Source organism: Lytechinus pictus, chromosome 14 (assembly GCF_037042905.1).
Source record: "Lytechinus pictus isolate F3 Inbred chromosome 14, Lp3.0, whole genome shotgun sequence".
In the NCBI taxonomy this organism is placed as follows: domain Eukaryota; kingdom Metazoa; phylum Echinodermata; class Echinoidea; order Temnopleuroida; family Toxopneustidae; genus Lytechinus; species Lytechinus pictus.
Genome location: NC_087258.1, coordinates 3,737,785 through 3,798,732, shown reverse-complemented (window position 1 = coordinate 3,798,732; position 60,948 = coordinate 3,737,785). Strand labels below are relative to the sequence as shown.

Below are 60,948 nucleotides of genomic sequence, written 5' to 3'. Positions count from 1 at the left end.
TTTTCTCTTTGATATGGATTCAGCTGGTTTCAAGGATTTCATTCTCCTTTAATATACATCCGATTTTGATGAAATTTTAAGCGTTTTGCTAGTTTGATTTTTCTCTCTTTAATCAAATCAACATTTTCCAGGGGTGGACTTTACTTTTCACTACACACAACTACTTCACGCAGATGATGATCTCATGGTGAATATCGGGTTGCACAAAAATGCCAATTTTGACATAGCCGGCCTATATAAAAAAATTATACATTTTATTGCACCCCCTCTGACTCATATTTTTAATCTCTCACTCAATACTGGGAAATGTCCAGAGTGCTTAAAAATTGCTAAAGTAAATCCTATTTTTAAGAAAGACAACCCTCATGAAATAAGTAATTATAGACCTAAATCGATTCTCCCTAGTATATCTAAAATCATTGAAAAGATTATTTACAAGAGGCTATACAAGTTTTTGGATACACATAATTTATTAAATTCAAATCAATATGGTTTCAGAAAAAGTCATTCAACTGACCTTGCACTGATTAGATTATATGATAAAATAACAGATTCTATAGCCAATAAAGAACATGTAATAGGGGTATTTATGGATCTATCAAAGGCCTTTGATACGATTGACCACCAAATTTTACTTCAAAAACTTTACTCTTATGGAATTCGTGGTGTTGCTCTTTCCTGGTTTCAAAGCTATTTAACCAATAGAAAACAATATGTTGTATTTAATGATGTTTCTTCAACTTTTCTACCAATCCGATGCGGTGTCCCACAAGGATCGATATTAGGCCCATTACTTTTTTTAATTATATATCAATGACTTAACTAATACAACTTCTCTTCTATCGTTTATATTATTTGCAGATGATACTAACATATTTTACTCATATTATAACCTTAACACCCTAGTTGACACACTAAATAATGAGTTACTGAAATTATCTTTATGGTTTAAATGTAACAAATTGTCTCTGAATATCAACAAAACTAATTTCATGTATTTTAAACACATACAATCTCATATAAATGACGTACATTACAACATATTTATAGATAATGTTCCTCTTGAAAGAAAGCATCAAACGAAGTTTTTGGGTGTCGTCATTGACGAAAATTTAAATTGGAACGAACATATACGCCATATAATAACTTCTATTTCTAGGAATGTTGGTATACTATATAAATTAAAGAAATGTATTCCTTGCAAAACACTTGCGTTGCTTTATAATTCATTGATTTTACCGTATATAACGTATAGCAATTTAGTATGGGCCACAACAAACAAAACAAAAATAAATTCTATTCACTTATTGCAAAAGAAAGCGCTTCGCATTTGTATCGGTTCACAATATTCATCTCACTCCAAACCATTATTTTACCAATTAAAAACTCTGACAGTATTTGACATTAATACACTACAAAGTTTATTGTTCATTTTCAAGTATTTCAATGGGATGCTACCAAATTCATTAAAATTTTTTTATACTTTGAATAAAACCATTCATGATTACCCCACCCGTAATTCCTCTAATTTACATTTAGTCAATCCAAAACTACGTATTGCCCAGAGATCCGTAAGACAAAGATTCATGGTCCTGACCTTTGGAATCCTCTCCCAGACTCAATTAAATCCTCTTGCTCCCTACACTCATTCAAAGCTAAAGTTAAGGTCATGTTACTATCGGAATATGTAAAATAAACTTTCTTGTGTCATAATCATGTTCTAATATTCCGTTTCCATCATCATTAACATTATTTCCACCACCACCACCACCGTCACCACTATCATCATCATCATCATCATCTTCATCTTCTTCATTTGTCATTATCATTATCATTTTTTTTTTTTTACTTGATTATATATATTATAGCAAGTTTTGGCTTGTTAGATTTTGTTCTTCTCTTTTTATATTATACTTAATTGATACTTTAATAATTTGTTATTGTCCATTCTGCTCATAATATAATTATATGGTTAAAATATGTTTCGGTTCATTGTCATATTTTTCAAGCATTTTTTTGCTTACTATGGCAATCCATCTTCTGCTATTAATTTTATGCTAAATGATTTATACCTGATTTATTGTCAATGTACACTCTAAATTACAGGGATTTAAAATTAGTCCACATGGACTGTAGTTAGGGACCAATCGAATTCCGGATTTAATTGAATCCTTCAGATTCCTTTTTTAAATCTCGAAAGATTTAAATTTAATTTGAATTTAAATCATTTGAGATTTAAATTTAAGTCTTTAGGATTAAAACAAAATCCAGAAATCGATTGGTCCCTAACTACAATCCATCTAGACTTATTTTAAATCCCTGTAATTTAGAGTGTATGTTTGTTACATTTATGTTATATTATATTGTTATGTAGAAGAAAAATAAATTCAAATCAAAATAAGTGCCTTTTTTTTGCTTTGCCCCCTAAACGAAAATACGTTCTGCCGCCCCTGGTGCGTAGATTACATAGAAACATATTTTTGTGCAATTCCGGCCGGATAACGATCCCGATCATTTTCAATTAATGAAAAAATTCCAGGTAATTCCGGGTAATCCGAAAATTACAATTAAACTACAATTAAACGTAGTAACTTTGTTTGCCTCATAAGCCACAGTGGGTATCAATAAAAACGGGACAGTTTTGAAAAGTCCATCACTTTGTTTGAAATCATAATGTCTCTATTTTGATGTTCATATGCTCTTAAGTCTTATCTTTCAAATGCCATCAGAAAAATAAGTTTCGTTCATGCTTGAGCAAACATGGAACGTTTTTTGTCAGGGGTTAAAAAATTAAGACTTGCGCCAAAATGGCAGAAAATGAGAAAATATCGATCATCAGACTTCGTGCTAATCAGCAGACTCCTCGATCTTAACCTTTAAATTGTCTTTGTCATAATTATTCTGTCAAAATTCATTTACAAAACTATTGAATTAGGCCTACTTGATTTATCATTATTTTTTTCAAAATATGATGTATTTTAATACTGAAAATTCCTTCATAAAATCGTTAACCTAGGTAAGGGGGTTTGCGTTGTTAATGGGAGAGCTTGCAATTCATTAAAATGATTTCATTTTGTGCTACATGAAAGGTTGTGGTGCCTTTGAAAAACATGAATCCTTTCCTTGTTTTTCTAATGGCACTTGAAAGATAAGATTTAAGAACATCATTTAACATAAAAAATAGACATCATAATTTCAAACAAAATTTTGATAGACTTTTCACTTTTCAGAACTGTCCCGTTTTTAGCTCAAAATTTTGCTCGCGCTCCGCGCGCTCGCATTTTGTAATTTTGTTGCTATTTAAAAAAAAAAAGTTTAATTCCTTGATTTGGACTTTTGGTCACTTACACTTGGACCAAACTTGTGTAGGTTCGCTTTTTTCATGTCCGATTAAAGAAAAAAAGGAAATTCCAGTGTCTATTGAGATTCAGTTTCGGGAAATTTGTTCTATCGGTGATGCGTGTCACAGGTCAAATTGCATTTCCTGTTATTGAAGAGATGATGAGCTGAGGCCGTGGCGAGAGAGAGCCGAGAGAAAAGAGGCGTCAATTATTATAATCTACGACTACGAATTTCTCTTTTCATGGTCATCTTATCTTTTAAAGTTGCAGACATGATATAGCATATTCAGAGTTGGATTGGGTACTTTCAAATCAGTCAAAATGTCACAAATGAATAGTTTGGTCGGCGGATTGAAGAGCAGACACGACGATGTTCGCACCAGGGCAGCGAAAAACCTGCAGCACTACGTGAGCACCGAGCTGCGGGAAGTTTCGGCGGACGAGCGCACTTCGTTTATGGACGATCTCAACCACCACATCTTTGAGTTGGTATCAAGTCAGGACGTGAACGAGAAGAAAGGTGGAATTCTAGCAATTGGTGAGTGCATAGAACGAATAGATTTAAATGTCCTGTAGGTGTGTGTACAGCAAGGCTCCACATTAACTATTTTTGGTGGTGGCCCGTTCGGGCCACCAAAACCATCAAATAATTTTTTTTGGTGGCCCGATATTAAAGTTTGGTGGCCCGAAAAATATAAAGAAAAACATTAAAAATGAATAAAACAAACTTCTGAAATATTAATTCTGCAGCCACTACCACTAAGTTACTTTCACTTTATACATCTTGTATGTAAACCTTGTTTGCTGTTATTTTACTTTGATAATTGTTTCTATCGTTGTAAAAATGAAATGATTGAAAGTGAATAAATGAATTGTATTGTTTGCAGGTTGTGTGGACTTTTTTAACTCTCTGTATAGAGATAATGGTAAAGTAAATAAATAGTGCATAGCAAACTCAGATAGATGTACAAAACAATGGTTTTTCCTTCCTTCCTCTTTGAATCCTAAAACCTAGATTATGCATGCCCCAAATCCAGTTTATTTCTGTTTTCTCTTTTGCAGCATATTATAGAAGGCGAAAATCACAGAAAAATATGCTGCAAAATTAGAATAATGCATAAAAGGGGGAAACAAGCAAAAATAATTTTCAAAAAGTATATAACAAAAAGAAAACAAAAATGATAAAAGAAATTAGTGAAATAAAACAAAAGAAAGAAAATGAAGAAAGAAAAAAACAAAGAACAGGGAAAAAAAGAAAAAAAGAAAAGAAAAAAATCAGATAGAAAAAAGAAAAGAAAATGAAAGAAAAATTAATAAAACAAAGTTAATATAAAAATGGGGAAAAGGGGAAAATTAAGAAGCCATTACATATATTTTTTAACAGCTGTGGCAACAGTCTATTCTGACTGGAATATAATTAAAAGCCAAGCAAATAATTTTCACTTGCCTTTTGGGAATGGCACATTTCTATTTTTATATCCTTTAGTTTGTATTATTTTATTTTCAGTAGAAAAATAATTTTTAATCAGGCATATTCAATAGGAAGGGGTATAAATGGTTTAACCACTGTAAAAAAAAAAGGAAAAAAAAAAAGAAAACGGCAAAAACTATATCTGGAAAAAAAGTGTGAGAAAAGTCCTTCCCTATATTTGCCAAAATGTAGGAAAAAAAATCACATTTCATATCAATGAAATGCCTTCCCAAAGTATTTACTTTCTCAAGAGTGGTTTAAGAAGTCATTTATAACAAGAAAGAAAGAAACTGTCTGTTTGTTTAAGGCTAGAAAATACACAGCTTCGAAAGAAACCAAGTATCAACATACATACAAATGCACACGTGGGACTGTGATGTACTTGCCTATGTGTTTTTATGTGTATTAATTCATGTGGAAATCGGTCTTTTTGAGTCAAAAGAGAGGTCATAATTCCTCTTCTTAATACTTGCAAATAATCAGGGTACGCCAGATTTTCGTAATATAGACTGTAGAATTGCATTTCATTGGTGTAAAAGGTGACTTTGACTGAGATTTTCAAAGTTCTGTGGAAGATTTCTCAGCAGCAACATTTTTTTATCGCAGCTCCCTGAGTCTGAATAGGCTGTGCTAGATCTAGAGCACAGCTGTATGCACAGTGGCGTAGCTACGGGGGGGCCTGGGGGGGCACGTGCCCCCCCTGAGATTTGGTGTGCCCCCCCAGGTGCCCCCCCCTGAAAAAATTGGCAGGGCAAAAAAAAAGGAGAAAGAAGAAAAGAAAAAAGGAAAAAAAGAAGAACGACATAAGAAAAAAAGAGGAGGAAGACGAGTGAATGAAATAATGTGAAGGGAAGACTTGCAAAAAAAAAAATCTTTCATGTTATTATATAAAACTTTTGCTTGCGCTTCGCGCCAGAATTGCCTGTTCGATGAGATTCATATCTTGCTCAATAGGCTGATATGGAGCAAGTTTTGAAGTCAATATACAAAATATATTTTAGCTCGGACATCGAGCTTTCATCAATTTTTTTTCATTAAAAAAATTAAGTGCTCTAGCTGTAAAATGTCCCTTTTATAGTCTACATATCAGTATTTTTAAGCTCACGCTGTGTGGTCAAATTGTTTGATTTGCCAAGTTCCTATTGTCTACGTGTATTCCATAAACAAATGTATTCAGACGGCCCAGATTCTAGGTCTAAATCAAAAACATGCGCGATAGCCTGCATGTTCTTTATATTAAAATTATCCAGTTTCACATCAGAATATCAATAATTGTCTGCTCACGCTTCACGATCGCATTATTAATGATACCCAATTAACTATATCCTATTTATGATTTACAAAATATGAATAGAGTGTCCCGCTTTTAGGTCTAAAATCTAAATTTTCTTCCTCTCGCGCTTCGCGCTCGCATCAATTGTTTAGTTACATACCTATCCCATTTATTAATACAATAAGTGCTTAGAATGACAATTTTTTTAGGTCGGAATGTCAAAAAAATTTGCTCGCGCTTCGCGCTCGCATTATTGAAATATATACCGTCTTCGTGGGTAACTGTAAGCAGTCCTTAACAGGTCCCTTTTCGATAATGCTAGAACAGTTAATAAAATTTTCTGCTCGCGCTTGGCGTTCGCATTTACCATCTAGTTACATACGAATCTTGTTCAGGATCACACATAACATTGCCCAGAATATTAAATTTTCAGGACAAAATACATGAAAGTAAAAAAAAAAAAAAATCGCTCGCACTTAGCGCTCGCTTTTTTTTTTTTATAAGGCTTATGAGATTATTTCATGTTTATGTTGTTTTATAAGAAGTGACTGATCGGGGGAAATATAGGTGAAGATAATTTCGGGCCCCGTCCCCGATTGGCGAGAGTCGGATCCGCCCTTGTGACACATAAACACACAACGGAAAAAATGGTGCCCCCCCCTAAAAAAGCAAGGACCCCCCCCCCTAAAAAAGCAAGGACCCCCCAGTGCCCCCCCAGGAAAGAAATCCTAGCTACGCCACTGTGTATGCAGTGGCTTCATGCAAAACTCACGCCAGCCGGCCGGCGCGGCTGGCTGGATAATAGCTACTGTATGCTATAGCTGTAGGCCTAATATGCAAACTTTGTGTGTGTGTATTTGTGTGTAGATCAACAAAAAGGGCGCATGACGAACTGGCTTGCAATTTGAGCTGTAGAAAGTTGATAAATGCGTGCAAAATTGGGAGAAAAATTGCGCTACTTTAAAAATTATTGGTTGCCCGATTCGGGCCACCAAAACTTAACATTTCATCAATAATGGTTGCCCGAGGTGAATTTTTGGTGGCCCCGGGCCACCGGGCCACCGCTAATGTCGAGCCTTGGTGTACAGGGAGCGAGTGCATAGATATGGGTCCAACAATGCAATGCATGCATGACTTGATTTGTTTTTGTTTTTGGACAAGACGTGGCTAAAAATAACCTTCACCTTGTTGTATTTTGAGTTGTAATTTCTCATGTAGTCTAGGCTTCATTAGATCTATTGCTAAAGGACAAGAAAGAAAGAAAACACTTCCTGTCAGTGTGAGTGGTAAGTGGCAGTGGTACAGAAACAGAAGAACAGTTGCAGTTTTGGGTACGTTATCATTGTTCATGTTGTTCATTGAATGAGTGGGTACATGTACGGTACGTGCACTCATTCAACGTTCAATGAACAAGGTATAACCTAACCCAGGGAGCTCCCGCCCGCTGCGTGGGCAGGAGCCCAGGGGCTTACCGTGTATTTGACCATACTCACGGGACTAGCGTGATTTATGGTCTAAATATTTCTCCAAATGAATTGTGAAAACAGAAATTATGCACTTACCACGATTATATGGATGAAGGTCTAACGAGTGGCAGTTTCCTGACATCGAGGCACAGACTGGAACCTCAAAAAACGAAAAATTCTCTCCTTCTACCCCAGTCTTGATTGGCCATTTTGTTATGATTCATAACAAAAAGAAGCCCCTGGGCTCCCGCCCGCGCAGCGGGCGGGAGCTCCCTGGGCTAGATATAACCTTGTTCTCAGTTATATCTCCATGTGTGGCAAAATAAGGGTGGCAATGTTTGGCTTATTTTCTCTTTCTCTTTGGGACAAATGCTTGATTTTTTTACACTGACAGTTTCCATTACACCTATTCGTCATACAACTTGGCTCTTAAGTAAATTTGAGTATTTAAATTATTTTTTTCTTAATTAAAAATAGAGATCAAATAATGAATTTTTTTTTGCCATATTACTTTCCACCAATAGAGGGTGTACACAAAAATATGCCCAAAATTCAAGTTTATGAGCGCTCTGGTAAATACAAAAATTATTCCCAAGTTACTAATGAAAAATTAATTGCAACTGTATGGAAATTAGTAATTTTGGTCACAAAAGTGATATTTTAACGATTTTAAGTGTGTGCTCTGTACAACATTGGCATTCCATAGTCCTACCTGTAGATTCTCCACAGGCAGGTTGGTTGCAGTGAGCTAGTGGGTATGTGGGGGTCTGAGCTGAAAGTGTGTGGGGGCCATGGGGAGGGTGACCATGAAAAAGAAAAATCACTAACAGATGGTATTTTCACATTTAAATGATTTATTTGTAAACATTTACTGAAAAGAGTGGGGGGGGGGGGGTTATAATTAAAAGTGGATAAAGTGCCACAGTTAATCTTGGGGATGAGCCATGATCAATTTTGAGGTATACAGAAATTGACAAAGGCCCCAGGAGATGAGACTCAACAAGATATACAGTCACTGTCTTGAGAAATTTTTCAAAGCCGAGATATGACATTTTATACCCATTGCTTGTTTTAATATGGGAATTGTTGCCTGCAATAGTTGAAATTAGAATGACGATGAAAGCCATTTTGATAATTGAATTGCTCTTGATATTCAATTTCAGTAAGCCTCATTGGGATAGATGGAGACAATGCTACAAGAATCACACGTTTTGCCAATTATCTGCGTAACCTGCTCCCTTCCAATGATGTCATTGTCATGGAGATGGCAGCAAAGGCCATAGGTCATTTAGCTTTGGCTGGAGGTACATTCACACCAGAATATGTAGACTTTGAGGTAAAGAGAGCCCTCGAGTGGCTCGGAGGAGACAGACAAGAGGGTCGTAGGCATGCTGCTGTAAGTATCAAATTTGAACTTCTTTCTGCTCAAAATTGTTATATTTTACTGCGGACTATTTGGATATATTGGTATAGGAAGAAAACAAAAACAAAAATGTTATCTATCTACATTTGAAATCATGTACACAAATTAGAAATCATTTTCACTTGTCAAGGACATGAACATACAGTTTGCTATTGATGTTATAAAACTAAATTTTTCTTGAGATCTCTAACCTATTATGACTTATTGTGCCTTACAATATGCACAATTTTTAATGAGAGGTAGATCTGTAAACATGTAGATCTTTCTAAATGATAACAATTCATTTCTTTGTTTTGGCAGGTTCTTGTTCTTCGTGAACTAGCAGAAAACACTCCAACATTTTTCTTCCAACAAGTGCAATCATTCTTCGACAACATTTTCAATGCTATCAGAGACCCCAAGGTAAGATCTTGCATATAGTATAGGATTATGCAATGGACTGATAATCTGTAGATTAGTTCGAAAAGTTTTGAAAAAAAAGAATGATTAGGATAATTCTGTCCAATTTGTTTACATTTCTACACAGAATGTGTTGCATTTCTGAGTACTAAAATTGCACAAATGATAGTCACAATCTCTTCATTATATCCTGATATAAAATAGTCTATGGTGGATGGAAGAATTCGTACTCTGGATACACTTAAGTACTTTTTTAAAAAATTCATTCACTAATTCATTCATTCATTCTTTCATCTGTCCATCTATCCATCCGTCCATCCATTCATTCATTCATTCATTCATTCATTCATTCATTCATTCATTCATTCATCCATCCATCCTTCCATCCATCCATTCATATTTTATTCAGATCTTCTTTATTTATGTACATTTATTTATTTATTTATGTATGCATGTACATATGTATGTATGTATGCATGCATGTATATATGTATGCATGTATGTTTTTATTGATTCATTTACATAAGTATTTATAACTGTTAACGTCGTTAACAGTTCTTTTCAGAGCTAACATACAATCAAGAAAGAATAACAAACAGTCCTTTTCAGGACTACATACATGGTGTTTACCGTAAAAACCTTCATTATTGATTCATTTGTCTGTGTATTCATTAATTTACATTCCACCTGGACTTGTTTCACCTTTGTAATTTTGTGTCTATCATTGTAGCAAGCAATCCGAGAAGCAGCTGTGTCTGCATTGAGAGCTTGTCTTGAGTTAACCGCTCAACGTGAAACCAAAGAAATGCAGAAGCCCCAGTGGTATAAGGTCAGTGTAGTCCCATAGCTTACTACTAGTGTAAGCCATTGAGAGATTTATGCAGTTCGATATTTGGCTTAAAAATGAGCTGTGTTTTAATGTACTAAATTGTTTTGCCTTTTCTGTTTCTGTTTCTGTTTGTGGTAACTCCCGTAGGAACTCGGCAGGACAGCATTTTTTTGCTGGTAAACGCCAAGCTGGTATAAAACCAATTACCTTGGAAACATTTTACGTGTAGGTTAATCAGTCATATTGGCTGACGTAATAGACGACAGATATCACTCTTGGGCCTTTTTATCAAAGTGGAGACAATGGCAGAGTTGGGATTCGAACTCACAACCTTGCGATTATGAGTCCAATGCTCTAACCACTGGACCACACTGGACCTTGACTTGAAAAGTGGCAAAGGTAGACTGATGTCTTTGACAAAGGACATGAATGCAGGGCATAGATTTGATTCCTGTAAATTGTGACCTTTATCCTGGGTCCAATTTGTTCAAAGTAACTGTAACAGTATCCATAAGACATGAACATGTACATGGTAAACATTAAGGGGCCAATGATTGACCCCTGTGGCACTCCATATTTCAACATTCATCTACATGTATACATGATGTAACACTTGTCTTTTCTCCCTTGTAAAATACTAGCAAACATATGAGGAAGCTGAGAAGGGCTTTGAAGAAATAGGAAAGGGAGAGAAAGGACTAAACAGAGATGACAGGGCCCATGGATCGTTACTCATCATCAATGAACTTATCAGAAATAGCAGTAGAGAAGGAGAGGTAAGCCTGGGCTCACACATTCGTACAGAAATTTAGGGATTACATCAAGTAAACTCTTCCTTGATTTCAAGTAAATTGGTATGGTACAAGAAGATTGGACTTATTTAGGAGACGGCTGATGTTTTCAGTTTGCTAATCAAAGCCGCAGTCATTGGTTTTTACCAGCTTTGCTGGACTCAGAATGTCACAGATTATTATGTCTTTTCACTGATAGAATTTTGTGAGATTCTGTGGTAGGCAGTGCCCAACTCTATGAATTACTGCCGTAATCCGATTGACCTCAGTAAAACATGCCAACTTTTATTTCTAAAAATATATTCAATTTTGAAGACCCCCCGTGGGAATCGATTCAGTGTTGATAAGAATTGGCTAATGATGCAGGAAAACAATATCCGTGCTTCAACAAACCTCAATCTCCATATAACTTTATATACACATTAAGGAGCTCTCTCATATTATACCTAAAAAAAACAACTGACCAACCGACCCTAGTTTTTTTTCTGTTTTCGCAAGCAATTATTTGGTTTTACTTAGTTTAATGAGGATCAATTGACATTCAGCAACTTTAGAGAGAATTCTGCTGTCAAGATTCACATTCAGTTTATTTTCTGTTACAAAGCAAATAAAATACTACTTTCATAGCATTGGAAGGCCGATGGACACTTGACTATTATTTTTTTCTGGAAGAAATAAATTTTAGAATGATTTCCTTTCCAGATGGGGATCATTTTTTCGTATTTTCTGTTATTTAAACAAAAAATATTTCTTTTCTTTTTGACAGCGTCTTCGTCAAGAAATGGAGGAGGTTTCACAACAGCAGACACAACATGAACACAGCTTTCGAGTGAGTTAATACATTTTTTTCTGTATTCTTGATAGAAACAGATAGCTTCAGTTGTAATTTTATTTGATTGACATGCATTGTAATGAAAATTTTTACTTTCATTAAATTATGGTTTGGATTAGATTACTTGATGCCATATTTGTAAAGTTCTTGGCACCTTGTAACATAAAAGAAAAATATAAATGTTCACAATTGATGTAACTCTATGTACATTCTTTGTTGTTTATACTTCCACTGAGTTAAGTTTCTTTATAAACTATGCTGAACTTTGTTGGCGAAGACAATTTTGGGTATGTTGGTATAGGATGTACGATGATCATGTTTTTAGAAGAGTTTTTGAGTTTGAGGAGGGTGGTTTGAGGAGGAGGAGACAGCCAAGTGGAGGAGGAGAGTAGGAAGGATGGGTTGATGATGGAGGATTTACTGAATAGTGTAAAGTGGAGGGAGGTGTTAAGGGTGATTGCAGCGAGTGTGAATTGAATCAGGCTCGCCCTGGTAACTTGTAAAACTTTGGAATGACTAGCTGACCTTATTACCAGGCATTGATCCAGAGTTCTCAAACCAAACTCTTTCATACTCCACCTTTCTTTGATCTATGTCTGGGTATTTAGGATCTTGGTTCATCAAGCAACAAAGCCAAGTCACCAACGGGACCCCAGCTAGGATACAACCAGTACGTCCAGCGAGCCCTGGCCAGTCCGCTGTCTCTCGGCTCTACCAGTATCCAGCCCAAACCACGCATCACTGAGAGCAGATACTGCCTGGAACTGATGCAGGAGAATTTCAACCCGGTAAGTAGTGTTATAGTTCTTGAGATAAGCTACCTTAACCTGTTGAACCAGAACCAGGTAGTCCCTTTACATGTTCTAGGAAAAAACAATTCAGTGTTCACTGGTGAAAAAAAAGCCTGACACATTGTTAGCTATGGCTTAAAAAAAAAGTATGATTCCTACCCATCCTCTATTGCTTTCTGATTGTGCTGCACTCAACCCAGGTGAGATGAGTGGATATACGGTGTGGTCAATTCCTTAAAGGACAAGTCCACCCCAACAAAAACTTGATTTGAATAAAAAGAGAAAAAATCAACAAGCATAACACTGAAAATTTCATCAAAATCGGATGTAAAATAAGAAAGTTATGACATTTTAAAGTTTCGCTTATTTTTAACAAAATAGTTATATGAACGAGCCAGTTACATCCAGATGAGAGAGTCGATGATGTCACTCACTCACTATTTCTTTTGTATTTTATTATATGAAATATGAAATATTTTGATTTTCTCGTCATTGTCATGTGAAATGAAGTTTCATTCCTCCCTGAACACGTGGAATTCCATTATTTTAACATTTTGTTCTTCAGGCAAGGAGGTCCTAATCATCAAATTCGTAAAAATTGAAATATTGTATAATTCAAACAATAAAAAACAAAAGAAATAGTGAGTGAGTGACATCATCGACTCTCTCATCTGGATGTAACTGGCTCGTTCATATAACTATTTTGTTAAAAATAAGCGAAACTTTGAAATGTCATAACTTTCTTATTTTACATCCGATTTTGATGAAATTTTCAGCATTATGCTTGTCTGATTTTTCTCTATTCATTTAAATCAACATTTTTCTGAGGTGGACTTGACCTTTAAACAGTGATGTTACAATACCTTCTGTTTATAATCATTATGCACTGGTATTGAAATGACACTCAAAATTAAGGCACCATAGAGTGTCAGGAGCAACCTTATATTGATATTTCCCTTATTACCATTTTAATACCTTCACCAATGCTGGCTAACATATGTCAACCAGAGTCGGCATTCCACATGAACAAAAGAAATATTTCCTATTCAATTGTATTGAAATATTGTATACACTGTAGGGGAAGGCGGGGTAAGTTGTGACACTTTTTGCATTTTGCATGTTAGAATTGATATGACTAATAATATATTGTAGAAATAAGTACCTTGCCTTTAAATATGATTCTTGGGAAATCTTTTTCACCATATACAACTTTCTACCCCCACACTGAAAGTTGTTGTAACCTTTGAAAAAAACGATGTCAAGTGGCACAACTTGCCCCATATGTGGGGTAAGTTGTGCCACCTTCTAGGGTAAGTTGAGCCACAAAAACTATGTACAAAATGGATGCGGGAAGAACCAGCATGTCAATTTTTATTGTCTCGCCTGCATAGCAGAGCGAGACTATAGGCGCCGCTTTTCCGACGACGGCGGCGGCGTCAACATCAAATCTTAACCTAAGGTTAAGTTTTTGAAATGACATCATAACTTAGAAAGTATATCGACCTAGTTCATGAAACTTGGACATAAGGTTAATCAAGTATTACTGAACATCCTGCCTGAGTTTCAGGTCACATGACTAAGGTCAAAGGTCATTTAGGGTCAATGAACTTAGACCATGTTGGGAGAATTATTTTCAAAATCTTAACCGAAGGTTAAGTTTTTGAAACGACATCATAACTTAGAAAGTATATGGACCTAGTTCATGAAACTTGGGCATAAGGTTAATCAAGTATTAGTAAACATCCTGCTCGAGTTTCAGGTCACATGACCAAGGTCAAAGGTCATTTAGGGTCAATGAACTTTGGTCAAGTTGGGGGTATTTGTTGAATTACTATCATAACTTTGAAAATTTATGGATCTAGTTCATGAAACTTGGACATAAGGTTAATCAAGTATTAGAGAATATCCTTCCTGAGTTTCAGGTCACATGATCAAGGTCAATGGTCATTTAGGGTCAATGAACTTTGGCCAAGTTGGGGGTATTTGTTGAATTACCTTCATAACTTTCAAAGTTTATGGATCTAGTTCATAAAACTTGGACATAAGAGTAATCGAGTATCACTGAACATCCTGTACGAATTTCAGGTCACATGACCATGGTCAAAGGTCATTAAAGGTCAATGAACTTTGGCCGTGTTGGGGGTATTTGTTGAATTACCATTCTAACTCTGAAGTTTATGGATCTATTTCATAAAACTTGGGATATAAGAGTAATCAAGTATCACTGAACATCCCCTGTGAGTTTCAGGTCACAAAACCAAGGTCAAAGGTCAGTTAAGGTCAATAAACTTAGGCCATGTTGGGGTAATTGTTGAATTGCCATCATAACTTTGAAAGTTTATGGATAGAGTGAATGAAATGTGGACATGGGTGTAGTTGACAAGTCTTAAGTCACCGTTCAAATGTCATCTATGGTCAATGAACGTGGTATTATGTCATTATATGAATGGTGTTTTTGTGAATGATTATCTTACAGTAGTTTTCAAAGTTAGCACTGCTGCTATATTAAATCGCGTAATGCAGGCGAGACTGCCAGAGGCGTTCCACTTGTTTAAAGTCTTTTCTCTTGCTAATTCTCTATAAATACTAACATTCTCTAAAAGTAACAGAGCTGTCATGTGAATTTGCTCTTTTCTGCCTGCATATCGATGGCTTTTAAGCTTTGATTGTTTTTTTTATTTACATTACCATAAGAATTGCCATGGCTCAACTTACCCCAGTCCGAACTTCATGCGTTAATTTCGCATCCACACATTTCTTATGCATCCATCATGTTAAAGACTGTGACAAGAATGAAGATCCATACCTGGACTGACAATGTTGTTCTTATGTCTTTATTATATGTAAAGACGTGTGTGTGTAAAAACACTTATCTATTTCACACCCTTTTTTACTTTTTTGGCTGAAATTTGTATTTTTCCCTCTAAAAAAATACTTTTTGTATCAAAGTTGAAAACAATGTGGTGGGGTTAAGGGTTATGTAATGGGTCATCAATATATGACACCACCATAATGTTTCATTTTGCAATGTGATATTCGTTCACGTTATCTTTGGACCGAATCTACACACTACATGTAGGTCTGTCAGCAAGTGTTGAAGTTCCGCGGGAGTCGCAATCCTCTCATCCAGCAAATTCTTCTGAACCTCCTCCCAAGGCTCGCTGCATTTGAACCCAAGAAGTTTGTAGACTCGTAAGTCACCTGAAAATGTTTTATATTCACTTGGTCGAAAAGTAGTTGGTCTTTTTAGATAGTCTAAGACCACATGAGCTAGACCCATCCAGACTACTCTCAATTTGGTCTACTTGTTGTTTAGTCCCCTCTGCTTTGGCATGCTAAGTTTCACCTTTCTTCATCCATGCTCAAAACAAGTATCGAAGGAAATCATTTAAATTTACTGTATACTGGTACATCCATTTTCTTTTCATTTCAGAAAAATTGATTTCTTGTTAAAATTTTCACTGGAAGATTGAAATTATTTTTACTTATGAATTAGGAGGCAACCAGCTTTCCATAGAATTGAGACCTAATTTAACTCTGAGTAGCGATATTAACACCAGCCAGTATATGTGTAAGGTGCTAAGAGACATTTCCCTTCTGTATTAACCCATTGCCTACTGGAATCAGAAAGTCCCTGTACAAAGCCTAAGTGAATCACAGAATTCAGTAGTCAACGGATTAAGTGTTAAAGACAAGCGTATTATTATTTTTATTATCTATGTTTGTGCTTGATTATTTCAGGTATCTTGATGACACAGTCAATTACATGCTAATATCCTTGAGAAGGGTAAGTGAAATGATAATTTGTTGAATGCAGCAACTTGATAAGATTTTTGATAAAGGGGGACTCCTCCTGTGGAAAAGGTGAAAAGATCATTGAGATTTTTCAGTTGTATATTCATTCATATTGTAAATCAATGAAATGTGAAAATAATAATGCAAATTTTAAAGCTTTTTTTATTCATGATTACCATGACAAGACTTTTCTTCTTGTGGGTGTTGATAATTGGATTGTATCATTCAGATATTATGCATCGTTTTCAAATTTGAATGTCACCAATATTTAAAATTGTGGGAAGCAGCAAGAGCTTTTGCTATGTAATAATAGCTTTATACATGTATGTTTAATATGGTATTTTGATGTTGGTTTACTTGAAGTTGTGAACGAAACAATTTCTGATTTGGATGAATGAAGACGAACTTCATGTAAAGACAAGGTCCGGAAACACTATTAAATATTCATTATTTTGTTGTTGTTGGTTTTATTAGGAGAGGGAGCGTTCCAATGCATTCCAAGCTGTTGGTCTTCTAGCGGTAGCAGTCAAAGGAAACATCACAGAGCACCTGAGCAAGATCTTAGAGATTGTTCGTTCCTCCTTGCCGCATAAAGACATCCCACACAGGTCAGTTATCCGTCGAAATATCAGAGCAATTATGCCATAATTACTTATTCCAATCACCTAAAGCAAGATTTGAGGAATCGTTCACTTCTCCTTGTTATATAATGATGCCTCATATTGAGGACTTATGCAAAGAAAAATTAACCAAACCATTTTGTAATTTGTTATTCTAAACAACCAAGCACAACTTTAGACGTTGTTGACTCATCCTTACCTCATAAAGATTCTCCTAACAGGTCAGTTAGGCCAAGAAACGTTCATCAAATTATCTGAGAAAATCATTACTCAGAACACCTAAGCAAGTTTTCATAGATTTTTTGCTCATTCTTTCTGCATAAAGGCATCCCGTGAGCTGAGAAATGTTAATTTACCCAATCATTTTGGCTAAGAATTGTCACTCAAACTGGTTACTTAGAGATAGAGAAATGCAAAGCCTTGACATTCTACAAAATTCAGTAATCTGTGATGTCTAGAATATATTGGACACTCTGCTAGTAATGTTACGTTTCATGATAAATATACAACATTTTGCTATCTTGAAATTTATTCATGAGAAATATCCTTCCTCTCTTCTTTCTTTCAGGAAACATAAAAGCATAATTGTGGATCCAGCAGTGTTTACCTGTATCAGTATGTTAGCTAGAGCAGTAGGACCAGTCATCGCTAGAGATGTCAAAGAACTATTGGAACCCATGCTTGCTGTAGGTCTGAGGTTGGTCTTCAATGTCTTTATATCTTCAGAGTTTGGCAATTCAACATGTTGAGAAAAATGGTCAACTCACTTCATATTTATTGTGATAATAGTTACATTGATTTGAATCCTCAAATACTTGGATCACTAGAAGCTTTTGGAAACAAGAACCATAGCATGTTATTCAGTATTAGTCTGTATATCATATTGTGATATGTGCTGTACAAGAAATTTGAATTGCTAGCAGCTGCAGATCCAGGGTTTTTCTGAAATTGGTTCTATTTGTCACAAATATTTGTCAAAAAAAGGTCAGCAGTCACTTCTTTGGACAGAAACCACACCCCCCTGGATCCACGTCTGATTTTATGGTAGAAACTGTAAATCAAAGCTGAACTTACGTAGAGGTTAGCCCTAGGATCTTCATATTACATGTGTTGAACTTGTATATAACTTTACTTCTTTCATACCTTGTTCATTCAGTCCTGCTTTGACAGCAGCCCTCCATGACCTTGCTAAGCAGATACCACAACTCAAGAAAGACATCCAAGATGGTCTACTTAAGATGCTATCCCTCGTCCTCATGCACAAACCCCTGCGACATCCCGGAACACCAAGGGCGCTTTTATCTCCTGCTAGTCAAACAGGTTTGTAACCTGCTATTGTCTCTTGGGCTGGAAGTCACATTTGGAGTGTACTTTGTAGAAAATTATGATATGGCAGTAATAAATATCTGGAATGTCAAGAACTTCTGAAATTATCAAGAAAATAGAGATACATTGTACATGAATTTAAAAGTTAATTAAGAATCGCCAGTGACTTAGCAACAAATTTTGTTGGTTGTTTAGATGATTGCTTAGTGTTACCTTGCCAGGTGCAAATAATGTTTGTTTACTGGTTATGGATAAATGAACCAATATATGATCTATCTATGTGAAATTTACTTCAAAATTTTATCACAATGTACATGTGAAATACTTTCACCAGAGCTAACCGTCAAAAAAGAATAAAAAGAAACAAGCCAATTGGGTGCTGTAGGGCAGTTTGTTCCCGCATGAAAAAAAAAGGAAAAAAAAACAGTTCCTTTAAGTTGAAAAAATCTCCTGTAAAATCAATGAATGGAAGAATAAAATAGCCACAGAATTGGAGAAAAAAAATATTGATTTTCATTTTCCGGCAGGTGCTACGTTGTCATCGGTAGATTCTGGTGATATCACTAGTACTGTGCTAGCTCTCAGAACCCTGGGAAACTTTGACTTTGAAGGTCACTCCCTGACCCAGTTTGTTCGTCACTGCGCTGACCACTTCCTGTCCAGTGAGCACAAGGAGATCCGGATTGAGGCGGCTAGAACCTGTTCTAGCCTGCTTCAACCAGCTGTTAATGTAAGCTATTTTTGGAACCTTGTACGCTGAAATTTTTTTGTACATTGGTACTATTTTTTTTTGGTGTAATTTTATACAAACAGATATACAAAAAATCTCCATTTGGGGAAAAAATAATTCTTCCCTTGGTAGTGGGTCATCATTTCTGTGTTAATTCATTAGGTTGAGTGTTCTATTTATTGTAAAATATCTTTTATCATGGTGTTGTGGGTGATTGTATATTATCAGTAATTTATTCCTGCTCATATACAATAACAGGAAAAAAGTCGGGTGAATTGGACAGATACTGAAATAGGTAAGCTAACTTTAATAAGAGTAGCATGAAATGAGAACAGGGAAAAGGTCCACGACAGATGAATTGGACAAAGAATAAAATGGGTAAGCTAGCGTAAAGAAAAGGGTTAAGATATAGGAGTCGTAAGAAATGAAGACCTTATTGACAATCTTGATCTAAGAGTGTAGTGGGTTTCATGGTACACCATGTATCTTTCTTGGACAGTTGTTGGTCCTGAAAAGGACCATCCAATCTCGACGTTTCGGCAAGTGTGTACTTGTCGTCTTCAGGAGAATGAACTTGATATAAGACTTCCAGAGTGGAGTGAAAGGGAATCATTTTCTATTAAGATACAAAATGCTTACTGAAATGATGATAAATGAATAGTTCCTTTTCACCCTTTTCAGCTACGGAGTGCCCCACACCCAGTCAGCGCAACTAACACTCAAGTGGTAGCAGAGGTGCTCTCAAAACTCTTGGTTGTAGCCATCACTGATTCAGGTAATACAAGACAAGGAGCATATCATTAAGCAAATACTAATAGTCAATGAATTTCACAGATAAATGCATTTTTAATCCCTTTTTCTGCTACCACTTTTCTGCCTCCTTTTCTTTAACCTTTGATTTATTCTCTCTTGTTATTTCTCCCAATCAAATGTACCTTTGGAGTAATATGTGTAGCGAGTGAGTTCCAGGGGAGGGTTTTTTTTTTCATAACAGAGATTTGCTGTAGTTCTTGTTAGTCTCTCTCTTCTCCCCTAGTGTAGTAGAGTTAACCTCTTTCCACAGGGTTTATCTCCATGAATTTTATTAGTTTTAATTGATGGGTTTAAATGTTTGATTTATTTGTGTGATTTACTTTTGATAAATATGATTTGTATAATAATGTATAATAATTTTTTAACAAATCATTTATTGTCTTTGTGTTTTGTTTTTATAGTTTTATTTGAATTAAATCTGAATATATATTCCATAGATCCTGACATCCGATACTGTGTCCTTGCATCACTTGACGAGCGCTTCGATGGCCACCTAGCGCAGGCCGAGAACCTTGGTGCCCTCTTCCTCTCCCTCAACGATGAGATCTTTGAGATACGGGAGCTTGCCATGTGTACCATAGGTCGTCTCAGTAATCTTAACCCTGCTTATGTCATGCCTTCTCTAAGGAAAACACTCATTCAGGTATGCTGTCCAATGAATATAATAAATGATAAATGCTATTTGGGGTAAAGATCTTTAAATGAGTTCAAAGAGAATCTAGTCAAATGACCACCCAAGTGTTTATATGAATTAAATACATTTTTATTTTCTGAACATATATATGATGCACAGATGTACAGTATTTCCTCAACCTTAGCCCTGCCTTTGTTATGCCTTCATTATGTGGAGTGTTGTGGCCCAGTTGATTAGTCTTCGGACTTTGAAACAGAGGGTCGTGGGTTCGAATCCCAGCCGTGGCGTAATTTCCTTCAGCAAGAAACTGATCCACAGTGTGCTGCACTCAACCCAGGTGAGGTAAATGGGTACCGGTAGGAAGTAATCCCTTAAAAAGCTGTGTGCGCTATGAACGCCTAGCTTAGCCGGGTAATATAGGAGCGCCTTGAGCACCTAACAAGGTGGATATGTGCGCAATATAAATACCCTATATTATTAGTATTATTATTATTAAGGAAACACTTTATGAATTATATCATTATTACTCCCCATAGATTTTGACTGAACTAGAGCACAGTGGTGTGGGACGGAACAAAGAACAGAGTGCTAGAATGCTTGCCCATCTCGTCTCCAATGCACCAAGGCTCATCAGACCATACATGGAGCCTATTTTAAAGGTAGATGCTGATGATGGTGATGTTGTTGATGATGATGATGATGATGATAGTAATGGTGATGCTGCTGCTGGTAATGAAAGCAGTGATGGTGATGTCATAATCATGATGGTGTTGTGATGATGATGATGGGGATGATGATGATGATGAAGATGGTGATGATGATGATCAAGATGGTGATGATGATGATGATGTTGATGGTTATACTGATGATGATGATGATTATGATGATTGTAATGGTGATGCTGCTGCTGGTAATGATAGCAGTGATGGTGATGTCATAATGATGATGGTGTTGGGATAATGATGATGAAGATTGTTGCAAATTAGATACTTTCTCTTTACATCAATAAAATAGGTAGTGACACTTTCATGTATGTGCAAATGTCACTGTTTATCTAGTATAATTATGATACTCTTTGCCGGCCACGGATAGGATCACTCCTGCGCCACATTAATTTCAAGGTGCAACCTGAAGAGGGGTTTAGCATGGACTATGCTTATTCAGGTCACAATAGCCTTAGATTGGTTTATTGTAAAGCAAAGCTTTGTGTGTACACAGTACAATGCGGTGCACGCATCACTATTGTGTATGTGTGTATGAACAAGAGACTAAATGCACTCTGTGTGTATTGTGAATAGGATGTGACTTGAGTCGAACTTGGTAGCCTGCTGTATGTGACTCTAGTCGAACAAAGCGGACAAAGGGTTTATTGGTATTTTGATTAAAACCATTTTGAGAGTGTTACTTGAAAGTAATTATGTAATTTAAGATGGAAAGCATAAATCACTTCATTGAGTATTGGTCACTCTCTGTCTAGTTTACCTTCGTTAATTCTTATTTTACATTTTCTTTTCAGGCACTTGTACCGAAACTGAAGGAAGCTGACCCAAATCCGAGTGTTGTGATCAATGTTCTAGCTGCCATTGGAGAGCAGGCTCAAGTGAGTTTATAGGAGAGTGTATTGCATTAGCAATGATAACAACAATAATGATGATAACACTTAATGATAATAATTTTATTCAGTGCTTGAGGCTTATCTGTAGTGTTGGTGAATTCCCCCCAAAAGTACATGTCACTATTCCATTTCATTTACCGGTAATACTAAATTATATCAATGCATGTGCCCCAACAAGATTGTGGTGTGAACATAATAATATATAAACTAAAGATGTGTTTCACTCGATAGATTTACTGATTTTACATCAGACTTTTATTTGTGCTATCTTGATATGATGATATAGTGAAACTGAAACTTCAATGATTGGCAATAATGCATTTCGTAAGAACACAGTATATCACCAATCATTATGAAACAAAGAAATCTGAAATGTTTGTACATTTCTGACATTACACACCTATTACACATCATAAATATGCAAGGAAAGATCAAAGAAAAATGAATACAAAAATAATAGGTTGATCCATGAGGCAGTGTGTTCCCTTATGTTTTGAATTGAATGTTTGATTGTGTTTCAGGTGAGTGGTATTGAGATGAAGAAATGGATGGATGAACTCTGTCCAATCATGCTGGATATGTTACAGGACAGTGCTCTGTTACGCAAGAGAGAGGTAAGGTCTTTACTTGGTCCTCGTTACTCCAGACTCAACAAGAATTTATATGCCATACTTTTATGGAATGCTAGGCTTTATTTATATTTTTCATTATACATTGATGTTGTATTAATTATGTTGTAGATTTTACAGGACATTGCTTTGTTACGCAAGAGAGAGGTAAGGTCATCAGTCATTACTCAAGACTCAATAAGAGAATTTATATTTCACACTTCCATGGAATGCTAGGTTTAATCTATCTTATTCATAATTCATCCATGTCCTATCATGTAGAATTTGTTCCTGTATATTCTCTTTTACGCATGTTATCAGCTTCTGAATCCTTGCATCTGATTTGCTCTGAACAAATTATGACTCTTTGTTTCATGAAACACTACCAGGGCTCCGCAACACAAAGGTTTGCGATGGATTGCAAATATGAAAGAACCGCACTGATTGGTCCCTGGTCAGAATTTTAAACCAAATGCGCGTGTAACATTGATATTGATTGGTCAGTTCATTTAGCGATTGATCGCTATTCTTTGTGTTATGGGCCCCAGTACTCGCAAAGCACCATGATTACTTATCTTGAGCCAGTCCTGCTTTATTGCGCTCTCAACTTTATCATTTTTACTATTTCATGTATTACAAATTAAAAGAGTAATGAATGATTAAATCAAGTTAATTTATAATTATTTTATCAGGTTGCATTATGGACCCTAGGACAATTAGTAGAGAGCACAGGTTATGTGGTGGAACCGTACAACAAGTATCCCAACCTCTTAGATGTTCTACTCAACTTCCTCAAGACTGAGCAGTCTCCAACTCTAAGAAGAGAAGTAAGTATTGCTCTTGATCCGTTTCTTAAAAAAAAAACATGTGAGAAAAAATGTTACCACATTTCATGGTTTGATACAATAAATTTGTAAAATATGTGATAAGAAAAAGTAAGAAAAAAATTATTCGGACTGCCTTTAAATGTTGCATTAGTAGCTATTTCAATTCACTGAATTTTTTCTCTAAATCAATGAAATTCATTTCTAAATTACTAGGGAATTGTCTCTAAATCACTGTATTTGTTTCTTCTTTATGTTCTGTATTTAGACAATCCGAGTGCTAGGACTGTTAGGGGCATTGGATCCTTACAAGCATAAGATCAATCAAGGAGTCATTGATACCACTGGAGATGGGGGAGCTACCCAGAGCATGTCTGATGCTAAATCACAAGAGGGAGGTATGAAAACAGTTCATTTTCTTATTGCATCAATTGAAGTTTATTAGAACAATAAATTCATGAGAGAGTATTGACAGTCATCGGTAGATATCACTTTATCACCATATATCTAGATCTGGAACATTTGCATAAACCCAACTCTATGAAATAATGTGAAATAAACTGGAAATGTTCACACTGGACGTTACCAACACAAATAAGCACATATGGGACAGTGTTTTTTTTTCATTGCTTGGAATAAGATCCGCCACCTGGTTGGAATGCCATGTTTATGCATATGACATCATAATCTCATAGCGCCCTCCCTCAGAGGATATAGGAATACATGTAAATGGAGTTGTCAGAGATGCACCAGCTGCAGATGGAGGCGCGATGACATCCAATGCATACGGTCTATTACATATTTTCTGCCAGAATCTCTTGGCACATAATCTTTCATGCATAGTTATTGTACCCTTCTCCCAATCTCTAGCATTTTCCCCTTTTACCATGAATTGAAATGATAGAATACCATTCCTAACTGTTTGTTTTGACCCAGGTGAATCGACTGCCAGCGAGATGCTAGTCAACATGGGGAGTGCATCCCTGGAGGAGTTCTACCCTGCCGTTGCCATAGCAACACTGATGCGGATCATGCGGGACGGCTCCCTGGCCAACCACCACACGGGCGTGGTCCAGGCCATCACGTTCATCTTCAAAAGCCTTGGAGTGAAATGTGTCCAGTTCCTTCCTCAGATCATGCCCACCTATATCAATGTGATACGCACTTGTGATAACAATACAAGAGAGGTGCTTGCTTTGCTTTCATGTAGCAGTAGAATATTACATGAACAGGGGGTGTTTCACAAAGATTTAAGTGTGACTTAGAGTCGCACTTAAATGCCTAGTTGCGCGCGGTATAAAAAGCATGACAGTATTGGTCAGATCATGCAAAGAGGACGCGCACTACTGCGCGTTGATCAATAAGATTGCGCGTTGCATTTCAGATACGCATCAGCATTTAAGTGCGATTTAAGTCATACTTAAATCTTTGTGAAACACCCCCCAGGGTTCCCAGCCCATCAGGGAAAATTATTTTACTTTTTTCTAGTCAGGGAAAAATCAGGGAATTGAATAAGAAAATACCTCAAATCAGGTAAAAATGCATCAAATGAGGGAAAAATCAGGGAATTTTGATCGGCCCAAAAGTCGAAAGCACAGCAGTCAGTCAGACTGTTATATTTTGTTGCATATCAAAACAACATCCATTGAATTACTGGTTATGGTAGTTTTTTAGTGTAGCCTCTTTGACTGCAGTACAAGTACTGGTAGCTGTAGCACATGACCTAAATAAGGCCTCTAACTTTAAATATGATTACATGTATGTACACCAAAACTGGGAATGGGTTTGAATAATTATCAGGGAATTTTAAAACTTCACCAGGGAAAAATCAGGGAATTTTGTTTTCTTGAAAAGCTGGGAACCCTGATGAATGAAACCCCTGTAGGAATATTACTTTAAGCTATCAATGATTATGAGGTAACATAACATTTGCTCCGGTCTATTTTATATCTCAGAGGGCATAGGGTTAGAGGTAGGAGTGTTATAGATTTCTTAGTTCAGAATATAAAGATTAGGATTAGTGTTTATCTAATATTTGAGGTCAGGTTTTATGTTTGGCTTAACATGAAGATTTTACATTAGAGCAATTGCAGCAGGAGCGAATGTAATTGAACCAATTATGAAAGATACTTGACAAAATGTGTATTAATAATATTCTTTGCTTGCAGCACTTTTGATTGTGAATTGTTAATATTTTCCAATATTTATGTTGCCTCCTTTAAAGTGCATATAGTTCAAATGCAGCTCTATGAGGTATGCATATATCTCATTGTTCATGTGTAATAAGTTTCGTACAATACAAATTCTTTTCCCAATGTTTGCTGTATACTTTTCATTTTCCCCATCTAATATGAAAATTGATATTATAATAGATCACTGTGCAAAAATATGAAATTTCACTTCACAACATTTATCTGTCTAAGTGTAAGATGGAATTTTTCATGTACAATGTAGGTATTTGGAGCTTCTTTGACCAGTTCTATTTTCTATTGCAATTCTTGGTTCAGCAAATTATATTCTCTCCATGAGAGCAGACAGCAATATCTTTTAAAGTCAGAGACGGCTCACCTTGTATTTGTGACTGATATTTGGAATCGATTTCAAATAAGTTTTTACAACACTCCCTTTATGTGTGCATTTAGTATTTGTAAGTACAGTGTAGATAGCCTGTTGAAATTCAGTGATAAATACATTGACTTGATTTCTTTTTTCGCTTCGTTTATTTTTCACAGTTCCTGTTCCAGCAGCTTGGGATTATGATATCAATAGTGAAACAGCACATTAGGAACTTCTTGGATGACATCTTTGACCTTATACGGGTGAGTCCTCATTTGTATAACTTTGCCTTGCTTACAATGCTGGAAACTGAACGATATCTATGGTGGGAAAGCTAAGAGATATTGCTCTATAACATGTATTTCCTGTGATTTTCATGAACGCTAAATGTAGCGTCAGCAAATTAGAGTCCCTTATGCATTTGAAGTGACAAGTCTCCTCTGCTTAATTAGCACCTCTGATAGTGGTATGTGATTGTTATTCTTCTCAGGAATTTTGGACAGTGAACAGTCCTCTGCAGAACACCATCATCCTACTAGTGGAACAGACTGTCGTAGCCCTAGGAGGAGAGTTCAAGCTCTATCTACCCTGCATCGTACCTCAGATGCTCAAGGTTTTCATGCATGACAACAGCCAAGGGAGGGTTGTTACAACCAAGGTAAGTCCCCTAAAGTTCATGGACATAGCTTGGTTCCCCTCATATAATCATGTGCTTTACTTATAATCTGACTGGAATACTCCCCAGGGAGTGGAGGATGTGCACTTATTGTGTGCGGGAATGACTGATTGTATCCGAAGACCAGGGTAATAATATATCTGTAAAGCGCTGTATAAAAACAGATTATTATCATTATTATCTCAATTCATTAATCTTTTCATGAAACAATTGACAGTAAAGTGGAATTTTGGTGATGAACACCATGGGCATTTGCATTTGTTGAAAAACAGGATTGATGGAAGCATCCTGAAATCCTTTCGTTCCTTGGCAAAATATAGGTATATAATTCACTAAAGAATGGCAAAAATTACTACGGTAGTTACCATTGTAATGAGTAGGAATGATAAGAATACATGATCTAAAAGTTGCATTCTGGGTGTTGCCTTGATACTTTGTCTTAAGCCATTTCTCTGGTACAGGTGACAGTCATCACCTGTGCTGGCTTGCTTCTGTTGATTTTCGTCAACACTCTGCCTGAACAACGGGCCTATTCAGTTGTATTAGCCACAAACATGCTCCAATCTGATACTGTCCATTTTTGTTTGTCATGCACAGATTTTGTCTTATTTATATTTAATTATTATTTCATTATATTCTTATAGTAAATTGTCATTGTTTTGTGGTTAACCAAATCACCTTTGAACATAATCTAGCAGCCCTAGTTCTCTTCACACACAGAGCAAAGAAATGAGAATAACTTTCAATTTGATTTTTCCACATTTACAGCTGTTGAATGCAATGCAGAAGTTTGGAGCCAATCTAGATGACTACCTCCACCTGCTTCTACCTCCAGTGGTCAAGCTTTTTGATTCTCAGGAACTCCCTGTCTCAGTCAGGAGGTGAGTTGATTCCTCATCGTCATTAGTTTCCCATTTGCTCCTCGTGTCAGCACTATACTATTGTTAAAATTGATCAATACATTTTCAATATTATCGCATATTGGAGTTGTCTAATTTTTCATGATAGTGATAAATAATCCTGTATAAGGGAAAATCCGGAATCCTTTGACGTTCAGAACATTCTTGAGTCACCATTAAAAATTAAAACAAACAGACTTTTTGAATTTCACCAACAGCCATTTACAGAGGAATAAATTAGCTGTTGAAAATTTCATTTTGTGTAACACATTTTATTTGCGAAGCATTGTCAGCGCCTCACAAAGACTAGCGTGAATACTCCACAGGGAGTGAGGAATGTACATACATCGGATTCGGGAAAGACTGATTTAAGTTAATATTTTGGATAATAATAATCTTTAATAGCTTAGATTCTTTATCCTAGGCAGCTTATATGTTGGGTTACTTGATTATTAATGATATTTTTCCATATTACAAATAGAAGGCAGTCACTGATGTTTCTTTTCCACCTTTCCCTTGCTCCCTCAGGACTGCTCTGGAGACTGTTGATCACCTTAGTGACAACCTGGACTTCATGGAGTTTGCTTCCCGCATCGTCCATCCCTTGGTTCGTACTCTGGACACCACGCCTGACCTACGGCCTGTTGCCATGGATACGCTCTCCTCCGTGGTTCTCCAGCTCGGCAAGAAATTCCAGATCTTCATTCCGATGGTGAACAAGGTCCTGGTGAAACATCGCATTAATCATCAGAAATATGAGACGCTGATCCTCAAAATCCTGAAGGTTGGTCTACCGTATGTGATATGAATACATTGTACATTGGCTAAGGCAACATGTAATCCCTGTACATGTCAGGGGCTCCACGTTACAAAGAGTTTCAAAGGGTTTCTGATAAGTTTAGCTTGTATGTTGTCTTTTAATGCAAATGTGGACTGAAAAGAAATTGATATTGATCTGAGAGTTGTGTAATCCAATTTGTGGCATCACATGATAAAATCCATTGTTACGTTGATGGTGAATGAAGCTTTGTGGTGTAGTGGTACATCAGAGGGTCGTGTGTTTGAATCCCACCGTGGCCTAGCGTCCTTTATCAAGGTGTCAATCCACAGTTTGCAACTCTCCACCCAGGTGTTAAATAGGTACCCAGTAGGATGCAAAAGCCTATGTAGTATGCCTAGCAATTGAGTCTTGGAACTCTTGTTGGAATGCCCCCAAGGGAATGGAGAAAGTGCATACTTTGTGTGCGGGCATGCAAGGATCTGATGACCGGGATAATAATAATTACAATGTAAAGTGCTTAGAAACAAACCGTAATAAGCACTATAAAAATGTAACCATATTATTGTTATTGTATTATAAACTGAATTCAAGGATGTAGCCATACAGATTTTCCACCATAAATTCACATTGCTGACCTGTGTAATGAAACAAATAATGCACAGGTTTGAATTTCTGATGTTAGTATTGATACAGGCATCTCTGCTTTTCACTATGTTACACAAAGGTACTATTGTACATTGCTTCTAAAGTTATTATGACATTTCCAAAACTTAACCTTGGTTAAGATTTCAATGTTGATATCACAATATGGTCAGAGTTCATTGACCCTTAAGTGCGCTTGATTCCTAATAACATTCTCATAACTGTGCATTATGTTTATAACATACCACGCCACTTTTTCACATCATATGTACTGATTTGATCAGGGTACAACGATCGCAGAAGATGAGCTGTTGTTAATGAGGGCTAGGAATAAGAGAGCAAGCTCCAAGGAAGACAGCTCTGCCATGGAACCAATCACTGTTAAGAAGCTTCCTGTCAGTACAAGGAATTTACAGAAGGTCAGAGGAATCATGTTGTATTAAAAAAGAGACCATTAGAATCTGCCGAATGATTTTCCCCTATTGAAACTGGTATCACAGAACCTGTCCATAAACACATCCTGCTCAGATAGATCAAAGAATTTTGGCTATTGTCTGCATGTTACTGCTTAAATTTTACCCCCAGCTACATGTATTGGTGTGAGCCTTCGGTAAGATCAGTCTCTGATAGTACTTTAGTAATACTATTTCCTCTAAGCCATGATAACTCTTACAGGTAGTATGTATTTGATTATGTGGTATTGATCATCATTATTGCCATCGAAGTGTTGTGCATCAATTTGAATTTAAAAAATTATAACAAATGATTCTTTCTGAAGGTGTTGCATCAATCTTAAGATCAATTTCAAACTCTATATTTGTTTAAGAAATAGCCACTGTTATATTTTCAGGCTTGGGCTGTGACTAGGCGTGTCTCTCGAGATGATTGGATGGAGTGGCTACGTCGTCTTAGCATCGAGCTCCTCAAGGAATCACCATCCCATGCTCTTAGGTCATGCTGGGCTCTTGCACAGACTTATAACCCTCTGGCAAGGTAAGATATACCCAGTTTTCTCTCTCATCTTAATTCTAAGGCCTACCAATGTCAATGGAGATCTTTGATGCACGATTTATCAGAAAGGGGGGGGGGGGCATCCATATACTTTCTCCAAAATTGACCAGCCCCAAAAAGATGAATTATCACTACCTATATGGGGTATTTTTCAACATTGTGGCATGCAAAAAAGACAGAAATGTCCTCTTTGCCGACTTGGATCTTCATCTGAATGAAAGCAACAACCAATCATGGCGCCCAGAGTTTGTACAATGACGCAAGTTGACAAAACGGCCTGTAACAAAGAGTGGTTCGGACATGGTGGATGTAGCTCTCCATCTCAATTCTGTTGCTGAATGCTATATATGTTGCTGAGCCATAGTCATTACATTGCGATTATGTATAATTACCATTGTTCTCACCAACAGAGAATTGTTCAACGCAGCGTTTGTTTCTTGCTGGTCTGAATTGACTGAGCAGGATCAGGATAGTCTTATTCAGAGTCTTCAGAAGGCTTTAACCTCTCAAGACATTCCAGAGATAGTTCAGATCCTACTCAATCTGGCCGAGTTCATGGAACATTCAGACAAGGTAAGAAGTCTGTCATAAATCTATTTCATGTAAATCATGTATGGCCTGGTGCCCTGGGTCTGCACACTGATTCTTTCCTGATCCTTTTCTGAAGACCCACACAACCACAAACTTTACACCTGCAGTTACATAGACGGATATTCATTTAAAAATTCGACTCAAAACGGTGGACAAATATTGAATTTCAGGTATTTCATATAACAACCTCAGAGTGCAGCCTTTCTCATCAAAATCTGAAAATGACTGGCCAAGGTTTTTTCCAAGAACGTTATACGTTTCTCTCAAATTTTTATGAGATTTTGGCACACTCATAAGAATATAAGGAACAGTATCAAGTGAACATTTTTGTGTGAAATTTAAAAGTAATTATGTGTATTCTTAGTTAAATTTTTGGTACACAGACATGGGGGCCCCTTCATACATGTAATAATAATACAGAGGATATGATGATAGTGACGTATACAAACGTTAATCAACATATGTCAGTTGTAGCCTGGTTTAGTGAAGCCATTTAATCATTCCCAGAATCTACCTGATTCAAACCTTGATGTTGAGAGGAACTTATTTTTGTCTTGCAAATGTACAACAGGCCTTGAATGTTTATATTTTTAGGGCAATGCCACTTTTCTATAGGTCACATTGGATATTCCAGTATAAATGGTGAAAATGAAAAAGGGTATTACAAATCTAGAATTGCTTGAATTGTTTGGCTTCTGTATTTCTTCGGAAGACGACAAGAACACACTTGTTGAAATGTTGAGTTTGGATGGCCCTTTTCAGGACCAACATGTGCCCACGGAAGAATACATTGTGTACTGTGAAACCACTATACTCTTCTTCTTTGCCATGGAAACCTTTAGAAGTTACTTCTGTATTTCATAATTTAGAAGGAGAAGTAAACAGAGATGCGATAGATTTCTTTAACCTTCATGCACTGGTATGTATTCTTTGCCAGTCTTATGTACCACTGCATTTGTCTTACATTATATGTTTGAAATCAAAGATTTAAACTGTTTTTGATTCACTTTGTTGTAGGGTCCCTTACCTTTAAATACTGTGCTGCTAGGTGAGAGGGCATCCAACTGTCGAGCCTATGCCAAGGCCTTGCATTACAAAGAGGAGGAGTTTCACCGAGGACCAAACACCGAGATCCTTGAAGCTCTTATCAGGTATGGGCGCAAGTTGCAGATAGAGTTGTATTAAAACTTAACTGAACTAAAATCAAGTGCAAGTTCCATATCCATGCTTCTTATTGGTTGAAAGTCAAGTTGAGCTTGATTTTTTGAGAATTTTGCATTTGATATATTACTTGCAAGTCCTAGATCACCTTCTATGCAACATTTTTAACTGTATACATGTAGCAGCAGAAGAAACAAACAAAAGCGCTTAGAAACTAATGTAATAAGCGCTATATAAATGTACATTATTATTATTATTATTATTATTTAAAAATTACATTTAATTGTATGAAGAACTTTGTGCTACAGAACAAAGGATATGAATGTTATTTGACTTGCAAAAATGTTGTGTCACTGTACTTTCATTAAAGCCACTATGCACTCAAAATAGTTCTGCTGTTGCAATTAATTGCTACCTTTGTTTTCACCTTGACAGTATTAACAACAAGCTTCACCAATCAGAGGCAGCTACTGGGGTGCTGCAGTATGCCATGAAAAACTACAGAGCTGAACTGGTAAGTTCAGACGATCCTTTCATGTTATCAGGGTGACACGTCATTTGCTCCTGTGACAATTGCTCCAGCCCTAATTTGGTCTAAGATGTAGGGTTAGGGTTTGGGTTGCAATAGGGTTTTATGTTAGGTTTAGGGTAGGATATAGTGTTAAATTCAGGGCTGAAGTTGGTCATTGATTAGTGTGTGAAATTTATAGCGGAGCAATTGTCGCCGGAGCAAATGTCATGGAACCATTAGCAGTTCATGAATATTAAAGATTCACATGAGTAATACTCATCGGAATCAAGTAGTCATAACAATGATTTGCACAATAATTAGAATGATAATGATGTTTTTTGAATGGGGATGATGCTGAAATGATAATTGCATGTTTCATAATAATGATGACGATAATGAGTATCATGATGTTGATGGTGATGATGATGACGATGATGGTGATAATGATGATGCTGATGGTGATGATGGTGGCAATGATGATGATGGTGAACTTTTCATTTCATTTCATTTATTTCTTTATGATGATAATGATGGTAGCGATCCAGGCCATTGGCCTTGGCTTGGTCCGAGTCACATATCAAAGTTTGCAGAGAAAAAAGTGCTTGTTACTAAACACCCGTGACCTTAGAACCATATTTAATATAAATGTCTTACAGCAAATTCAAGAGACGTGGTACGAGAAGCTCCATGATTGGGACAACGCCCTTACAGCTTATGAAAAGAAACAAGACCAGTCACCAGATGAGTTCGATCTAACCCTAGGACGTATGAGATGTTTGGAAGCTCTTGGAGAATGGTAAAGTTTCTTTGTGTTTATGAAGTGTCTTTGATGAGTAGTTTTTGTCTTTTTGAACTGAGAAGAAACAAGATTGATTTTGATCTAACATATATGTTGAATGCACTATTACTGATCAGTTCTTTAGACCTCTATTAATAAATGCAAATATTAATTGTATGTCATAGATATTCATGAATTTGCTCCAACTATTAAGGAAAATGGCACACAGCTTGAGAGTCTGTAACAGTAACATAGATTGAGGACTTTGAAAAAATAAGAGTATCTGAAAGCTACTTTATAGGAAACAATCCTTATTTTCAGGGAATTAAAGTACTTGTAATCGGCCTCATTGCATTGTTGTTTCCTATATGTGTAATTCAACCTTTCCTCTGTTTCCTATTAGGGGTCAACTGCATAACGTTGCCTGTGACCGATGGCCTCTGGTACCCGATGAAGGCCGACAGCGAATGGCGCGGATGGCCGCTGCTGCTGCCTGGGGTCTTGGTGACTGGGACAGTATGGAGGAATACACATGTATCATTCCTAGAGACACCTATGATGGAGCCTTCTATAGAGCTGTGCTTGCTGTCCATCAGGATCACTTTGGTCAGGCTCAGCAGGTGTGTACTGCATTCAATTGCAACTAAAACAAATCAGTTGCAACTCCCAACTGAGTGACGTGATTGCTTGAAAGTCAATTGTATCACATAATTTGAGCTTCTGATTGGTAAAAAAAAAGTTGTGGTTAATTTTGGGGAATTGCATTTGAATGCCACTCTGCATGCAGCTGGGCCCCAGGGCCCTGTTTCATAAAGTGTTCTAGCTAAGAGAAGTTCAGGGATATTGTTGAAAGCTACTGAAATCATGTTAGTTTGATTGCCTGGTATGAAGTTTGTAATAGAATTCCCCCATTTATTATTCAATTCGGCCCAGATTCTCTGTCAGTTTTTTGACAGAAAATCAGTACACATTATTTTTTTTGTCCTTTTTAAAATCGTGGCGGCTTCTTGATATTTTTTAGATTTTAACTGGTCCTGTACAAACATATACCATAATTTGAATGTACACACTTCTGAAAGGAGTCTAGGATCAAAGGGGTTTTCAGTTGTGAAGCTGTTCTATAAGTTATGAGAAAAGCTCTTTTTAGTCAAGTTAGTGCCTTGCTATTGAAAGGTATCGCCAAGGCTTGTTATATTCTTGGCGCAGAGTTGACTGCCATCAAAGGAGAGAGCTACAAAGTCCTGGTGTCACAGTCCTGATTAATTTGAATGTAATTGTAAGGCTGGGCTAATTTCTTAGCAAAATTTCACATATAATTTTGTGTCTTGTTCTTGCAGTGCATTGACAAGGCTCGGGATATCCTCGACACGGAGCTGACTGCTATGGCAGGGGAGAGCTATGACAGAGCGTACGGAGCCATGGTGTCCGTCCAGATGCTTTCAGAACTTGAGGAAATCATCCAGTACAAGCTGGTTCCAGAGAGGCAGGACATCATCAGGGAAATGTGGTGGGATCGGCTCCAGGTAAGATGAACTCATTATCATGGTAGTTTTGTCATCTAATACTCCACTTGTATAAATACTGTAGCACTTATCACATCAGAACAACATCTCTAAGGTCTAGATGGGTATATCATAACCCTGGTCATTGGATTTTGACTTAAAAGTTTAAAGTGTAATCACAATTTCCACTCCCAGGGGAAATTCCAACAATGAATAGTCGAGATGCTCTAATTGATATGCCAAGAATATTGACGTTTGCATCCAGTAGGGTACTCATTCAATACCTGGCTTTGCCAAAGGACACTAGTGCCTTGGTGGGATTCGAACACCTGACCATCTGCTTTTATATGTGTTTTAGAGGGCTCCATGACATTTGCTCTGGCGACAATATCTCCAATGGAAAATATGGACGTTAACTTAAAACATAAAATATAACCTCATAAACTGTAATAATTATTTTTACATTATTCTGAACCAAAAACTCTTATTACAATCCTAACTCTATCCCTATTCCCTCTCAGATATTGAGACTGGAGGAAATGTTGCAGGAGCAAATGTCGTGTCACAGTTATAGAGAACTGCGGTTTCACCGGAATGTTAATGGCAAATCATGCCCAAATGGAAAGTTGATTTAGAATATAAGAGACAAATCAGAGAGGCAGATAGAGGAAAGTTTGAACAAAATTGGACGAACAATAAGAACGTTATGAAATAGCAAAAGTTTAGAAGAAGTTGCAATATGGGATTTCAAATTGGATGTATAAATGATCTCACTATCTGTGGCCGCAAGTGCCTGAGAGTAAGCTGAAGAATGTATTTTGCTGGTAAAGCAAGTCAATGACTCCACTCATATCACTTTATTTCAGTTATCTTCAGTTCTCTGTTTTCTCTTCTATATTTTTCTCAGGGATGCCAGCGGAATGTAGAGGATTGGCAGAAGATCATCCAGGTTCGGTCTCTTGTGATCTCTCCCCATGAAGATCTGAGGACCTGGCTCAAGTATGCTAGTCTCTGCAGGAAGAGTGGTAGGATGGTGAGTGTATCTTGTTTGAGATATTTGCTCCTTCTGTGTTGGAAGATAATCAACTGTGCCAAAATGAAAAAGAAAAATAATACATGATCATCTTCCATAAAGCTAAATGCAATTAATTGCAAAGAGTAGTAATGTCATAAAAAGTACTCAACATCAGGGTCAATTGTCACAATATTATTTTAGTTCTTCACCTTAGATCTAGTGTAAAAATAAAAACTTTATTAAATTGTGAAATCTAAGGTTGAAAGCGAGCATGTTAAAGATTGACATGCTGAAGATCAAAGGAAGCTACATCATACTCCTCTATTAGGTTACATGTAGATATTGTGCACATTGGCATACATTTATGTGCATGACATTGCAAAGGTCATTGCAAAGGTATTAACTCACTTACATGTATCTCCTTTCATCTGGGGAGTGTATAATGAAACAAGTAGTGATTTTCAATGACAAATTCATTCTATGTTAATCAGAGTCAAGGATTACAGTTACTGTAGCTCTTATTAAATATGCAATGAATACTTTGTTTCATAAAATGTTCACCTGAACCGATGTGTTAATTTTGATCTGGTATGATTTCTAGGTCCTATCTCACAAGACATTAGTGATGCTCCTTGGAGCTGATCCATCGGTCCAGGAGGCGACACTGGAATCCCTTGCCCCTCACATCAAAGATCCAAGGGTCATCTTTGCCTACATCAAACATATGTGGAAGGATGGCATCAGGGTGAGTAGTAGTCATGGTGGTAGTAGTGTGATGGTGACTATGGTTATGATGGTTATGATGGTAATGGTGGTCATGGTGGTGATGATGGTGATGATGATGATCACGACGATGATGACATAGGCGGTGGTGATGATGATGATGGCGATGGTAATGATGATGATGATGGTGATGGTGATATTTATGATGACGCTGATGATGATGATTATGATGATTGTGGTTGTGGTGGAGGTGGTGATGACGATGATGATGACTATGGTGATCTACAGTATTTATAATGAGAAGAATATATTTGTTGATTCTTTAAAAAGATGATGTTCTCTTACCTAAAACTCCTCCTAACTTCTTGCTAGAATTTTATCCACTCATTTGCAGAATGACAAAATCCTCCTTCTCAAAACATCTGACTTGAGAATAAAATGGGCTCTATCCCAGATAAACCATTCAGTACCAAAGTAGGGTATTATATCTTGATTAGGTCGTGTCATACTCCATTCTTCATCTTTCTTCACTCATCAGCCGTTAGCCTTGTCTCAGCTGCATCAGTTTGTTCAAACCACCCTCACCCAACATCCATTGCTGACACTACCCAACGGAGAAGAGAATCCAGATCTGCACAAACTTCTTGCAAGGTACAGTAATAATACTTCATAATGATTATATGAAAAGCACTTAGAAACGTAAAGTATTTAGCGCTATATAAGTATAACTATTATTATTATTATTATTACTACAAAATACAAATAGTGAATACTTATGAGTGGGATGCTACATATGTTTGCATTAGGTGAAAGAGTGATCAATCTACATCAATTCAAATATCAGAGTGTCTCACTTAAAGGTAAAAGATAGTAGTTGCAGCAAATAATTATTTCATGAAACAGTCTTTAAAATCATGTTTAAATGCTACCGTATTATAGGTCTAGTTCTGGTACATTGAAATAAAATCGTGTTTGTGAAATCATGAAATCTTAGCTGAAAACCGATAATTCTGATGATTACTAACACAAAAGGGTGAATGTGGGACAGTGTATCAGTCTTGTTCATGAAAATACCTGATATATTATGGAATTATGTGCTTATTTTGCTAATTTCTCAGCAATTACACATTATTTTCAGAGCCATTTTGCACATATTTATTGATTCTTCCATGTTAACACCTGGGTGGTCATTTTATTGGATTCTGTTTTTGAGATCATTACCACAACTGGTATTTATCTTAAACTGAATTTTTGTATCATTGAAACAAAATGGATTATTTGCTATTTATTTTAACAACACCACTATATATGAAATCTTTGCAACAATCCTGAAAAATTAAATGATTTTACTGAACTCACTATCTTAAATGCTATAATAGTTATTCAGTGATATTTTGTAACATTTATGTGCCTGACTTGCTGAAATATACAAGCTAAAAGTGGAATTTCAAGAGAAAAAATACAAGTTATTAAAGCTCAACATGTCTTGCACAATTTTTAATCTCTTCTCAGATGCTACTTGAAACTGGGTGAATGGCAGCAAAGCTTAGAAGGTCTCAACCAACAAACTGTAGAACAGATCTTAGGCTACTTCAGACAGGCTACAGAACATGATAGGGACTGGTACAAGGTGAGATTCTCATTGACTTTGAATTAATCACTCCTATCAAAACGTTACAAATTGTAACCTTTTACATCCTATTGATTACCTTGTTTGAAGCAAAAAACAAACCAAACCAAACAAAACACATATGGATATAACACACACCATGAATCTGGTAGGTGTTTCATAAAGCTGTTTGTAACTTAAGCATGTTTTTTGCGAACAAATGATTGATCCTTTCTCAGAGGCTAAATCAGCATCACTGAAATATTGGTGTATATCATGTACCACAAGAAAGGATCACCAGTCTTTTGTAAAGTTGCTCGTAACTTACAAACAGCTTTATGAAACATCCATATGAACCCCTTTAAACTAGGGTTAACTTTATTGAGAAAAACACCAAAAGTGGAAAGGGAATTCCTGAAACAATTCATTCACAAGTCATTTTCACTGACAAATTTGCTCTCAGTCAATCAGAACTTGGTAGCTTATATTATAAGTCAGTAAAACTATTTGCTTTTTGAAATGCTAGCCAGAAGTCATCAGGGTTGAACACTGTTTCTCCATCAGCTACATGTATATGGAAAGAAATTGTGTACCTTGATGACCTATGATCAAATGCATCCCTTCCTATCTCCTTTGATTGATCTTTGAGAAGTCTTATTATCTTGTCACTTAATGTACTGTTCTATCCTCTAGGCATGGCATTCATGGGCCTTTATGAACTATGAATCGGTTCTCTACTACAAGCAGCAGAGCATACAAGCGAGTACCACCCCTACCACCACCACTACTTCCACACCGACCACGCCCGCTGGCGGCACCACTGCCGCATCCTCGCCTGTTACCGACCAGGGGCTCCCCTCCGCGACTCCAGCCGCACCAGTCTCTCCCGGAGTTGGCACTTGCCAGGCGGGTGACGTGGGCGGGGAAGGGGAGGGTCCGAGCACCCCTGGGTTGGGAGCAGGCGAGGGTGACATTCTAGGGGCGGAAGCGACCACGCCCTCCTCCACCACCCAGCAGCCACTGGTTAGTTGATGTTGGATTCTCTGAAATATATCATTCTCCTAGTTAATTATGAACTATGTGGGCATTGTGGCTGAGAATCGAAGTAATAATAATGTTTTATTGATAGAATGTGTTTTATTTTTTGTATGACATTGTTTTGTGCTCTGAGAAAGTCATCTCTTTTAACTGTAATTCAAATTCCTCCCAAGGAATAATTATTTGCCCCCTTCGCATATTTGCAAGACAAAAAAAATTAATGTGTGTGCAAATTTCCCTTGCAGAATATCTATGTCCAGAAGTATGCTGTACCAGCTGTCCATGGCTTTGTGCGGTCCATCTCACTGTCCAGTGATAACTCCCTCCAGGATACCTTGAGGCTACTGACCCTTTGGTTTGACTATGGTCAATGGACAGAGGTCTACGAGGCGCTGACCGAAGGGATCAAGACATTGCAGATCGACACATGGTTACAGGTAAGACCACTTGATGGTTAGTGACTGGAGATGTACATGTATGGTGCGACAAAGTGCAACAAGATTTTAGCATTCAGACATGGTGAGACAATTGTGGTTGGCCTTGAGTCGGGAAATAATAATTGTGCTTTGTATCCTACCAAAAACCACTAGATGAGTTTTGCCATTAATATTTAAGTTAAGCATATATCTGCTGCTTCAAGTAGCGATGCCACTTTTTAGGCTGAAATCCTGAATTTAGGCCCAAGCAATTAAATAACATGTGAAAGGAAACATGTTTCTTGTGTACAAAATCTTTTATTCTAGTTGATTTACGGCTTTCATGTCAATTCTAGTATCCCTGGTAAAGTTCCCTCACATTTTTCCAAAGTTGCATGGAAAAAGTAATTACCTTATTCTCATTTCATTATGATTTTTACACGATGTCAAAATGATTTAATTGTGACCTTATGTGATATGGTGAATACTGTTATTTGAGTTTTTCTTTGATAGTTAGGACAAAGAATTTCTTTTAATTCACAGTTTTATTTTTGGACATACTGCAATGACAAATGTCTCATGTCTCCTCAACATTATTATTATTATTATTATAATTATTATTTATTCCTTTTTTTTTTTTTTTGGGGGGGGGGCCCTGATATCGTACTGAGTTTGTAAACAATTATTTTATTGAGCGTAGGTGCTGATCTTTGTTGAACCGTATCTGAATGAGCTAGTCTAGTCACAATCCGTTATCGTGATGATGGAGGTGATAGTGGTGTATAGCTGAAGGGGATTTGATGAATATGATATGATTAATTTTTATTTTTGTGTGGGTGATGATGGTGGTAATGTTGATTAAAATTATGGTGATGATGATGACGATGGGGGTGTTGGTGGTGGTGGATGTGGTGGTGGTGATGACGATGTTGATAATGGCAGTGAGGGAAGAGAGGGAAAGGGGAAGATTGGGAGGGGGATAGTATGGATACATAGCTAGATACAAGTGCCTAAAAACAAGAAGCAAAATATGTTATAGACAGGAACTTCATCATTCAGCAAAAAACAAAACAAAATGCTTTTGGATGATTATGAGTAACCCACATAAAATCATAGCAATTATAAGATTATTCAAGTTAGTCTATATACAGCTGATCATCCAGTCGCAATCTGCTCTATGTACATGAATATTAACTATTAACAAAAAATAAAAAAGATATAAGAAGTAAGTATGTAGTCAAGGCTAGACTTGAGGCCACAATTTGCTGGCCTTGGCTGTAGCCTCATGTGTACAAAAGAGGAGGTTTTTTCCAGCGACCTCGTGAATTAGAAGTACAGGCCTTGACAGCATCCCTGATAAGTAGAAGAAATTAAGTTGCATTATTAAAATCTTGAAATATAAGTAATGATTATTAAACGCATGTGTGGTACGTTATGATGAAGGATCGTTGGATTTTAAAGGTAATAAAAATTATCCGATATAACCAAATTGGTTCTGTTTACAAGGTTTGACTTGCCATTCAGCTTTGATGAGCGCAGCATGAAAAGTTCCTTATATGGGCAATTCCATAAAGTTTTACTTCAATTTATAAACTGATCAAGTCACGGTCCTTTGAGAACATTAAAGACTGCCAAAAGAACAAGAAATCAGAGACAGAAAATTTCATGAATGTCCCACAGATAGGGGGGGGGGGGGTCCAACGTAATTATTGCCCATATACTCCTTCTTCGACCCATTCTTGTCAATTCACCAGCTATCTTGCATCTTTTCAAGTATTTATTAAAGAAAACCAGAGTATGTTCTGTTCGCATAGTCTTGAAAAATCTTGTATTAAAACTAACCTAGATGATTTAAACCTCCTATTGGAATTCAATATGGAGTTTATTTCAAGGTACATTGAGGACAAATCAATTATTAATTAATCAGAATTTCTGCAAATACTTACTATAGCAAGGAATTCTATAACAAGTGATTATAATTAGTTGCACAAAAACAACCTTATCTCAAGATGAGAACAAAGTGTTAAAAATCATTGTGTTGTGATGTCTGGTCTGTCTGGTAATAGAAAAGCCTTGACTTATTGCAGTTACATTATTTGTGAATACAATCTCCATTCTGGCTTCTTTTAACTCTCTTCATTGGTGATCCAATTCAAATTGGTCATACAGCCTGTCTGTCTGCACTCCTTTGTGTTATCTACAATGTATTGAAACACCAGCATCCTTTACACCATTACAGAGCCCCCCAAAACACCCAGTCAATCCCCCTTCTCAAAAGGCATTAAAGGGACTGTGTAAACACTGGTCTTCCTTTTAACTCTAGAATCACACCAACTTCATTCAGTCAGATGCATTGAATAGGATCTTAGCCTGCATTTTGTCCAGGGGGCACTTTGATTGTGGAGGGAGTATTTCCTGTAGATAGCTTAAGACCTTCAGATTTAATTCTTCTTTTTGAGTAATGAAACCCCCGAAAGTCCTCCATTTATCTCATTTTTTCTCCATTGAGGACACCACAGATTGCTAGCCTGGGAGGCCCAAACTTTTGCTTACAGTTCTCACATTTCTTCTATTGCAGTTTTCATTCTTGGTAAATGATAGAAGTTAACGTGTTCCGCTCACCTTTTTCCAGCATAAGTACAGAGGGATGTTGGGGGCCCCAAAATTTCGGGACCGTATCACTTTAGCGTCTTGCTGCCAATTTTCACGGACTAACTTTTTTCTCAGCCTATTGGATGAAATGATTTCCAGTAGCTTATAATATCTGTCTGTGAAAATTGCTATTATTAAGATCTTGCTGAAACACACCCTCCTATTGTTAGTTTTCTTCTATTACAGCGCAATTATTGGTATTCTCCAAAGTACAGTTGAAGGCGTTTTCTTAGAAGGAGGTGGGATGGGTTGACTTTGATAAATTGGAGTTATTTGAGGCATTTGATTTCTTACATCGATCTTTTATTCCAATCCTTCCTTAATTATGATGTACTTTCATGCGTCACCAATTTTATTGGCTCTGACACAATACATTTGTAGCTTTGAATAACTTTCTTCCATTTATAATCTGCTTACGAGATCAACAAAACATGTAAGAAGCTTTTGATGTATAAAAAATATATCACCCTAGAGATAAGTTAAAAAGTCTGTGTACAAAAAAAGCAAGATAAAGTGAGAATAAAGTTCTTTCAGAGATTGTCAAAATAGAAATGATATAACCATTGTGGCAATGAAATGAAATATGTCAAATTATTTTGCATATCAACCTTTGCTTTACCCTAAAAGGACTGGGGGGGGGGGCATGATGCCCCCCTGTCCTAATACATCTCAAATAGCCCAGTCCTTTTAGGGTTAAGCTAATGACAAAAAAGGCACCAGGTAGTCTATACATGGACAATTTTATGTTTGACATCTCAAATTAAAAGATTTCAGCATATAATGGGTTTAGTAGCAGTTTGTCATAATCACTTCCATATTTGCTGGCTCCTGTAGTATCGTTACCATTGATTTTGAAATAAATTAAAGAGATTTTTGTTTATGTTTTACTCACGTTTTGTGAATACACATAGATTAGATATCTATCATTGGGGAGAGATAAATAGCTATACAAAAACACTGTGTTGTGATACTTTTAACCCTAATTCTCCCGGGGGGGGGGGGGGGGGGGGGGCCATTATGGCCCCCCCCTCGACAATTTTCGCGATATATCTGCTGCGCAAAATTTTTTGACCTCGCCGCTCACTGACTTTTTACTTTCAAGTCTCGCGCAAATTTTGAGATCAAATTTGTGATGCCCGGGTACGCGGTTACGACATTACGCAACATTATGTAAGTGCATGTCAGACCAAAAATTGCTCATAAACGTGATTTCATGTACAAATCCAATGCAAATTGTGTATTTGGCCAAAATTCATAAATGTATCATTATTTCTACTTTTAATGATTAAAATTAATTAATTTTGTCTTGTTTATGATTAGAATTAAGTCTGGAACAATTTCCATCGAAAAAACAATAAAAAACAAAAAGTAAAAAAACAAAGAAATACATAAGAAATAAAAAAAACAATAAAATACATAAGAGCTCGGTCTTGGTACCAGAATTTTTTCATTCACAATTGTTAGGAATGCTATAAAGAATATTTTCACCAAAAAATAGCATTCTAGGAGCTTTATTTAGTGAATCAGAGCAAGAAGTATGATTTCATGAATAAATTAGCATAATTAATTCATATAAAATGAAAATATATGAATTCAGTGAAATTTACCAATGCAACTGCGTAGATTACGTCATTCTCTACCATCATGCAAATTTTCGTTGTTATCGCGCAATCCACGGCTGAGATCTTAAGGGGGGGCCATAATGGCCCCCCCCCCCCCCCCCCCCGGGAATGACAAGAATCAAAATACCCCGGGAGATTGAGGGTTAACACATGACTTTAAATTCAACCTCCAAAACATTCCTACATGTAGTGTTATGTGGATGAGAAATAGTTAACCCAGGACTTGTGGGTTTTTCAATTTTGATAAATTCCCTATTCTATATAATGGTGTTTCTCAGAAAAAAAATAGCATAGGGATCAAGCTCTGAAATTTGTTTAATTATTAAGTCGAATATTTTTTTAATTTATTTAATTTTCCTCCTCCTCCACTTTTTTTTGCCTTTTTTTAATCCCTGAGGATAATTGCCCCGTGTTTACTGCATTTTGTATTTTTGAGTGACAGTTTTTTATTCTCTTATTTCATCCTCTCTTCTTCCACAATAATGTCCATATTTGTAAAATTGATTTGCTCATGTTTGCTGAATACATGTATATCCTGTCCAGTTTGTTGAAAGGTTATGTACTGGACTCCACTGCGACTTGAGCATTCTTTTTTCCTGTGAAGCAGTTCCTGCAATGTTTTGACCGTGTCCTTTTCAACCTGTTTTGACTTATTACCTTGAAAGGTGTTGACAAGAAAAAGTAACAAAAACACTATCTTTACTGCAGAGGCATTGACCCACTGTATCCTATGACAAAGAATCAGAATGAATACTTTATGGTTATCAATCATAATATTAATGTGATATTCTATTCAATTTCAAGGGGGGATAGTTCTCTCTTTTTTTTACATGCAGATATATATATTAATTGATGGATTTATACTACTGGTAAGTTCATGCCGTGAAATATGGCAAGAAACATGGCTTTGGTAATGCCTGTAATGCTCAACTTTACTAAGAGAGGCCTTAGCCCCAATTTTACATAGCCCTGATCTGCCAAAGACTTAATTCATACCCTTTCATTGTTTTTGTGGAGAAATGATTTACAATTAATTTGACCTCAATGGAAGGCTCACTTTTACTGCTTTCTTTTACCTTGCTTTAATAAGCCTAAGGGCCTGTCATACATGTACCTTGATGTTTTAGTCAGCATACAGTGTATGCCAACAAATGTATTGCAAGCCATCATCTCATTTAATCCCATTTCTTGATACCTTACATGTATATTTCATTTTTATTTAAAAAGTTGCCTTATATTAACAATATAAAATTTCAAGAAATCAAATTCTATATCAAATCATTTTTTAATTTGAAGAAGAGGCAATTTTTGATATCGAGAATTACCTGTACATGTAGGATTAAATGAGAAAACAGCTTTCCATACAAACATTTGTATACTGTACACTGGCTGAAATATCCAGGGCATCGTGTAACATCTTACAAATGTACAACTATAGAAAGCCAGCAACATCTACATATAAAATGCATGGTTGTTTTCTAGATCTATGATGCATGCATATTCTTACATTTATAATTTCTTGACAATTCGGTATGCTCCTCTTTGTTTATGAAAGGAAATGCAAATTTCTGTAGGAAATACTATGTTGATGGATTTCCATATAGCTCAATCACAAGTTTTGTAAAAAAGGACCCTGGGCCCCTTCTACAAAGAGTTACAATTGATCTGATCAACCTCAAGTATATGGACGTCGATAAATGTCATAATTTTTTCTATAAGAAAGTTGCACATTGTCCTTTGAAAACAAAGAGAAGCACACTGAATTGTCAAGAAAACTGTGAATGTATGAATATATCTAGAAAGTATTTTGAACAAACATGTAGTTAAGATGTTGATGCTGCTGGCTTTCCATAGTTGTGGTTGATTGGATCAATCGTAACTCTTTTGTAAGACAGCTACATGTAGGACACAGGTGTGACAGCTCCTTAAGACTGAGTAGAGGAGCCAAGAGCCAGCTTTGACCAATTATGATTCATTGAATAAAGGAGAAACCAAACTAAACTTTCTGGTTCCTGTCTTGCAAAGAGTTATGATTGATCCAATCGATCGTAACTCTATGGAAATCTATCCATGTTATAATTGTTTCTACATAAAAGTTGCAAAATGTCCTTTGTAAACAAAGGAGAACACACCAAATTGTCTAGAAATCAATGAATTTATGGATATACATTCATATCTAGAATTTTTTTTGAACAAACATGCATTTTATGTGTTAACTTTGCTGGCTTTCCATAGTTGCAATTGATCGGATCAATCGCAACTCTTTTGTAAGACAGGACACAGTTGTGACAGCTCCTTAAGACTGAATAGAGGAGCCTAGAGCCAGCTTTGACCAATTATGATTCATTGAATAAAGGAGAAACCAAACTAAACTTTCTGGGGCCTGTCTTACAAAGAGTTGCGATTGATCCAATCGATCGTAACTCTATGGAAATCCATCCATGTTATAATTGTTTCTACAGAAAAGTTGCAAAATGTCCTTTGTAAACAAAGGAGAACACACCAAATTGTCGAGAAATCAATGAATTTATGGATATACTGTACATTCATATCTAGAAATTTTTTTGAACAAACATGCATTTTATGTGGTAACTTTGCTGGCTTTCCATAGTTGCGATTGATCGGATCAATCGCAACCCTTTGAAAGACGGGCCCCAAATGCCAATAGTCTCATTAACTGTTAACTGATTGATGCTAGGTATTAAAGAGCGAATGGGATTGTTTACACATTTTTGTACTCATTCTATTTCTTAGGAGTTTGGCAGCTCTGCCCTTTCTCTAATTATGAATCATCAACTTGAAAAAAAAGAGAAAACCTTACTCTTAGATTCAATATGACCTTGGGGTGACAGAAGCTTAATTTACTGTTAATTGATTACTTGGTATTAAAGGGTGAATGAATATGTTTACATATAAGCCTACTATGCTTATTTTGTGCTTTAATTGAGGAGTTGATGAAGTTTCCCCAATCGTGAATCATGAATTTTCAATTTTTTCCATTTAATTTATTTTCATATTTAAATTGGAGGATATATTATTTTCATGTGAAAAAAACAAAAAAACAACACACATCTGTAACTCCTTGTTTACAATATGAACTTCAGGTGACCTGTAGCATGATTAATTAAGCGTTAATTAATTGCCAGGAATTAAATATTGAATGGGTAGACCATTATGTTTCATTTTTATAGGAATTGTGGGTGCTTTTTTGAAATGCTAAAAGTGCAGTTTGTTGGATTATTGTTCAGACTCAAGATTAATAGACTCAAGAACTTAGGCCAGTCTATGTGGCTAGAAATTTATTTTCTGGTTGTGAATCAACCGTATTTAGTGTTTCAAAGTTTACAGCAGATACAAGAGTGATCTAGGTATCTTTATTGAATGTATGATGACATGCTTAACAACTTTAATACTCTTCATGCATTTAATTTTTTTTAAGTTTCAGCTGATACTAATGACCATTATCCTGTAGACAATTATTTCAAATTCTACTGTGCTTATTGCAGAGCTCTTTAATTTGTATATTACGGTATATAGTTTGTACCTATTTAAAAAAAGAAAGTTTCTCAACAACAAAAAGAGAAAGAAATGGTATAGGCTCCCCTATGTGGAAGATTGAGATGTAGAACACAAAATTAAGATTAAAATCGGAGTAGGAGTAAGAGAACTGAGAATTAAGGAGAATATTAATTGAATTATGACTGTTCAGTGGTTTTCTATGATTTTGCATTTTGGACACATACACAAAGAGTGCATATGGATTTAAAAGTACTGAATTTCTTAGAATTTAGTTGCACCTTCATGGCAACTTGCCTAAGCTTTGGGATATTATTCAATTAGAGTAATTGGTGTCTAGATCCAAACAGGTTAGCCTTAGGATTACCATAGCCCTGATATGTCATCTTAAGTTAGGCTCTAAGTGATAATTTATGAATAATTTCAGTGAGTGTGTCATGAAGAATATAAGCTTGCCTAAGTTCAGATTTTAGAAAAAAAACACATTGTAGAATGCAGATCTAAAAACATTTTTAATGGCAGTACAGTTTTTGCTCAATTTCAAGTATCTTGATATAGTAATGCAACATTTACAGTGCTTGATAGAAAGTTTTTTTGCTGTAACTATCAAGGCAGCATCAGCATGGCTCTCCTGAACAGGTGCCCGAGAATTTAATTAATTCCTTCTTACCATGTACCCATTTACTTTTCTATACCTGGGTGGATCGAGCGTCCAAATGTGGATAAATGCTACGTTTAAATCAAATTAATTTATCCGTCTGTTTTTCTTTTCTAGTCACCCCCCAGTAAGTAGGTGTGATAAGTCACAACTGTTTTGGGGATAGGGGATATTTTTTTCTTTGTGAGCAGAGGGGAGGAGGGCAGGTATAGCTCCTGCTCAAACCAATGTTTCTGTGTATGCACTATGGGGTTCCCTTTTAAAACACAGGGAACAATTAGAATCGCGCAAGGCTACATATCTTAAAAATCCACTGTACTTTATTGCAGAGCAGCAATCAGGACAGATAGATTCCTTTGAATATACAGCTTTCTTAACTTTAACCCTCAACATGCCACTGTTGCCAATCATCACCAAATAACACACTTAAATCCAATAGAGATGCAATTCATCTGGCACGTTCAGAGTTAAATGGAGCATGTGGTACATGGGAAGAGCTTGAGGTTGTCAGGTTTACGAGACATCGTCGGTTATCTCTTGCAATCAGTGCGTGTGCCAAGACAGGGTGTTTCCTCATATTATCTCAATCTTCAAACGTTATAAAAACGGTTTATTTTGGAAGGAGGAAAGAGAAGCTTCATTTGAGGCAATCTTTTTCCTCAATCATGTACTTATAGATTTTTTACTATGTGGTTTCTTTCCAACATTAGCTGGATGCGCTTCCCTTTCATGTTGCAAGTGTATCGGGCTTTGATGTGAAAGATTTGTAATAATGTAAAAGCAGCTGCATGTACACATTTCGTAACTTTTGGTTGCACTTTTTTCCTCAGTGCTCTTTGTGAAGTTTGCCTGTGGATTGAATACTTTGAAATTTCAGTGTTAGTAGTAAAGTGGAAATTGATTTGAAATGCACTTTCATAATCAAATCATCTACAGGATACATTTTGAAATATTACAATATTTGGTCATACTTACATGTGTAACCCAGAAACAAGAGATTTACTTTCTTTCTTGACATTCTTTCATGGGCTACTATCTGTTTAAGCTATTCAAGCAAATTTATCTTTTAATTGCTTTATTGACGCGCTGTTTGGATTTAAGCATGAACAATTCTTGTGATACATTTTATTGAGGTACAAATATTAGTCTGTGCTGTGTCTTTTTAATAGCAGAAAACCCACTGTAAATGTGTGAAGTGTCTTTCACAGCAATCTTTGCTCATTCCCAACTCCTTGTCGTGATAATTAGCGATGAAAAGACGCTTGTAGGATTCCTGTCGGAAAGACACAGCTCTGAATTTTGGAAAGGTGCCTAAACCATGTCCCTACAACATTTGGAAGAATCGCAATACAGCATATTTGGTCCGTATGAACGGATTGTGACTCAGCCCTTAATCTCTCATCAAGCTAATAAGGCAGATAATTTGTGGAAGTGAAATCATTGTCCACACCAATCAAGTTTGATGATGTTCTTATCACACCAGTCCGCTCCAAGCCAATCCTTAAAGGCTTGTATCAGGGACTCTTGGAACTCTACATGTACATGGTGATGTGGATAGGAAAATAGATGTACATGTATGATTTTCCCATCGAGTAGAGTGATGTGGATCTGTGGTTGGGTCCCTGGAGTGTACACCAAGGGGTCTGGGGTTCAAATCCAACATCTGAGCAAATGCCGTTTAGCAAGATGTGAAGCCACATATGCCACTCTCCACCCAGGTGTCAAATTGATGATAGTATGTTTCCTAGGAACGTATCAATCATTTTGACAGTCAAATATCTCACCTAAGCTTCCCTTTGTACCTTTGACAAAACATGAGAATAGCCAGAACTTTGTTGGAGCGTTTCTGGAGCGGTGAAAAATTTCATCACTGCTCGTTACCATTCACCACCGTTTAACAAAAGTTGGCCCCCTTTGAGGCAACGTCGTATATGCTCGGCCACCGCTGATGGTCCCTCCTACCGCTCCGAAAGTTTTGATGTAAAAAAATATTGCGAGCGGTGAGGAGCGGGCAATTTTCCGCTCCGGCAAAGTTCACCACCGCTCTAACAACGCCCAGTCAAAATTTGGCACCGCTAGACGCAAGTTCGTTGACCCTTGGGTCTGCTAGCCAATGCAGAAATCTTGAACGCTGGACCACTGCTGCTTTGCCAGCTTTGCCCGGGCCGTGATTAAACTACTTTGGTGGAGCGGTTGTAAGCGTTTTTTTACAAGCAGACATAGGTTTGCTGGAACTGTGTCGGGCATTGAAGCAGTGATTGCGGTGATGAACTTTGGTTTGGCGTTGGCATGGAGGTGTCGGAGCAGGACCAGCATTTGGCTATAAATACGGGGAGCAGTGGACCAGGAGCCCATTTGGAATATATCAGAACTTCTATCAAAGCGATCCGTTCGGCTTCAGAGTCAAAAGCGGTATGCCGCTAAACCAACTTTAAACCCCCGCCAAACCAACGCCCACATGCGCAGAACACCGCTCTACCAACGCTCGCATCACTGCTAAACCAACGCTCACTACCGCTCGCTAGCGTTAAACCAACGCCTGCTTCAGCGGTGCACCGCTATTAAAGGCAATGCCCGTGTTTTTCATTTTTTTTCCCATTTTGTGCGTGGTGACGAGCGTTGTCAAAATTCGGCCCCCTCTCCCTACCGTTCAAGGAAAGCTCCAACAAAGTTTGGGCGGTGTGACCACGCCTTTAGGAATTACTTTTCCCTAGTTCCATCTCCTTTGTGGCCTTTTGAGACACTCTCTCGATGATTCTGATGATAGGTACTATGACTAATGATACTGATAATATAGTTCCTGTAGTTGTAGCACATACATGTGCCATTTAACATCTCGAGGTGCTTCCAAATGAATTTTATATCATTTAAAACAGAAAGCCTTAATACAGTGGACAAACATTTCAAGGAATGAATTCGTGCAGGAACCCATTTCCAGACCTGCCAACCAGTACGTTTAAGCCGTATTTAGTACGTTTTTTTTTAATTTTATTTATTTTTATTTTTATACTAAATAGTAATTTATTGAGAAAAATAATCTCTATATGTCTCTATTTCATAAAACGTACACAAATATGTTTATTAGATCAATGTAATTTCAGGTAACTTGTTTTATTTTTCAATCATTTTGTTAAAACCAGGGTGAAGATATACACATGTTTTTATGTTGTTTTTTTTCATCTGCAAGAGCAGTGTGCATTTTAGCTTGCATGCAGCTTGAGCGCCGCGATGAGCGAGTGCGCCAAGCATTTTATTATGAAATACACTTTTTTGGGGAAAAATACAGTTTTTTTATCACAGAATACAGTTTTTCATTCCCAGAGGTTGGCAGGTCTGCATATTTATCACACATGGTAAAAATACTGATTTTTTTGTCAAAATACTGATTTTGGGGGATAAGAACTGAAAATGCAAAATACAACTTGGCAGCTCTGCATTTCCCTCACCTGGGTTGAGTGCAGCACAATGGAGATTGCGGATCAATTTCTTGCTGAAGGAAATTATGTCATGTCTTGGAGTAGAACCCAAGACCTTCTCTTTCAAAGTTCATAGACCAATTCACTGAGCCACAATGCGCCACAAATGTTCCACGATGATGATATATAGCTTTATATTAATGGGCAATGTATTTGCAGTTGTGTGACATGTGAGATTTATAACTTTATTTGAATGAGAAGAGCTTGGAAAAAAAAGAGTGATTTACAAAGCTATAGAATTCATTCCATGGAATGTGAACTATATGTAGGTTGATTAAAGATATTTTAAGCCGTGGTAGTAATGCTGAAATAGTAAAATTGGGGAAAAAGGGTATTTGCATGATGTAGACATTTTCATGTTTCCGATCAACTACATGTATGAAATTTTAGTACCATTGCAGAATTAGAAAACATATCTTCTTTAGATAATCAAAGTACTCACATATTTATTTTTGGCTCTTGATCAATGATCATACTTGTAGGTTTTATAGATAAAAAGTTGCAAGAAGGATTAATTTAGGGGCTTTGAGTTGACTCATAATTTGGTCTATAAATGGGATCTAGAAGGGATGAGGAAAGATATCTGTAGATCTATTCAGACTCTACAGGGGAACATGCTCATGTACCCACGGAAGGCTCGGATGTTGTTCAAATTAAATACTGGGATTATTTTTAGCCTGTAGCCTCCTTGGATAAATAAAGTACAACTCAAGAAGTTACTCCTCCAAATTCAATCAATAACTGCTTCGTTTCTACCGTCTTAAACTGTCTGTCCTTCCACTGTCATTTCTAAGTCCCAAACATTGGTCTTGAAATAGCTTGTACTGACCTATCAACACAATCTAACCCAATTGATGTACAGTATGATGTGACTATGTACAGTTTTATTGCAACAGCAGAACTGAACGTTCAGTGAACCTGTATGAAACTCTCCCTGGTAATAGAGGATGTCTGAATAAATGAGGAAAATTAATTGTCTCCTGCAATTTGTTTAGTATCAAGAATTTAATACTCTTTCTACTGTAACATGATTGATAGTCTGTTTTTGTCTGTTTATGTGTTTTTGTGTGCACATCATCATTATCAGTCAGTTAGTAATGATTTTGAAGTTTTAGAAATTGAGGTAGGCCAGGCCAAGGGGTGTATATTTCCAAGGTACATACATACTTATTGGGGGGGGGGGGATCAACTCTAATTGTTATGGAGTTCAATTCAAGTGGAACTTGGAAGGAACAGAATTTGGAAAATGGCCCCTACAGAAAGTCATTTTTGTCTTGCCTATAGGCGCTGCTTTTCCAACGGCGGTGGTGGTGATACCGGCGTCGTCAACATGAAATCTTTTATAACCAAAGGTTTAGTTTTTGAAATGTCATCATAACTTGGAAAGTATATATGGGCCTAGTTCATGAAACTTGGGGTGTGTTTATGCTCCCATTGCGAGGACAGAATCAGCGTTCTCAAACATCGTTTCAAAACGCTGATCGTAAACGTGGTTCTGGGAGTGCTGTTTATGCTTAACTTTTCAGAGGCGAAATCACAAACTCCAGCTGGCTTCGCATCGTAATTTTCATTGAGCAGGAAAGCGAGGTCAAATTGGGCGCGCCCTTTTTTTGAAAGTTTTTTTTTTCTGAGTGTTGTTATGGGGAAGATACGTTGACTGTTATTTAAACATCGAACAATATCCAATATTTTAGTCATTGCATGGAGCTTCTTGACATAGCCATATAATTTCCACCATGGTGAAGATAATAGTGAGAAAAAATAAAGTATACGTAATAAAATAATAAAACATCTATTTGTTTATGCTACTGGGGCATCTGGCGATGTCTCCTCAGTATAACTCATGTTCCAGGTTTTTTTTTGTAAATCCCTCAACATTCATCGTGATGACAAATTGGAAGAGTAATACTAGTACTTGAATCAATTATTATCACACATGCAAATATAACAATGGAGATGAGAGGTAATTCCTTGGAGGTAACATGCGACCATGGAGCAATGCGACTGTATTTGCCCGCGGATTTTCATCTCACCGGAAGCATGTACCAAATGACGTCATTTAAACATGTTTACGATCGTGGTTCTGTTTATACTTCCCCAAAAGCCTGATTCTGGTCAAACGACGTTTACAAACGCACCTTTTTGTGAGTTTACGATCGACGTTTTGAAACATCCTGCCAGAGTTTGAGGTCACATGACCAAGGTGAAAGGTCATGTAGGGTCAATGAATATACTTGTAGACCATGTTGAGGGAATCAACATCAATTGACATGAGGATACTGTTCCACATGCATGTGATGCATAAAACTTAACTCCAAACAACTTATACCCTTTTAGTTTGGTGATGATCCAAGTGTATGTCCTCCTTCCTTCATCTCTTACCTCATGGTGTCATCCATTAGTTTCCTGACCATTCGCTTGATGATTATACGATTGCCAAAGTTTGATAGAAAACAGCTCTATAAATGTTTTTGTCTCACCTGCATAGCAGAGTGAGACTATAGGCGCCGCTTTTCCGACGGCGACGGCGACGGTGACGGCGGCGGCGACGGCGACGGCGGCGGCGACGGCGACGGCGGCGGCGGCGTCAACACCAAATCTTAACCTGAGGTTAAGTTTTTGAAATGACAGCATAACTTAGAAAGTATATGGACCTAGTTCATGAAACTTGGCCATAAGGTTAATCAAGTATTACTGAACATCCTGCCTGAGTTTCATGTCACATGACCAAGGTCAAAGGTCATTTAGGGTCAATGAACTTAGACCATGTTGGGGGAATCAACATCAAAATCTTAACCTAAGGTTAAGTTTTTGAAATGCCATCATAACTTAGAAAATATATGGACCTAGTTCATGAAACTTACACATAAGGTTAATCAAGTATCACTGAACATCCTGCATGAGTTTCACGTCACATGACCAAGGTCAAAGGTCATTTAGGGTCAATGAACTTTGGCCGAATTGGGGGTATCTGTTGAATTACCATCATAACTTTGAAAGTTTATGGATCTGATTCATGAAACTTGGACATAATAGTAATCAAGTATTACTGAACATCCTGTGCAAGTTTCAGGTCACATGATCAAGGTCAAAGGTCATTTAGGGTCAATGAACTTTGGCCAAATTGGGGTATTTGTTGAATTACAGCCATAAATTTGAAAGTGTGTTGGTCTAGTTCATAAAACTTGGACATAAGAGTAATCAAGTATCACTGAACATCCTGTGCGAGTTTCAGGTCACATGATCAAGGTCAAAGGTCATGTAAGGTCAAAGAACTTTGGCCACATTGGGGGTATTTGTTGAATTGCCATCTCTATAAGTGTATTGGTCTAGTTCATAAAACATGGAAATACGAGTAACCAAGTATCACTGAACATCTTGTGCGAGTTATAGTAGTTTTCAAAATCAGCACTGCTGCTATATTGAATCGCGTGATGCAGGTGAGACGGCCAGAGGCATTCCACTTGTTCTTTTAAAGGAATGAATCGATATTGTGAAAAAGTAGGAAAATTGCTTTCAACTCAATATAATATTATGTAGACAACCATGCATGAACTTTTGAGGTGATATTGAAGTCACTAGTGCCGTCTGCACCATCCCGAGTTTTCAAATTAGCGCGCTATTTCTGATCCGGCAAATTATCCCGATCTGAAAAATCTCGAGATAGTTGGCGGTGGAGACGCAATTATCGCGCTAGTTCGTAGGATTAATCTCGAGATTGCAATCCCAAGTCAACTCGGGTTTATTTGCAAAATAGCGCGCTATTTTACGAATTATCCCGCTAATTCGTCGGTGCAGACGCACTCGAGATTGGACTCGGGGTAATTTATTCATGACGTCAGTCCATAATGCAATTCGCGTTCCACTTCCGCCTTGGTCAAAACATAAACACGTGCGAAAGTCAACTTTATACATGCGAATAGCGTTCATCAATTGCCTAATAAGCAACGATGGTGTCCCACCAGTGAATGGATTTTGGGAAAGACCAGACCGAAGGGGGAGGCGCTCATCGACGATGGTCATATTCAATAACAACACTGACAGCAGTGTTGTCTTATTCCTTCGCAAAATGTGAGCAAATAGCATTTCTTTCCTCCTTCTCTCCCTCTCTCTCTCTCTCTGTCGTTGCCTCCTACTCCGCCATCATATTTAACGAAGAATACATCACCGTCTTCACTCGCTGAGCTGAGAGGATTGTTGCATAACACCGGTCGAATTCGGCGAAAGTGCTTGTGAAAGGAGTACATTGCTTGCATATCGCGGGAAGTTATTCAAAAGCGCGGGCCGTTGAAACTCCAAGATCCGAAAGTGCGCATGCTCGTAACATCGGGCTTGTTGCCTCGCTCGAGCAGGAATCGCTCTTCTTGCGATGGTGGAGACGGGGTTTCTTGAATCTCGAGATTAATCGCGAAGTGGGCCGATCGGGCTAAAATCTCGAGATTGAGCAAACTCGGGATGGTGCAGCACCACCTATTACTGTCTGAAGAGTTGAAAAATACTTGAGACTTGCCATACACTGTATGAGAGCACCCAGCTGGTAGACCATGTGTGCCGGGTGGCCCAGAATTTCTGTGGCAAACTGGGACAGACCTTGCTTAGTGGACAAATTCTTTACAGATAGTATGGTGGAACCGTTATTGTAGCATCGTACCTTGATGAATATTTTGCCACTTTGTTTATTTAGCTCTGGTCTTGTTTGTCTGTATAAATTTGATCAAATTACTGGCTTAATCCTTGATTTTTATTTATTAATCCTGGGCACTGTTCCTGACTGCCTTTAAATCTTGATATGTCTGGAAAGAATTCACAAAATCGGGATCAGATGCATAAATCCCAACTCTTTTTGCCAAGAATGTGTTTAACTTGATTCTTATTCTATTGCATTAATGCAAAAGGTTATCGATGATAAGACACTTACATGTAACTGCAATTTGCGCTATAAAAATTTAGTATTGTCCTTATTATTATTATCCAATTGTTCGTGCAAATACAACATAGATGTAGTATGATAGGACGTTTCATTTCGGAAAGTCAAATGGTTCTCTTGAATTTCTCATTTTTTTAGTTAGAATATTGGATATTGGATCCCTCTGTTAGCTTAGAAAGTAATCATATTTTAGATTTCCTTATAGTCTAGACACTTGCCCTATGGTAATCAAACAAGAGGGAAATATGCATACTACAGACTCTTGAGAGATAATAAGATGCAATAATTATGAGAATCAAGGTGTGATATTCTCATCCCTACTGGTCCAGCTAACCAGGCAAGCAGGGAGGCTCGGACATGGTTAAGACAGACAATTCGACTGGAAAATTGTTGTGTAACACTGACCTAGACTGGGCGGTGCTTTCGGTTGAGATGAGAATGATCTGGTACATGAACCGTGCCTGTAGCACCATTTGAACTATGCATGTATGCACTTGCTTCTTAATTTGAGCTACTTGCAATGTTTGAATGCCAAACTCAATTCAAGGCGATCCAAGGTCTAGTTAATGAACTAATTAAAATACATTTGTCCAAAGTTCAGCACAGTGAAAGTTAAAGGGGCAGATATACCTCATACCCATTTTCTAACTGCGCATTTCCCTGGTGAACTTCACAGTCGAAGTTCCGCAGTGGAGGGGGAAAGTGTCCAGTATGAAAGGTAACATCCCAGCAAAACGGATTTCTTGCAAAGTTCGCCGGTGAAAAGGCCAGTATTAAAGAAAGCACACCAGAGAACTTCTCTGCTTTAATGACGTCAGAGGTCAAATTTCATATCGTGAGATTCCGCGCGCTGAATAAAGTGGATGGCTGATCAATCTATAGAGTTAAATACCCTAGAGCATACAGTTTCTTTTTTACTACCAATATTTATTATGAAAGCATCCTTTAAAATGCACTGAAAATATTAAAATACGGTACCTTGATTTTTTTCACTCATAATTTAAGGTCACAACCCCCCAAATTAGCCTGCTTGGCGACCGGGCGACAAGTTTTTAGCTAATTTTGCCCAGGCACCGAACGGTGACCGTCCGGGCACCACTGTTTTTTTGGGCATCATTCGGTCTCTGCTCAAGATTTAGCCCCGAGTTAAAATTCTGGCGGTGCCTGCTCACTTTTCACTAAATACGCTCGATGCCCGGGTGGTTGCTGTCGTATTCGAGCGGTCGCCGTCGAACGATTCAGGTCAAAGATTTAATTGGAGCAAAGGCTGTCTAGCAGTCACCGGCTGGTCGCTGGCTGCTCAGAGATCGGCAGATGATCTCGCGGCGAATTCAAGATCGGCCGGGTGATTAATTAAAAATAGGCCGGTAGGAGCCCACCTGGGAATCGGTGGGTCGTCAGCCGATCACTGTTTGGACGCCAAAAAGAAAAGTTCCCAGATTTGGCCTTGAGTAATAGGTAAGCGACAGGGCACTGCTCGGTCACCGATAAGTCTTTTTACAGCCCGCTCGACTTCTGCAAAAGTTCCAGTGGCCCCGAGCAGTCTACTAATTGGTCAGTCATCACTCAGAGTTGTTACTGAAGCCTATACTAGGTTGTAATTTAATTTTTTTTTGCACCTTGTGTAATCAATAAGAAGTAATGTTTACAATTTTCTTTTTCATTCCTTGTGCTTGTGCCGAGCTTGTTCCTCTAGGGCTAATGAGTAACGTTAGGGTTAGGGTTAAACCCTAACTACCCAATGGGTGTCAAATCTCATCTGAGTACCACTTCTGTGTGCCCTTTATTCAGTATTCAGTGGAGCGTTGTGGCCCAGTGGATTAGTCTCTGGACTTTGAAACAGTGGGTCGTGGGTTCAAATCCCAGCCATGGCGTAGTTTCTTTCAGCAAGACATTTATCCACATTGTGCTGCACTCAACCCAGGTGAGTTGCATGGGTACCTGGCAGGAATTTATTCCTTGAAATGCACTGAGAGCTTGAAGGCTGCTTGAGCTACAGCCGGGGTAATAATATCCAAGTCCTTTGGAAGCACATAGAGACGTTATTCATTAATGCGCTATTCACAAACTGTCTATTTGAAATTGATTATGTAATGACTGAGTAGGCCTATACATGTATGTTGACTCAACAGTGAACTAGTATTTCTATATAGCCCTACCTTAAACCTCTCTGGGATTTGATGACACAACATATATAAATATTTCATATCAAGGGGGTATACTTTTTCAATATTACATTCATTTTACTTCACTATGAGGAAGTGACCAATGATCTTGATTAGAGGAATTGAACCAGGAGACCAAACTATGTTTCCTGTCGTAATTTGACTAACCCAATTGTGACAGCTACACTCCCATATTTTGCCGGTGGTGTGAAATTTGAAATAGATGAAAAATGGAAGCTTCAATTATAGGGGATGAGCAATGTATGAAGGAAGTCAAGTATGAATTTTGCTAAAGGTAGAAAAGTTTTGTCTAATGGAACTTGAGGTAAAGACCTACACGATTTCTTTTCCTCGTATAAAGAAATCCATTTTTATAAAAAAAAATTAGATATGAAAAAAGACAAAACCTAAGGCAAAGTAACCTATACTGAAACAATGAATAAAAATAGCGGTAGAAGCATCCAGATGCTGTAAAAAGGTCTTATCGATCAATCAATATCAATATTGTGGGGATGGTTACGACTCTCATCTCTGAATAGGGCCGTCTGCACCAGTCCGAGTTTTCAAATTCGTGCACAATTTCTGATCAGGCAATCCCAAGTCAACTTGGGATTATTTGCAAAATAGCGCGCTATTTTGCAAATAATCCCGCTATTTCGCAGGTGTAGACGCAATGGGGATTATTTATTCACTGCGTCACACCATAATGCATCGATGCCTCGCTCGAGCACGAATCGTTCTTCTTGCGATGGTGGAGACTGGGTTTCTTGAATCTCGAGATAACTCGCGAAGAGGGCTATCCGTCTAAAATCTTGAGATTGAGCAAACTCGGGCTGGTGCAGCACTGCCTTCTCAAAGGGACATGGGTACCGTAAGTAACGGTGTATTAACCGCACCCCCCATTTTCGGATGGAAAAAAAAAAAAAAAAAAAAATCATAAAAAAAAAAAAAAAAAATCATCCAAAAAAAAATTTAATCAAACTTACTTTCTATCTCTAATATGCGTATTTAAGAAAGAATCAAGAACCAAAAAATATCGAAGAATTACTGGTAAAAAATGATGGGAAATCAGCGCTTCGTCACTTATCTGCAAGTTGCTGACATTATTGGCCACTTCCACACTCACCTCACACACACACATATGGTACCGGTGTTCATTGCAAGTACCGATACCAGCATCAACATGGGGGCTCACCCATACGAGAAGATCTTTCATATCATATTTCCTGCATCACAGCCCCACTTTTGCTTTCAGAATTCTGTCTAGCATTCAATGTCTTGACATTAATTTTAGACAAGGAAATACGGGAAGGTTCAAGATACGAGAAATTTGCGATTTTGTTCAGGTGTTTTTCTTGTCTGCTTTGAACCACTACCGGTAGTTCTCAGTACGTGTGTGGTGGTATCTTACAGACTGCAAAATAGGAAAAAAAAATGCTAGTACCGGTATACCGTATTTTCAATGGGAGCTCTGGGCGGGAATAAAGTGAATAATAATTAAAAATAAAAAGTCAGAAGGAGTGAAGATGGGGATTGAAGATTGATTTTGAGATGATGGATGATAGAGAGAAATGAAGGAAAGGCAAATGAAAGAAATTAATTGTCAAATAATACCAATAATTTGTCAAACAAAATAACTTCCACGGAAAGGTAAAGCGCCAGCTTACGTTGACGTTGCGATAAACATTACACATGCATGTCTTATTCGGCTAGCTGCACCGCGCTGTGCGATCGATTGGCGTCTGAACTTTGCCGCGATGACTAAAAAATGACAACAAAGACAGAGTCACACCATTAAAAAAAGTCAGTTTCATGAAGGTAGGTGCGTTTGTTACCGTGATATAACTTTGAGGGACATTTACGGCAGATACCGGTAGTCATAGTTGCTTCCCTTTTATACCCGCGGCTCATACCCCTCTAAACGGGATTGCCCCAAGCGGCTACGCTCGGCCACCCGACGCGAGTTGAAAACTGGTAGTGGTATCAGGCTGAGATTGGCTTGGCTCAGACCTGTCACCGTGTATAAACGGCACCTCCGACTTTTGATTCTGTCCCGCCGAGAAAAAGGTGCGGTCAATACACCGTTACTTACGGTATGTTTCCCAGCCATGGCGTGTTTTCCTTCAGCAATACATTTACCCACATTGTGCTGCACTCAACCCAGGTGAGGTGAAAGGGTACCCAGCAGGATTGATTCCTGAAATGCACTGAGCACTGGAAGGCTGCTTGAGCTAAATCTGTGGTAATATAATAACAATTATAGATTATTTCTAGATAGATGGTGCAATATATAGATTATTATTATTATTAATAGTTTGTGCAATATAGGAACCCGATTGCGACCTCAGTCAATTACGACTATACTCTATAAAGAGGACTGTACTCAACGGAATAAGAAGAAGAAAAAGAAGAGGAAAAAGAAGAGGAAGGGGAGGGGGAGGG

At 37.2% G+C, this 60,948-nt stretch overlaps 1 protein-coding gene across 1 annotated transcript; it reads left to right on the top strand.

Annotated features, from left to right (window-relative positions):
* Positions 1-3,477: 3,477 nt before the first annotated feature.
* LOC129276760 (serine/threonine-protein kinase mTOR-like) lies at positions 3,478-39,532 on the top strand. The gene is made up of 39 exons (XM_064109721.1): positions 3,478-3,879; positions 8,715-8,947; positions 9,275-9,376; positions 10,104-10,202; positions 10,844-10,978; positions 11,760-11,822; positions 12,434-12,613; positions 15,696-15,808; positions 16,358-16,403; positions 16,886-17,019; positions 17,600-17,728; positions 18,188-18,351; positions 18,885-19,087; positions 19,769-19,862; positions 20,338-20,543; positions 21,071-21,193; positions 22,051-22,134; positions 22,671-22,763; positions 23,450-23,584; positions 23,850-23,979; positions 24,518-24,768; positions 26,314-26,400; positions 26,628-26,795; positions 27,582-27,694; positions 28,241-28,496; positions 29,420-29,554; positions 29,986-30,128; positions 30,557-30,719; positions 31,755-31,888; positions 32,334-32,412; positions 33,066-33,205; positions 33,591-33,807; positions 34,525-34,710; positions 35,597-35,722; positions 36,306-36,449; positions 36,966-37,078; positions 37,940-38,057; positions 38,730-39,059; positions 39,320-39,532. Exons 1-39 carry the CDS (start codon positions 3,663-3,665, stop codon positions 39,530-39,532), a joined length of 5,799 nt encoding a protein of 1,932 aa, XP_063965791.1. The 5' UTR covers positions 3,478-3,662.
* Positions 39,533-60,948: the final 21,416 nt, after the last annotated feature.

What these genes read in the sequence shown, in the direction of transcription:
- LOC129276760 (XM_064109721.1), top strand. Translation starts at nt 3,663, where the DNA reads ATGTCACAAATGAATAGTTTGGTCGGCGGATTGAAGAGCAGACACGAC. An exon ending in TGCTAAATCACAAGAGGGAG is followed by an intron (nt 23,980 to 24,517) that starts GTATGAAAACAG and finishes GTTTTGACCCAG; the next exon opens with GTGAATCGACTGCCAGCGAG. An exon ending in ATCCTTGAAGCTCTTATCAG is followed by an intron (nt 31,889 to 32,333) that starts GTATGGGCGCAA and finishes TCACCTTGACAG; the next exon opens with TATTAACAACAAGCTTCACC.